Source organism: Euprymna scolopes, chromosome 27, assembly GCF_053919585.1.
Source record: "Euprymna scolopes isolate OS-2025 chromosome 27, ASM5391958v1, whole genome shotgun sequence".
NCBI lineage: Eukaryota > Metazoa > Mollusca > Cephalopoda > Sepiida > Sepiolidae > Euprymna > Euprymna scolopes.
Window position 1 is genome coordinate 96,572,630 of NC_136508.1, and position 63,835 is coordinate 96,636,464.

The following is a 63,835-nucleotide window of genomic DNA, read 5'->3' on the forward strand; positions in this document are numbered from 1 at the left end:
GAGCGACCATCTCATGACTGTCACACCAACATTTTGAAATCAATCTCAATAAACAAAGGAGATAACTCGAAATAATTCAAACTTGCGAAATTATATTTATTTACATTACTATAAATTTTACAAAAAGAGTTTTACAAAAAAATATTGAAAAAGTTATACACAAGGCCAAATTGAGTAGGGTGATGGTGGTCATCGTTGTGTGTCATCCGCTTGGCCTGTTCCCTTAAACTAGTTCCAATCACCAGAATACCGCATTCACATTGGGGGAAATCTTTAATGTTTTCCCTGGGTTTTGATGTAATCGCTTGAAAATGATTTTATTTATAAAAATACTGTATCAATTCATATGATTTTTGGAATATGATATTTTCTTTCTATCATATGTACAAACATCATGCAGATTTTTCTTTTTTTTAATATAAGGGGAATTCTGGAGACGCATTAAATTTAGATTTAGGCACAGGTAGAAAGTAAAGAAAATTGGTGATAGTTGTTGTAGTTAGTCAAGTGTCTTTTGTGAAAGTTTGGCAAGGGGAGACCATAGATTCGAACACTTGCCATGAAAATAATGATAGAGCAGAAAGTGGGAAAGTGGTTGCAAGAAAGAGAAAGGTTTTGGAGCCAATTTTAACTCTATCAAGGCAGGATATGGTGCGCCAAGCTGTTCCTGCCCAGATATGACAACAGTACTCCATTTAAGGATGTACTTGGCTCTTATACAGATTGAGGATTGCATCGGCAATGGGATGCTGTCATATCACATATCCCTCCATATTTACATGAATAAACCAGAAACCAGCAGGAGCAGTGACAGTGATAATAATGGCGATGCTAAGACAAAGCCCATTCGTCGATACAACTTAAATGAACACATTAACACTCATAACAACATCAAAGCCCATTTTTTTTATGTACACACATCAACGGAATAACTTACACCTCACTTCAACAACAACAAAAAAAATGCCAGAGGAAGCCGCACATCAAAAGAAAAATCAAAATAAAAAACACAAACATCAAAGCAGACGCAACTCCAGCAGCATATAAACATGAATAATTATCTCATAAAACACTGCAACAGTACAACACCTACTAGAACACATTCACAACTTTCTTAGCTTTAAATTGATATAAAAGATGTATACAAACATCAAACCGACGACTCCCTACAATACATTAAAACATAAAAAACAAACAAATAAAAAGCGAAAATGCCAACCAGCGACAAAACCCATTTTTGTCTACAACTACATCTGCATCACCAGTATAAAAATGACAGCTTTTTCGACAAGCGAGTAGATCAGCCCAGCGTGTCAAGCTCTGAACCTCGCTCCATCACCAGCCAGCAGCCGTTAACCCCTCGCCAGCAACAACAGCTATTAAGATCAAAGTGTAGTATCTGTTCTTCAGATGCTGCACTTCATTTTCTTGTTCTCTTTCGGTGGAGGAGAAATCCTTCACGACTGAGACAATTTTTATTTTTGTACCTTTTCTCCACGTTAAAAAACGACCCTGGTGTCTAACTCTGTCCCGTGGGGAGGCATAGTAAATAGGTACAATTACCGCGCACTGCCGCTGCACCGCTACCATCTCACTTGTGATACTGGACAGCAAGCCTTGAAGACCACCCCATTTCCACCGCTGCCACCAGATCACCACAGCTCACCAGCCATTAACCCCTCACCAGCAACAACAGCTATTAAAATTACTGCGTCGCTGCACCGTCACCATCTCACTCATGATACTGGATAGCAAGCCTTGAAGACTACCCCTCTTCCTCCGCCACCAGATCACCACAGCTCACCAGACACCAAGGTTTGTCCCGATAATAGCAGGAGCCACTGTCACCAACTCCCCACAGTGACACTTGCTATTAGGATTATTTCTCCTCCATCGTTGCGACACCAGTATCCCAGACACCAGAACACTAAGTCACATTCTTGTCATCACCGCCACCGCACACATATTCCAGATGCCAGAACACATAAGCCACGTTCCTGACATTACCACCCCTACCTCAGCCTGACCTAACACCAGATCGTCACCGAGTCATATTAACAACCGAGGAGCATTCCCACCGTCACCGCCAGACTATCCTGACACGCCAAACAGTTCATTTTACGATCATTTTATCTTTAAGTAAAAGGTTTAAACTCAACCTTTTCGTTTGTTCCTTTCTTGCTTCCATATGCTCAGTTTTGTAATATAACAATATCTACTGGAGCAGTAGAATGATCCAACCACTTTCCAGCAATCTTGGCAACAGCTTTGATGTATGTGTTCCATTTCAAATCAGAAGTAAAGGTCAGTCTCAGATGCTTGTCAAGACTTGGAACTTCTGCAAGATGAGAATTGTTCATTTCAATAGAAGCCTAATGGGGTCAGAGCAATTATGATGAAAACAACTAACTTGGGTTTATATTCATTAAAATTAACCAGCCACCTTTTTTGTCCATTGCACTGTTGCGGTTTCAAAATCACCATCTCCATTTTTCTTTGTTCATCACTCCTACTGTTCCTCTTCAATTTCCCTTCCCTTAAACAAAGGACACGATAGGCTAACACCAGCTAAATGTATGAACATTATCTGGGTTCAGTGAATTCATTCACCTTCCCTTTCTCTTTTCATCATCGATTTTGCTACGCATGTCAGAATCCAAACACATCAACAAAACGCCATTAAAAAAGGCAATTGACATTTTTGGTTTTAGACAAAATTAATTTAAATGGAATCAACAAACTCACAATCTACTTTTGATTGCATAAATTTCATTCTAGATTGCAAAAGATGAAAAAAAATATGACCATCAGTTAGAATTGAAATCAAAATATTTAGCCTTCAAGCAGTGTTGCCTATTATCTGAACTAAGAATAGATGGATATCAAAATTTAAAAAAATTAATGCAATTTAATGGATAAATATATACTTACACATGTGTAAAGGAGCACTTAGAGCCGACTTATGCCTGCCAAGTCCCAATTATTTTTTAATTTTGACCCCCTTAGTAGCTATTTTTATGGACTAAAAATTAATATATGAAATTTCAAGTCTGTAGACCAAAAAGTGACAGACTAGTTTGGTAAAGACCGTTCTTCACACACAGATAAAGTCACTGCTACTAATATACTAGCAGACCACACATATACTCTCACACAACCTCCCAGGCTTTGCTCTCTCTTTGAGAAGCAAGTTTGTTTATGAGAGGCCATTACTGTTCCACTTACATTCACCAGGCAGAGACATGATCACTTGTTTTTATCCTCAGTCCCCCAAATCAACAGAGATTAGACCATTCCAGCAATGATCTGGTCCCTGCTGATTGCGGTGTAATGCTAGCTTTGTGTAGTTAAAGTCTTCAAGTCTAACGTAAATAAGTTCTTGATGAGCCGTTATCAAATTTAACAAATTTTCATTACTAATGATTATTATATTGTCCAATTTCTACTGTACACTCTTTAACCCTTATCCTTGAGTGGCCTCTTGGCCTTGATAATGAGTTGATACCTATGAAAAAAAAAAAAAAGCCCAATGTGAACAAGTTCTAATTGAATCGTCCCCCTAAGTAATCCAAGTTTCAAAATTCCCACTGTTTACTATGCTAAAATCACAATGACTAATGTATACCTATTAACTCTTATCCTTGAGTGGCCTCTGGGCCTTGATAAGTGGTGACACCCTTGTAAAAAAAAAAAAAGTTCTTGGAGGTCCAACCTCCCAGGCTTTGCCTTCTCTCTTTGAGAAGCGGGTTTGTTTATGAGGTGCCCTTACTGGGGAATGCTGACGGGGTTGCCAGGTCAGAGTGCCTTTTCTCGGGGGCACTGACTTTCCAATCCTACTGTTACGCTTCATCAGGACCACCTCAACAGAGAGTATCATCACTATTACTACAATAAACATTTAAGTCCGCAATTATCACCGGTGTTATGGTGTTAATGATATGTTTTTCTAATTGCTCGACACAAACAAAATATCAACGTATTTTAATGTGTGCGCATGCTGGTTCAGCACGAGAGTCAAGGAGGTGATAATGACTAAATCGTTCAAAGTTTGTAAGAATATAAAATGTTCAGGAAAGGAATATTTTGGCAATAAAGTTAATGTTTGTAACTTCTTTTATAGTCGCTAGGACTCTCTCTATATAGATCTATTTAGTCTGATAGGTCTTAAATTAAATGCACAAGGACAAATAAAGAGAAAGAGAAATCTTGCTCTAACTGAGGTAGATGTCATTTCTTTAGAAAAATGTTTCTTTCTTTTTTATGAAAAAGGCCAACAAAATTGTTTGTTTTCAATGGTTCTAGGCATATAATTCAGGCAATGCAAATTTATATGAATATATTTTTTTGGTAATCAACCGACAAAAAATTACAACTTCAAGTACAAGGCGCGCAACAATCATATTCATGGTTTAACATCAGGAGACGGAGCGAGTGATTGAAGAGCTGGTCTACCCGGCAGGAAGAATCTGACTGATTGGTTTTGGCACACATGCTTTTTTTACAGGTTTCAAACCGGCTCCAGCGGAGGCTGTCAGAAAAATATTTTTGAAATTTGCTTTCTTCGTAATCTGATTGGATAAAAAAAGCAACATCCTTGTCACGTGGGGTGCTTTCAGCTACGTCGGAGAAACAAGACAGAATTTTAGTTTTGTGCACAGAAATTGCATGGGTGTAGACAGCAGCTGTACGCGCAACTGAAACGTTCCTTATACAGATATGTTTCTTGTGTGTCACTACACCACTTTCCGACCCTGGTACTTGCAGATTGGAGAAGAACTAAATACTTTTTTATAAATGAAAAGAGAAATTACATCGGCTGAAACGTTCTGAAAATGACAACTGATGAGAACAGTAGTATGAATAAAACAAATGGTACAAATTATCAATCTGAAGCAAAAGCGCTTTTTATTAAGCGTTTGGTTATGAGCAAAATGTATTATCTGTTCTGATAGTATGCTTTTTCTTTTCTTTCCTCAGCCATTGAAGGAGAAATCATTCTAGATTGGGGGAATTTTCTTTTTAGGGGAAATGGGAATTTCTTCATTAAAAATCGACCCCTGCTTGTTAAATTAAATAAAACTTTACTTCGAATTTGATTTGTAAAAAAAGAAAAAAAAAATCAACCTAATACTATTATTCCTCCCTCAAAAATGCTGTTGTTAAAAACACGAAAAGACGAATTAAAAATAAATGGAGTAAAATGGAATATTTATCTAAAATTGATTAGAGGTTTTTTCTTTTTTTGTTTGTTTAAAAAAAAAAAAAAAAATTAACGATTTTCAAGGGGAGGTAACTCGTAATTGATTTTTCTTCGTGAAGTACCGGAAGTGTGATCTGACGCATGCGCGCACCCACATGGCAGCGATCCTAACGTCCACGTGAATTGGAGCAGAATCCAAAATTGTGGAGATCGCCCGGAAGTTTCCCTTTCTAAATTGTTTTCCTCAACTTTCCAGTCTGTTTTCTTTGGCTCTTGCTGCTTCCATTTTGCGTTCCAACCATGGGCAACGTGCACGCCGCCACACAGCCACCAATGGCCGCTTCGCCCCCGTTAATAGCACCTCCACCGCCTCCGTCTACGAAAGACCCGGTCGCGTCGCCCCATCCAGGTGCGCCCGGGGGTGCCCCACCCTCGGATTCTGGACAGGCGACCGCAGCCGCATCGAACAACCCCGGCACGTTTGAGGACCTTCATAAAAAATGCAAAGGTGAGTCCGTGCCGTAAATCGAAGAATTCTCTTTGGTGACCCCCGAGTCGACACTCACCTTGGATATATGACCCGGTGTAAATTCATTCAACTTGACCTCAAACAAGAAACCTTCTCTCCTCTTTCTTGCTGAGCAAAAATCGAATTCTTGATATAAAAAAATTGTTTTACTAACTTGAACGTATTTCTTCAATTTAAAAAAAAAAAAAAAAAAAAAAAAAAATTTTTTTTTTTAAATTTCAGAATCTTTTTTTTTCTCCCTAAATACTGTGGTCACAAAATGGGGGCCAGTTCACTATCGTTGTTTTAATATATTTTTCCCCCATTTTTATTTATTTAAATATCGTTTCTAGTTCATTTAATTTCCAGTTTATCTGTTTTAACAATTTTAAAACTAATTTACATTTTTCTTGTGTTTTTTTACATTTTTCGGTAAATTTATACAAATACCGTGACAGCGAATTAGTAGAAAAAAATGTACCCTAACCCTAACCCTAACCCAGTTTTCAGATTCGTGTTCAGCACACCGAAACGTAACAGAATACTACGTAAAAGATTTTACTAATTCGCTGTCACGGTGTTTGTATAATAATACCCATTTTTCTAAAAATGATCTCGTTTTTCGGAGTCCCTTTCAGACGCGATAGAAAAACGCACCATGATTTATCGAATTTCTTTGATCAGCTTTTAACTTTGAAAGTTTAAAATGATTAATTTTGTGCTAATGAAACATTTACAAGAAAAAATTATACGCATTTTTAATTTAAAATATTCCGTATGTAAATGCTTTAAAAATGTATTTCTAGAGTTTTTTTTTTCCTCAACAAAAGAACATCAACACGTCTAAATCCTATTTTAGTCACCTAAATTATTTAAATACATTTCGAGGGTTTATATTACACGTATATTCGAAAAAGTTGTCAAAAAACAAATATATAACAAATAAATGTTATCAAAGGCAAGGTAAGTTACTTTTCTGCCAAACTGGATAATTTTTTTAATATTTTTATTTAATGTAAAATGTTTATTCGGCTCGAAAAGCAGTGTTTATCAATATATTTGAAAAATACAAATGGCGGCGGACTCTGTGGTGAATGGTGAACGCGTTAAGTTTGGGGAAAATGAGTTAAAACTAAAAATCTATACAAAATACTGTTAAAAACCCACCGAATATATGCCAGCCCATGCCACGTTAACATATATATTGAGTAAGTTCCTAACAGTATTTTGTATAGTTTTTAGTTTTAACTCATTTTCCCAAACTTAACGTGTTCAAACACAGTCCGCCGCCGCCGCCATTTGTATTTTTCAAATACATCGGCGAACACTTTTTTTTCTCTAGCTAAATAAACATATTGGTACTCATGCAAAGAGTGATCCGTGCTGAAATAATAACGTTCTTATTTAAAAGGCCATTCTTAACATGGGGAGGGGAGGGTTTTTTTTTTTTGGTTTTTTTTTACCTATTCTGTACTTTTTCTTTACAATTGAATAAAAAAAAACGGGTTTGTATTACTGTACACATAGATTCGAAAAAGTCAAAAAACAAATATATAACAAATAAATAATATCAAAGGCAAGATAAGTTACTTTTCTACCTAACTGAATACATTTTTCGTGTTTTTATTCAATGTAACATGTTTATTCAGCTCGAAAAACATAGTGTTTACCGATGTATTGGAACATTCAAAATGGCGCCCAACTCTCTCTTTAACATGGTAAGTTTGGGAAAAGATGTTATAAATAATAAACTAGACAAAATACAATTAAAAAAACACCGAATATATATCAACTTATGTCACGGTAACATATATTGAGCGAATTTCTAACAGTATTTTGTCTAGTTTATTATTTATAACACCTTTTCCTGAACTTACCGTGTTAAAGAGAGAGTCGGGCGCCATTTTTAATTTTCCAATACATCGGTAAACACTGTATGTTTTTCGAGCTGAATAAAGATGTTACATTGAATAAAAACACAAAAAATATATTCAGTTAGGTAGAAAAGTAACTTATCTTGCCTTTGATAACATTTATTTGTTATATATTTGTTTTTTGACAACTTTTTCGAATAGTAATACAAATCCGCACCAACATTTTACATTAAATAAAAACACTAAAAAATTAGCTAGTTAAAAAAAGTAACTTATCTTGCCTTTGATAACATTTATTTGTTATATATTTGTTTTTTGACAACTTTTTCGAATCTGTGTACAGTAATACAAACCCGCACCAACATTTTACATTAAATAAAAACACTAAAAAATTAGCCAGTTAAAAAAGTAACTTATCTTGCCTTTGATAACATTTTTTTTGTTATTTGGCAACTTTTTCAAATCAAACCCATTAGAACTAGTTTCATGTGAAATGCTGAAATAAAAACTAGATCGGAAAAATATAGTCGTCATCTTTATAAAAACAAGGCAAGAAAGACTAGCCTAGGAAGATCGATAACTCAAATTAATCTCGCCTGGTGTTGGAGACGAGTAAACAAAGCCCCCACCCTGCCCTCCTTATGTTAAGAATAGGATTCTAAGTAATGTTATTTTTCCTTTTAACTAAAAAATATAAATTTTGAGGTACCGTTTTTGGAGGACCTGTACGAGATTGACCCCCCCCCCCCCCCGCATCTAAAAATGTGTTTACTGTTTTACACTTTTTTTTTTTTTTTTTTTCCCCGACGATTATCATGGATTATAGACTTAAGTATATTATTAGAAAAACATTTGAAAAATAAAAAAAGAAAAATTAATAACTTTTTAAGAAGGGGATACACTTTCTAATGTTCTAATCACGTGACACATCAGTTAAGAAATGGACAGTAAGTCAGGTAGCAATGGAAAGTGAACCCCCTACTTAAAAGTTTAATTTTTTTTTCTGCTAATATGTCACTTAAGTTTATAAACTAATTGTCAAAAATTTTTTTAAAGTGTAAAACACATATTTTTAGAGGGGTGGGCACTCTCGTTTGGAGCATTGTTGATATATCTGGGCTGGAGCAGCTGTCACTAGTCTTTCACTCTAAAACAGGGTCTAAAAAAGAGTCTCAAATCAAATAGATCCCACACAATCGGCTAAGTTCAAGCATCTGTCCCATCACCTCCATGTTGCATCCTTTTGCCTGTTTTACAAGTACTTTAATGGAATCTGATCTGATGAACTCTCTGCATTTATGCTCCCTCAGCATACATACTCAACGACTAATTCGACTAGCAGCAAAATCTCACCCCTATACTTTTGAGGTCCCAAGATGCCAAAAAAGGCGTCTACTCCCATAGTTTTTTCCATCAGATTGTTAGATTTTAGAACTCCCTCATATTTCTTGCTTCCCTGACTGTATTAACATGCAGAATTTTAAATGTAATGTGAATAAACATCTTGTTGATAAACTCCTAGTCATGATTGCATATTACCCCTTTAAGTGGCAATATACCTTATTTGGGGTTAAAATTAGTATAAAAAAATATAATTTACCAAATTATTGAGTTTTATTATGTTTTAATGTGGAAGAGTTGTGCAACCAATTCAGTATGATAAACTGGGTTATCTCCGACTTAAATTAAAGTACTGTCATTTAAACACAATCTCATAATATAATTAAGTTTTTTTTTTGTTTTTTTTTTAAATACATCTTATACTACTTCTTTTGGATCTTTTTTGTAATTTTTAATATTAATGTGTAAGTATGTAATGTTTACACCTGAAATGCATTGGTTTAAAAAATTCACCAATATAATGAAACGCTGTTTTTTTATTGAAAAAAAAAAAAAAAATGTGTGATTATCTTAGATTACTGTTTCCAGTTCAGTTTCGGTTGGTTCTTTGTTTTTAAGTGACTAGCAGGGCTGCCTAGCGGTGCTTGGGCCATATAAAAAGAAAATGTAGTTGCGTTTAACTATACTTGCTAAATGATTTGTTTTAATTTCCTTATTTTTACTGTGCAATAAACTAAAAAAAAATGTTAATGACCGTTTTAGTAAAAAAAGAAAAAGTTTACTAATGTTGGCCCACGGCTACAAATTCAAAATAGGGACGATGTGAGTGAGAAAACAATGTTTTTAAACGGTTACGATTTACCTCGGCTAAATCAACTGTCAATAAAAAGCATCCTCTAATTGTTTTGAGCCAAGTGCGTAATACAAAGTACAAAACCAAAAATATTAAAAAATATGTTTAAATGCAAAAGCTTATCGAAGTAAACATTTTCATAAATATGTAAGTATACAAAAACGGAACATCCACCGTAAGATGAACGGGAACGAAAAAACTAATTTTTCTCAGACAACATCCCAACCCATTGAGCCATGACTACAGTCATACCATGATATTGCAAATTTATGTAGTCAATGTATCTGAAGGGTGAAGGCTGTCACGCATGTGCAGATGCTGAAATCATTTAGAAACGATTTTACGTGACCCTCCCATTAAATTCTGCAGTTGTTAAGGTAGAAAAAATTAATATTTTGTTCTAAATTTCACATATTATACATCCGCTGCAAAGAAGGTAGGCTCTCTCTACCATGCTAGAAAACTACTAACACCCGAAAGTATCCTGTACCTGTATAAGGCTACCATTCGCTCATGTATGGAGTATTGCTGTCATATTTGGGCTGGTACATCTACTAGTCTCTCGCTCATAGACAAAAATCAAAAGAGAGTTGCCAATCTGATAGGCCCTGAACTGTCATCTAAGCTACAGCCTCTGTCCCATCGACAAAATGTTGCATCCCTCTGCCTGTTCTACAAGTATTTTAATGGAGAATACTCTGACGAACTGCAAGCACTTGTGCCCCCATGAAGTAAACACCCTCGACAAACCCGACGGGCAGCTAAATCCCACCCCCACACAGAGATCCCTAGATGTAAAAGATCTTTCTACTCCAGTAGTTTCTTCCTCAGAACCGCTAGACTTTGGAATTCAATTCCAGGACCCTGCTTCCCCAACTGTACTGACGTGCAGAAGTTCATGTGTAACGTGAACTGACATCTTGCTGCCCAAATCCCTACATAGTACCCTAGTAGTTGTTGCCCCTGATAGTAGCCCCCTACACCAAAGTGGCAATGTGCCTTGTTTGGGGTGAAAATAAAAGAAAAAGACAGTACCAGAATCATTCTTATCCGTTTCAAGGGGGGGGGGCAAAAAAAAAAAACTTCCTCCATAACAATCCACTTAAAAACTCTTTAATGCAAACAACCTAAAATTGTCCTATAGTTCGTGTGAATACTTTAAAAATGATAATTAAAGTACATAATAAAATATTAATGGGAAAAGTAGAGAGAAAAAAAAAAAATTAGTAAGAAAAGTGACCAGCATAAAAACAGCAGCAAAACTAACATGAAAGACATAATTATTCAAAATAATAATAACTAATAGTCAAATGGAAAAGTATGGCAACCCATCATATGTAGAAACTTAGATGACCCGTGTAAACTATGTTTAAATGAGAAATTAGCTATCTTAAAATTTATTAAACTGAAGAAGTGAAATAGCAAATTTATGTATACACAAAATAAATTTTACCTTAGGATAACAACGCATAAAAAAATAAATAATAATATAAGCTAAAATGTAAGCAAAATTAAAACTAGGTTAATTTCTAAGACAAAAGAACCCCCCCCCCCAAAAAAAAAGATCTAACAAAGAGAGGGGTGAATTAGAAGTGAACATCTTCCTGATAAACACATAACCATTGGCTGCAATAAATGAATGCGTGAATAACAAAGAATCTGATTGGCTAACTAGCAAACTCAGCACCACAGAATTATATAAAAAAATTAGAAATAACATCGATTCTCTGCAATAGCAAGATGAATCTTATGAGGATGAAATGCGGACAATTCTGTGTAGCTTAATTGCCATATATATATATTTTCAAAACTTACTATATCTATTTATCTTCTATCTATATATATATAAAAGGCAAAACGCCCGCGAACGTTTTTGTATGTCCAAGAAAGGCTTTTTTGGTGGAGGTTCTCGCGTCCGTTACGTTTATGGAGAACTTTCCTTATACTCCGTAAATTGTAATATCTGATTTGAAAACTGACGTCGTCTCTATCTTTATTTTGATCGACTTTTAAAAAATTCTGCTGTCCCATCCTTTCCAGTGTTTGTCTTTCTTGTATGAATAAAGTGAAACTGATCTAAGCAAATGCATTTGCTTGGCCTTCCGGGCCAGGACGTCTTGAAGACAATTAGCTTTGATCAATGTGGGGGGAAACCCTTCATATCAGACAATTGCTATTCATTTGGACACTGCCAGAGTTCCCCCTTTTTTTGGGGGATAGCTAGTTTTCCCCAACATTGTTGGGAAACGAATACGGCTGAAAGCTTGACTGGCCTACAGCCAGAGTTAAGTGCATGATTCTTATCTGCTATGGCGTTATGGTTGACATTGCTAAATTTGAACACTTTATACTTCGCTCCCGTCATAGCGTAGCTGTAAAATGTCAGGTTTTCTTTTACCTTCTTTTCTGCTTTCGCGTCACAGGTTCGAGCCTGCATGCCTACTACCACTTTTTTTTCTTCTAAACACCCAGGCAACGCCAGGCAACGCCAGGCATCCCCGCTCGTCTATTATGTAAAAGGAACTTTGTCTGAGTTCGTTTCTTATGGACTCAAAAATGCCTGGGTCAGTTTTTATGAAATTTCACACAAAGGTTTTTTTTTATATGCCTGGCAGTGTTCTTAGAGAGGTTTTGTGTCAGAATGTCCTCAATAAGTATCGATAATCGAAATAATCAGATGAATGAAGGAACAGAGGATTTGGACGAAAGTTAACATCTTACACAGCCTAACATTACAAGTGCCCCGCTCAATTATCACCCCATCAGTCTCCAGTCTGTCTTCACTAAAATCTTTGCACTAGTCTGCCATATTGTAAATGCTCATCTTCTGTCTGACCAACAATATCGATTTAGGTAAGCATTCTACTGCAGACATTTTAACAGTCATCTTTCAATGCATTTACCATGCATTGAATTAGACAGAAGAAGCTAGAGCCGCAGACCTTGATATATCCAAAGCTTTTGGCAAGATTTAGAATGAAGGACTTTTCATAAAGATTAAATTCTATGATATTTCTGGATGAATACTCCAGATTTTAATAGACAAGAGAAAAATTCAAGTTGTGCCCCCACGACGTGAACACCCTCGACAGACCCGACAAGCTGCAAAATCCCACTCTCACACTGTAGAGATCCCTAGATGTAAAAGATCTTTCTACTCCTGTAGTTTCTTCCCCCAGAACTGCTAGACTTTGGAATTCCATTCCAGGTCACTGCTTCCCCAACTGTACTGACATGCAGAAGTTCAAGTGCAATGTGAACCAACATCTTGCTGCCCAAATCCCTACATAGTGCCCCAGTAGCTGTCTCCCCTGATAGTAGCCCCCTACACCAAAGTGGCAATGTGCCTTGTTTGGGGTGAAAATGTAATAAAAAAAATAAAATAAAAATTCAAGTTGTCCTCAATGGCTGTGCATCTAAAAACATAATATTAATGTAGGTGTTCTCCAGATAACAGATACTTGAACCTTTATTATTCCAGATATTCATAAATGATAAAATTATCTCTGATAGATCCATTTGCTGATGACACTATGCTCTAAAATTTAGAGTCTAAATAGACACAAGGGTAAAATATACACATATCTAAGGCAATGGCAGAAACTCTAGAAAACAATATTCAGTCTGTCGTGAAATGGAACTGTAAATGGGTGGTGTTATGTCGCAGAGACCTTAAAAAATGCCATTCAGTCTGTGGTAGAATGAGACTAAGTGGATGGTAATATTTAATGCTACTAAGAGTAAGCTGTTTTCCTTTAGTAATTACAAAAAACCTTTTCAACCACCGGTTTCCATGATAAATAACACCTTACCTGAGAGTATATCTTAAATTCCTTGGCCTAACATTCATAGAGAACATGAATTGGAAAAAATAGGTTGAGGACATTGCCAAGCCTGCTGCAAAGAAGCTAGTCTGGAGCATCTGCTACTGATCTTTCACTCTTAGACAGGGTTAAAATAAAGTCTTAAATCCTGCACTATCGGCCATGCTCCAACCCCTGTCCCATCACCATCATGTATGGCTATGGCATGTGCTCTGATAAACACACAGCACTTGTGTTCTCTCCACGTACATACACCTGACTAATCTGATAAACAGCAAATCCCACCCCTATACGATTTAGATCCCTAGCTACCAAAAAGTCTTCTGCTCTAATAGTTTCTTCCCTCGGACTGCTAGACTTTGGAATTCCATCTTTGTATCCTGCTTCCCAGTCTTTACTTGCATGTAGAAATTTAAATAACCCTCATCCTCGCGTGGCCTCTGGGCCGTGATAAGTGCTGACTCCTATGTAAAAAAAAAAAAAAGCTGCTAGAAGCATCTTATTCTGCTCTGACAGAGTTCAAAACAGACTTCGTAGCCTTGTAGGGGATGATGACCTTTTCTCTCCCCTGCAACCTCTTTCCCCACAGAAGAGATGTTGTGAGCCTGTCTCTGCTCTATCGTTATTTTTATGACAAGTGCTCGTCTGAGCTCCAATCTATGGTCCTCTTTTGCCAAACTTTCACAAAAGACACTCATCTAGCTGAAACCACTATCAATAATTTCCCCCACTCTTTATCTGTGCCTAAAACTAAACGTAGATTCCATGAACAAAGCTTCTTTCTTAGAACTGCATGCCTGTGAAACTCTTTCATTTCCCTGCTTTCAAATTGACTATAATATGATTGTCTTCAAGTCTAATGTAAGCAAGTACTTGATGAGCCGTCTCCTTAAGTAATCCAATTTACCAAATTTCCACTACTAACAATTACGTCCTTTTCCCATTGACCACTGTACATTTATTAACCTTTATCCTCAAATGGTCTATGGGCCTTGATAAGTGGTGATTGCTTTGTAAAAAAGACAAAAAAAAAAACAAACAAAAAAAAACCTATATCCTTGATAAGGCCTTTATAAGTGGTGACTCCTAAGTAAAAAAAAAAGAAGAAAAAAAATCTACAATACCAAAGAAATCTTGCAAATATATTTATTTCTAAATAGTCATAATATTAGGTTTTAATTGATATTTTTTTAAGGAATTGCAGCATCTTTATGTGCATTTACTGCAGATTACTTGGAAAGCATTAATTTCTGGAGACACAAAAATACACTTATGGCAATTTTCATTGCTTTATCTGGTATTTTTAATAAAGATTTAGCATTTTTATTGGACAAGTAGTGTGAAAAAATGTGATGAAATTCATATGGTCATAATGAAAAATATCCAATCCTGAAAAAGCGCAAAAATAATAACTTTATTTTTAGTCAGATTTAAAAAAAAAATTAAAAAAAGATTCTTAGATCATCAAGCTTTTTTATGTATACCATTGTCGAGATATTTTAAGCAATTTTAACTTTTTTCATGTGTGTTGGTATATATGTATGTATATTACTTGCATTATCTGTTTATCAGTTGCCAAATTTTTCTTATAACAAAAAAAAATATAATGCGGTAAAAAAACAAATATTTTGAAAGTTATATTCTCTAATTACTTGGGAAGCAATTTTCTTATTTTAAAAATTTTCTTTTAAATTTGTGCACTTGTTTTAAAAGTGTGCACTTGTTTTAAAAGTTCTCTCCAATTCTCTCTCCTCTGATCTTGAGCACGTAGTACAATGGGGAAAGGAGTGGCTGGTTACTTTTAATGCATCTAAAACCAAGCTTCTCTCCTTACATCATCAACATTCTAATCCACATTTGGCATCAATTGAAATGAATGGCTCTCGTCTTCTGGAGGCCTCAAGTTTTGACAAGCTTCTGGGCTTGACCATTACTCCTGATCTTAAATGGAACACGTACATCAAATCTGTTGCCAAGGCCGCTGGGAAAATGGTGGGATCTTTCTATCGATCCGGTAAATATCTCACTGCTGATGCTATTCTCTATCTATATAAGAGCCAGGTACGTCCAAGGATGGAATACTGTTGCCACATCTGGGCAGGAGCTGCTAGAAAGGACTTGTCCGGCCTTGATAGAGTTCAAAATAGACTTCGTAGCCTCGTAGGAGATGTCCTTTTCTCCTCCTTGCAACCTCTATCTCACAGAAGAGATGTTGCGAGTTTGTCTCTGATGTATCGTTATTTTCATGGAAAGTGTTCGACTGAGCTTAAATCTATGGTCCCCCCTCGCCAAATTTCACAAGAAACACTCGTCTAGCTGTAAACACTATCAATAATTCCCCCCACTCTTTATCTGTGCCTAAACCTAAACGTAGATTCCATGAACAAAGCTTCTTTCTTAGAACTGCCCGCCTGTGGAATTGTCTTCCGTTTTCCTGCTTTCTGGCTGACTACAATATGGTTGTGTTCAAGTCTAACGTAAACAAGTTTTTGATGAGCCGTTCCATATAAGTTATCAAATTTACCAAATTTTCATTACTAATGATTACTATATTGTCCAATTTCTACTGTACACTCTTTAACCCTTATCCTTGAGTGGCCTCTGGGCCTTGATAATGTGGTGATGCCTTTGTAAAAAAAAAAAAAAAAAAAAGTGTGCACTTGTTTTAAAAGTGTACTATTGCTATGAAATTTTGATATGACATCATGAACGAATGGTAGTTTTATTAGATCCTCAGATCTTTTATGATGTCATCGAGATGGTAGGTGATAAGCAAGATCCAAGTTTTTAATTGTACCTATTTACTATGCCTCCCCACAGGACAGAGTTAGACACCAGGGTCGTTTTTTAACGTGGAGAAAAGGTACAAAAATAAAAATTGTCTCAGTCGTGAAGGATTTCTCCTCCACCGAAAGAGAACAAGAAATAGAAGTGCAGCATCTGCACAGATACTATTTATTTATAGCATCGGAACAGATACTATTTATTTGCTCCCCCACCGAGCAAATTAGGCACAAGGCCGATTTTTAATGTGAGGAGTTAAGGGGAAATGGGGACCAACTCCCCGGGGAGTAGGGAAGCTGGATACTGACAATTGGTATGAAGGGTTGCCCCTACATTGACCAATAACTTATATGTGGGGTTGCCCCCACAATGGTCTTTGCTTGCAGTATCTGCCGAAACAGATGGTATTTATTTGCTCCCCCACCGAGCAAATTAGGCACAAGGCCAATTTTTAATGTGAGGAGTGAAGGGAGGGGAAGGGGAAAAGGGGACCAGCTCCCGAGAGGTGGGAAATGGGAGCTGGTTAAATGTCAGGCATGTGGGGTTGCCCCCACATTTGGTCTTTGCTAATCATAGCTAGTCATAGCTAGTCATAGCATGCAGTATCTGCCGGAACAGATGGTATTTATTTGCTCCCCCACCGAGCAAATTAGGCACAAGGCCGATTTTTAATGTGAGGAGTGAAGGGAGGGGGAAGGGAAAAAGGGGACCAGCTCCCGAGAGGTGGGAAATGGGAGCTGGTTAATGGTCAGGCATGTGGGGTTGCCCCCACATCTGGTCTTTGCTAGTCCTAGCTAGTCATAGCTTGCAGTATCTGCCGGAACAGATGGTATTTATTTGCTCCCCACTGAGCAAATTAGGCACAAGGCCGATTTTTAAAGTGAGGAGTGAAGGGGAAGTGGGGACCAACTCCCCGGGGAGTAGGGGAGCTGGATAGTGGCAATTGGTATGAAGGGTTGCCCCTACATTGACCAAGGTCTTATATGTGGAGTTGCCCCCACATATGGTCTTTGCTTGCAGTATCTGCCGGAACAGATGGTATTTATTTGCTCCCCCACCGAGCAAATTAGGCACAAGGCCGATTTTTAATGTGAGGAGTGAAGGGAGGGGGAAGGGAAAAAGGGGGACCAGCTCCCGAGAGGTGGGAAATGGGAGCTGGTTAATGGTCAGGCATGTGGGGTTGCCCCCACATCTGGTCTTTGCTAGTCATAGCTAGTCCTAGCTAGTCATAGCTTGCAGTATCTGCCGGAACAGATACTACACTTTGATCTTGACCAAAAGGCCAAGAAGTTTTTAATTGTATTATACTAAGACTATTTAGTTGGTACGTCTAGTCTAAATGAATGCAAAAGTTGAATCCATTTCTTAGACTGAAAGCAAAATGCCTTATTGGTCCACCGACTTGGACCTTAGAAGTCATCCTCCTCCGTTCATTCCCCAAATTCTCAATGACTCTTTACATTTTTCTGAAATTTTGCATGAAGTTACAACTATCCAAGGGAGGAAATCTAACATTCTCGGATTTTTTAAAAAAATTCTGGTTGCATCCTCAGGGGGGTCAAAAGTGGTCAAAAAATAGTACTTTTTGGGACATAGAATCTTTTATGAGCTTAAGATTTTACTGAAAATTACCCCCAAGCAAGATCACAAAGATATTCATCTGAAAACGTAATATTTGACCCTGGGAAAATTCTGGTTGTGTAACCGGGGAGGCGGGGGGGCAAAATAGCCCAAAATAGCACTTTCCGGGACATGGAATCTTTCCTGACTATTAGATTACACAAAGGCGAGAAAAATTACACAAAGGCGAGACCACATGGATATGCATCTGGAAATGTAATATTTGACCCTGAGAAAATTCTGGGGCTAAGTCCCAGGGTGTTTTTAGGGGTGAAAAAACACCTTTTGAGGCTAATTTTTATTTTTCTCCTAAAATTCAAGGTATCAGTCAGGGGACCATGTAGCTTTTGGCTTGTTCTGTGTGATATTACAGTTAACACATCAGCTGTAGATTTAGCTTTTAACTTTTCACACTAGGTACACAATCTTTTTTACATATTGATTATGTATATGTGATATCAGTCGCATGGTTAACTTATTTACATATTAGTCTCAAAAAAGGATGTTTTATTAATTATTAATTTCTTTTTTCTTCAGTTTTTTTTTTTAAATTTTATATAAGAAATATTTCTGTTTTGCTATATCATATTTTCTGGGCAAATATTTAATATTAGCATTCAAGCACTTTAGAAAGTGTTCATTTTCAACAAGTTATGATCTATTTCTAAATTGAAGTGAAAAATGCAAATTGATTTCTTTACGATTACATTTTAAAAAATTTGTATTATAATTTACCAAATTGTTTTAATGATGCAACGCTCCAAACGTACACGCATCTAAGGCAATGGTAGAATCTTTTAAAAAAAAATGACCTCCAATCACACATATGAAAGGCGATAACTAAAACCTTAGAAATCAACCTTCAGTCTGTCGTGGAATGGGGCTGTGAATAATGGTAACATTTAATCTTAGTAATACTAAACATTTTTCTTTAACAATTAAAAGAAACATTCTCAACCACTATGACTAATAAAGCTCTACCTGAGAGCTTGTTGGTCTGTAACGTGTCCGTTACGCTCCAACCATGTTTGTTACACTTCAAACCTCTCTCGGACCCCAACGCCGCCCAGTACCGTCGCAAAGGAACAAACAAAATTAAATAAATCCAACTCATTTTTTTTTCTTTCTGTTTTAGCAAAAGACATTTATGACCATTACTTTCCAAACATTGCCTGCGATGACTAAAGCCTTAGAAATCGACCTTCGGTCTGTCGTGCAATAGGGCTGTAAATGGATAACATTTAATGCTACTAAGACTAGGCTTCTTTCCTTTAACACAAGACCACCAGTAGAAAATTAGTCGCACCTGAGGGTACGCTGTATCTCTACAAAGCCACCATTCACCCGTGCATGGATTATTGTTGCCACATTTGGGCTGGTGCATCTACTGCTAGTCTATCCCTCTTGGACAGGGTCCACAAAGGAGTCACCAATCTAATAAGACCCACACACTCAACCAAGCTCCAACTCCTATCCAGTCGTTGCAATGTTGCATCCCTGTGTCTGTTCTGCAAATGCTTTAATGGAATGTGCTCCGATGAACTCATTGCACTTGTACACACACCTGACAAATCTATTTAACAACTAAATCCTATCCAGTCGTTGCAATGTTGCATCCCTGTGTCTGTTCTGCAAATACTTTAATGGAATGTGCTCCGATGAACTCATTGCACTTATGCACACACCTGACAAATCTATTTAACAACTAAATCCTATCCAGTCGTTGCAATGTTGCATCCCTGTGTCTGTTCTGCAAATACTTTAATGGAATGTGCTCCGATGAACTCATTGCACTTATGCACACACCTGACAAATTTATTTAACAACTAAATCCTGCTTCCCTGGCTATACCGACATGCGGACATTTAAATTTGATACAGACACCTTGTTCATTTCTTTACATAGTCCCCCATAAACATGATCCCAAATATTAGTCCCCTTACATCCAATACGTCTTGTTTGGTATGAAAAAGATTTTTTTTAAAAATGTTAATATTTATGAATAAATGAGAAATATTTTGTTTATACAAACAACAAAGTTATGAATGAAATGTTTATTTAAAACCAGCAGGGGACCTAGCATTGCCTAGTTGTAAAATATACTTAAATATGATATTTTAATTTATGTAGAGTTTGTATTATTATAGAACCAATTCTCTATTGATTACTATATTGTAATCAATATATAGTAGTAATCTCAAAAGTAAAAAAAAAAAAAAATTTAATATTACTTGGGTGCCATCAGCTAGAATCGAAACCAAAACACAGTACTCCAACATTAGTCGTTACCGTTTGAGCTATTGTCAGTCAGATACAAAAAAAGTTTAAAATGAACTGACTTTAGCATATAAGTGTATATGTGCACATGTATACAAACGAACTTTAACTTCACTTACATTTGTCAAGTTCTAGTTTTTTTTTTCAATTTTGACAAATATTATTAAATTAGCGGGATCCATGGAAATTCCACAGAATGAGAAATCCACAAATATGTTTTGATAAAGCTGATATTTTTGTGGACAATGCAAAAAATTAATTTTTTGGACAGAAAAACCAATGTGAGTTTATTAACATTTATATGGAAATAGTGTCCATTTGCATCTTAAATATAGAACTGACCTAAATGAGCTAAATTTAATAAGAACTAATAAATACTCAGAAAGTAATATTGTGTTACATAGTTCAGTACAAATAATAAAATCACATTGTAAGAGGTAATTTTTAATTTACTCTGTCAGTCTAGCACCTCTTGAAAATGTCCTTTTTTGCCCTGTTTCTTTTGAATGTTCCTTTTTTACCTAATGTTTCGCTGACTTTCTTTGAAGAACCACTGCACACTGAAATTATTTGGTTCCTTTCTAACACCATTACAGCCATGATCATATATTATGATATTTGAAAATAAGGCTATAGCAAAAGGAGGTCACTCTCATATTCTTGTCCAGGGTTGCCAAATTAGCTCTTAAAGTTAAATTTCGCAAAACTAAGAAAAGAAACAAGCAGAATATTATATAGAAAACACTAGTTGGGTTTGGGGGGGGGGGGCTTTGCCTGGTCGTAAAATACGCTTAAATATGATATTTTGTCCAGATTTTGTATATATTATTATAGTTGTGATTTCAAAAGTAAAAAAGAAAGTATTTGGGTGCCATCAGCTAGAATCGAACCGAAATTAAAACTGTAGCATTCAAAGCTGGTGATGTTACCACTGTTCCAATGTGACACGCATATGAACTGATTAAAAATAAACTAAGATGAATGTACAAAATGTATAACTATTTTTTTTTTTTTCAATTTTGACCCATTTTTGACTTCCTTAAAAACTATTCTAACCATCTAAAGACCGATAAAAGAATGATGCGTAAAAAATCCAATCATTTGAGACCCCTAGTGCCGCTCGGCGATTTTTAGTTTTGGAGGAGATAGTTTGAAAATATGGAGACGGACAGACAGACATATAGCCTTTTATATATTAGATATTTTCAATATTTCAATCAAATTAATATATGTAAGTTCCATTTTAAAAAATTTTTTATTTTTTTTTATTTTTTTTTTTTAAATTTAATTTCCCAAGTCATCATTTGGTGCGTGGTGTGTTTGTATTTATTTTTGAGTTTTTAGCTATTATTTACCAACTGTAAACTGAGCATCTGTAGATGTTGCATGTGAATGTAACATGAAATCTGCAGAATTCAAACAACATCCAATGAATGATAATTTGTTAATTTTAAGTCATTTCAAAAATTTGTGACTGATTTTGTAATATTATTACAGGATGTTTAGTTTTTAATGTAAATGGCTTTTTTCCTTTTCTTTTTTTTAACTCAAGGTAGTCATCACTTATAAAGGTCTGAAGGCCATTTGAAGATAAGGTCTAATGAGTGTACACTGGCTACCGGGACAACATCATTGTCAGAGTTAGTGATGGAAATTGGGCACAATTTGATTACTTAAAGGAATGACTCAACAAGAACTTGTTTACATTGGACTTGAAGATGACCATATTGTAGTCAGCTGGAAAGCAGGCCAGCAGAACAGTTCCACAGGCTGGCAGTTCTAGGAGAGAAGCTTTGTTTATGGATTTTGCATTTAGATTTAGGCACGGATAGAGACTGGGGGGATTGATGATAGTGGTTGTAGCTAGTCGAGTTTTTTTTTTTTTTTTTTTTTTTTTTTTTTGCTCCTCTGACAAAGTAGGATTGGACCTAGTAATTCACTCCCATTCGCCTGTTCGTTTGTTTGCACTTTTCTCAATAACCACTCTTTGAACTAAATTTTGCACCAACGCTAGTCATGGTAAAAGTAAATTTTCCATTCATATACAGGGTGGTCAAAAAGTCAAGTAACATTTTAAAGAAAAACGATATTAGCAATACACGTATATTTAAGTACCATACATTGAAATATAAAATGAAACAAACATGAAATATGTTTATTTTGTTAATTGTCGTCCATTTCTCTCTATCAATCGCTGGAAGCGATTAACCACTGATTGTGTAACACGTGTAATCATGTCAGCTGATATCCGCGCAATCTCTTCTTCAATAAATAACTTTAAAGACGCTATTGTATCAGGCTTCTTGCCATAAACGTTATCCTTTACATAGCCCCAAAGCCAGAAATCAGGAGGGGTAGTTTAATATTACACTCAAATATTTAAACAAATAATATTAAACGAATAGAGATTATAATGGATCATATTGTTTTTTCTATCTTTAACATGTTACCTGACTTTTTGACCACCCTGTAGATTGGGAGCCACTGGTTTAGAGTCTGTTGATTTTTGGGTCAAGGGAAAAAATCCCTGGCATGTGTAGATGGTGGTGTGGGGGTCAGCACCAGTTACAGTTTTGGCAAAATTCTGGAAGTGGAACTCTGTTAAAGAATGCAGTAATAATAAAAAAAACAAAGTAAATTCATATAACTCGGTATGGTACAAATATATATATATATATATATATATATATTTTCACGTGAAATCACCTTTTTCTTCACCATCTTCCCTCTGCTTCACTTTTTGTTATCAAGTAAGATCTTTGACTGACTTGCAGTTTCATCAAATACTTTTGTATGCAAAATCCGATCCCGCATTTTGCTAATTCCTACCTTCTGATGAGAAGGAAAGTATTTCTTCGAAACTCTGCGGATTAAGGACTATCCACTTATTGTTTCCTTTTCAGATTAAATATGTTTTTAGGTCTTTTTCAAAGTGTTTTTTAACATGTTTTATTAACTATTTGCTCCTATATATATATATATATATATATATATATATATATATATAATTTTTTTTTTTTTTTTTTTTTTTTTTTTTTTTTTTTCAAGCAAATTGATTCTAGTGTTGGTTACCCAGTTTGTTCTAAAGTGAGGTATTTACACAAGAAATATATTTTTTTTTTCCAGACGTCTTTCCACAGATCTTCGAAGGAGGGAAATTGATAATTTCCAAAGGACTCAGCAGTCACTTCCAAGTGAGCCACACTGTATCCATGAGTACGTTTCAACCGACTGGTTATCGATTTGGTGGGACTTATGTAGGGACCAAAATGTATGGGCCACAAGAGGTAAGTTTTATAAATTTGCTTGTGTGTGCACTCGTTAGCCTTTTGGCTGAGAGGAAAGTCTAGTATCTGTTTCTGTTACATTTCTTTGCCTTTTCTGCACTCTTTAAGTGAGGGAGAAATCCTTCTAGATTGAATGGACTTTATATCTAAACAAAAATGAAAAACATACAATATAACATTAAAAATTTTTTTTGTGAATATGTTAGGATCCTAGATTGAGGTAATTTTAATTTTTTGTCCTCTATCCAGAATGCCCCCCCCCCTTTAAAAATTTTTTTTTTTTTAAGGTATTAGGCCTCATCTTCCTTAAAAAATGGTTTTGTGTCTTCTTTCTATTCTCATCAGGAGGTAATTAGAGACTTGTATAGTACTAGCCTTGGTGCCCAGCATTCCTCGGTGTTTGGAGGTGTGTGTTGAGAAAAAAACCTCTGACATGAAGGCGGAAAAGAAAGTGGAGGTGTGTGTGTGTGAGGGTGTTGGTTGAGCAAAAAAAAGTAGAAGTAGTAAGCAGGCTCTAACCCGTAACGCGCCAGAGGAAAAAGCGGTGGTAAAGAAAAAACTGTCTTACCGATGTGCCTACCATGGTTGTGACGTCACGAGCGGTCGAAATAATGCCTTTTAAGCGACGTCGTGAATGCAAGGGTTGAATGACTTGCAAAAAATGTCAGCAAAAAAATCAACTCTCCCTGTATAAAAGTTCCCAATTGAGGGTGAAGGAATTAATATTTTTGGCCAATTTTTGATATTTGTCGTTCAAAGGGTCGAGCTTCAGAATGATACAGATTTCGTGAAAATCCGTTGCCTCTGTCGAAAGTTTTAGGCATGCATACATACATACATTTAAACAGACAGGTGAGATTTATATTAGACTAGCGAGGGGTACCTGGCGTTGCCCGGGTGTTTGGAGGTGTGTGTGGAAACTCCGGGGGTGGGGAGGGTTAAAAAAAAAAAAGTAAGTATGAGGATCGAACCCGAACCTTTGAGGCAAAGTTGTGAATTAAAGTGTGAAAAAGAAAAACGTGCGATGTTAACCATTGCCCCACCGCGACATGCTAACGGAAACACGTTTGAATTTATTTAATTACTTGGATTTAGCAGGTGCCCGTTTTAATGAGTTAATGAAGTCAAGTTTGACTGCGGGATTTCATTTACTGCTGAACGCTGTTTTTTCCCCCAAGATGTTATAGGAAAAAGACTAACCCACATGCGGCGAGCGACAAATGTTGAATATTTATCTTCCCGAAATCGAACAAATTAAATAGACAGGCGAACTTCGTTGTTAACTGTGAGATATTACGATTTATATGTGATATAAAAAGTTTTAAAAAGTTGTGAAGCGAGCGACAGCTTCTCTGAAAAAAGCCTTTTGTAGACACACAGAAAAAGCGAACACACATGCATACATTTTCGCTTTTATATATATAGATTTTATTTTAATGAAATTAAAAATGTTTGAAAACACCCCCTCACTTCCCAATGATTCTTGTCCCAGTTGCCCCTTAAAGAATGAATTTTAAAAATTTTTAGATATTATTCTATTGCCGTTTAAGAATTTACTAATTTTGTGTGTTGCAATATTTTTGGTATAATAAATGGGGTAAGATTGCAAAAAATTGGAAATTGACCAATCAAATGGAAGAATGCTCTGCTATCAACCAATCAGAAACCAGAATCACTCCATAAAACATAGTTGATCTTTTAGAATTCTCGCACACAATTTTTCGTGTCCACATGAAAAGAAATTTTGCTCTTTGTCTGCAAACTTTTACAATTCAAGACTTCTACAGATTGGCTATCCAACGGAAAGCTCTTCAAAAACTAAAATGGTTTACAGCTGAAATTGTAGGTGTTTTTGTTACTTTTTACTTTTAGATGAGGTACCCGGCATTGCCCGGATGTTTGGAGGTGTATGTTGTTTTGGGTAAATCAAAACTTGGATGGGGGGGGATTAAAATAAAATAAAAAGTTTTGGTAGGTGAGTATGAGGATTGAACCCGAACCCTTGAGGTGAAGTTGGAAATTAAAGTGTGAACAAAAAAAGAGTGCGACGTTAACCATTGGCCCACCGTGAGATACTAATGGAAAGATATTTGAATTTATTTAATTACTTAGATTTGGCAGGTGCACGTTTTAATGACTTAATGAGGTCAACTTTGTCTGCGGGATAGTATTTCATTTACTGCGGCAATGCTTTTTTTATTTTTATTTTCCCAAGATGTTGGTGGGAGGGACCAGCTCCCCTTGTCCAAATTGAATAGCAATTGTTTGATATAAGGAAAATATTTCCAAATTGATCAAATCTGATTGCTTTCGGACATTTCCTGCGATAGCCGGAAAATACCACCAGAATTAGTGTCGCTTTTATTATAGGAAAAAGCCTAATCCACATGTGGCGAGCGACAAATGTTGAATATTTATCTTTCCAAAGTCGAGCAAATTAAATAGACAGGCGAGCTCCGTTGTTAACTCAGAGATATTATGATTTATGTGATATAAAAAGTTTTAAGAAGTTGCGACCCGACCGACCGCTTCTCTGAAAAACATATGCACAACTTTCCTAACTTCTATCTCCCTAGTTCTCTTAATCTGTCTCTTTTATATCTTTCTCTTGCATATTAGATTGGTATAAATACAAGGTTACTCCCATCCCCAACTCCACAAAAATACCTCCTATGAAATCATTGATAAAATTTACAATTCTCTTTGCAATCCAACCATATTTGCTACAATTAAACTCCGGACTAGTACTGACGTCCACCGGGTTTCTATCATGAATATCCAACAATCTTTGGTTTATCGCTGTTCAATGATAAGAGGAGCCACTTTTGTGATTAGGACATATGATCTTGAATAAGGTTAATATTCACCAAACCCTAACTTTTGTGATTAGGACATATGATCTTGAATAAGGTTAATATTCACCAAACCCTAACTTTTGTGATTAGGACATATGATCTTGAATAAGGTTAATATTCACCAAACCCTAACTTTTGTGATTAGGACATATGATCTTGAATAAGGTTAATATTCACCAAACCCTAACTTCTCTTGATTTTTATCTACTAACCCAAGCACTCTCATACATTCTATCAATGTGACCAGACCATCAAAGTCTCCTGTTCTACACGCATTTCCCTATACTGTCCAGATTTCATGTTCTTTTGAGGTCACCTGAACTAAACCTCATTACACATCTATCGTATCATTCTAATTTGAAAAAAAATGAAGTAGTTGTTTAATTTGATATCTGTACTAATTGACTGTTTGGTGATGGTTTTGCCATTTCTGTTGTTGGATATTTAGGCTGTGGGTACTGAAAAATCATTTTTGATAAAAGTATACATCTGTGAGAACAATAAAATAATTCTCAAATGTACCAAAAAGTCATTTGAAAAAAAAATTATAAACCTCGTAGGCACCTGCGTGAAAAAGCTACAAACTTGAAATTGCCAGAACTAAAAGTTAAAACTATTATGTTTGAAAGGTCATTTTTGGTAAAAGGTTACACAGGTGTAATCAGTCAGGTCAATCCAGTGAAACAAAACGACCTTGGGGTGCGTTTACAGTGACAATACCATCCCAAAATGGGCATTTCAGGTTGTCATAAATGGTTATATAACCATGACAGGGGGCTTTCGAATGAGTGCCGTCACTAGGTGGCCTAATGATTGTCTTTGCATGTTGTGTCCCATGGTGGGGCTCTTTGTTTCTTGATCCAATTATCTCTTGTTGTTCTGTGTAGCCTCCGGGTTTCTTGTGTCATCTTTGGGTTTCTTGATCCCTCTACTGGTCCAGTCAGCTTGCACCGTCTTATTACGTCTGGTCTTGTCGCTACAAGAGTTATGTCCCTTTCATGACAAAAGTGGAGATAAATAAAAGTGACTTTTCCTGTTGTCAGTTACTAAGTTATTTTAATGTTATCATTATTTTATTTTTATCACTTCTTTCAATTTCTTCCGGTAATCTCCAAAAATACCGTTAGGGCTTACAACATGGCCGCCAGAAGAGTCACGTGATCCGGTAGGTGTATCAGAATTTTAGGCAGAATTTTTGACACCCCCAACAAAAAACTGCGAATAAAATATATAAAACTCGTAATTTCTGTTTTTAAAGTGGGTTGTTAATTTTCTTTATGAAATATACTTCCAAAATAAACTATTACAGTCGTTTAAAACATAATAGAAGTATTATCTTTTATTTTTTAAAAACAATGTTTACAAAATTTCTACGAACGTGCATAGACATTTTGTAAACATTGTTTTTAAAAAATAATACTTCTATTATGTTTTAAACGACTGTAATAGTTTATTTTGGAAGTATATTTCATAAAGAAAATTGACAACCCACTTTAAAAACAGAAATTACGAGTTTTATATATTTTATTCGCAGTTTTTTGTTGGGGGTGTCAAAAATTCCGCCTAAAATTCTAATACACCTACCGGATCACGTGACTCTTCTGGCGGCCATGTTGTAAGCCCTAACGGTATTTTTGGAGATTACCTTTCTTCCTTGGCCTTTCCCTGTGAACTGGACCTTAACTACTTTAACTGTCCCAAGCACTGTACTCCATTCTTTCAACATAGCCATACTATCAAAGTTTCCTTCTCGCACGCATCTCCCTATACTGTCCAGATTTAATTTTCCTTTGAGACTATCACAACTAAATCTGTCTTTAGAACTCATTACACACCTATCATATCATTTCTCTTCATGCAATGCATGTCTTCAACCCTCACTAGCCATGTTTCACTTCCAAATACAATCACACTGTGTACACATGCTTGATGATTTCCTTGGTCGGCAATGGTAACTCATTTCTGGTTAGTAATGGCAGACGTTTGCTGAACTTACTTCATTCATTCCTAACTCTTGTATTCACCTGCTTCATTTTGTGCTTAAATGGTATCACTAAGGTGGCAAAACTTGGTTCTTGTCCAGAATATTGTCCTTTTGACTACTCTACACTCTTTAACCCTTATCCTTGAGTGGCCTATCGGCCTTGATAAGTGGTGACGCCTATGTAAAAAAAAAAAAAACTTCTCCCTATATTAAAAAATAACAAAATATTTGTATGGTGTATGTGAGAGAATGAAAAAGTTGTATTTCAAAAAAAAAATAAAATTGATCAAGTAGGTTTATTTTTAACCAAGAAAATTAAATATATGTAAGCAAAGAGGGGCTGTCTCACATCGCCATCTTTAAGAAACGAGATAACACAACAATAATTAAAACTTGCAAGATCAGATTGGTAATGTCTACAATTCCCAATTAACTATGTGAAATCATTTTAAAATGATTTTCTTTATAAAAAAAAATATTTAATCAATTTACGTTTCTTAATTTTTGAGATGAGGATTGGTTATTTGTATTATTTGAATTTATCGGACTACTGTTTTCATCTTGAGTGTTATTTTCACATTTCGGTCAATGAAACCTCTGACCATGATCAGGTGTATCAAGAACCTGTGGCGCAGTGGTTAGATTATTTGGAAAAATCAATTGTGAAAGTTACCTTCTTCTGAAGGTTCAAATTCTCAGTGTGGGTGACAACAAAAAATACAATTGCGAGTTACGTGAGACCTTTATCCAGTCATGGTTGGCAGAGCGAGAGCATTATACCCCTGTGAAGTAAATAAAGGGTGTGGTTCGAAATTGCACCCAAATTCCCGAGTTTGACAGAAACAGTCCGGAGTTCAACAAGATACACCTGAAGAAGGTCGGAGGTTACACTGAATGAAACATTTAACCAAGAAAATTAAATATACAGGGTGGTCAAAAAGTCAGGTAACATGTTAAAGGTAGAAAAAAACAATATGATCTTACCCCTCCTGATTTCTGGCTTTGGGGCTATGTAAAGGATAGCGTTTATGGCAAGAAGCCTGATACAATAGCGTCTTTAAAGTTATTTATTGAAGAGGAGATTGCGCGGATATCAGCTGACATGATTACACGTGTTACACAATCAGTGGTTAATCGCTTCCAGCGATTGATAGAGAGAAATGGACGACAATTAACAAAATAAACATATTTCATGTTTGTTTCATTCTATATTTCAATGTATGGTACTTAAATATACGTGTATTGCTAATATCGTTTTTCTTTAAAATGTTACCTGACTTTTTGACCACCCTGTAGATCACGATCAGAACAGTAGAACAAATAATATGGATTAATCAAATTTTTTTGTTATGTGATTTTTTTTTTTTAAATTTCATCTCGGATACATAGAATTAATCGGAATCGTTAATCGTAAGAATTGTGTATTTTGGGAGGTATCGGAATCGCATCGTTAAAAAATACCTTAATTTTCATCTCGGATACAATATAAAGTTTTTTTTGTATTTTGTTTTAGTATAGATGGAATTCTGAGCAACCACCCAAAACTCATCGACGACCTCAATAGCCTTGTCATCCAAATATACTTTCTCCTCATCGGAGTTCTCATTCATATCCATTATCTATGTAATAGTTTAATCAAAAATTGCTTTGTGTCATAAAAAATATTCATTTTCAATCTTATTAATCAATTTTACTCTTTAAGTCTGGATCACTTTTTTTTTCTTTTGTGTGTGTGAAGATATATATATAAAAATAAAAATTACAATAAGTTTACCAAGGTAATCAAAATGGTAAACTTAAAATATATTATAAATATTAAAGAGTTAATATTTACAAGTAAAATAAACTCAGCCAGATGTAAAAGCTCAATAAAACCGAAAAGGAAATAGAGCTTATAGTATGAACAAATGATTAATAAAACATGTTTAAAAGACATCTTGAAAAAGAGTTAAAAAAGGAAGCACAAGATAAGTGGATAGTCCTTAATCCGCGGAGTTTCGAAGAAATACTCTCCTTCTCATCAGAGGGCAGGAATTAGCAAAATGCAGGATCGGATTTTGCATATAAAAGTATTTAATGAAACTACAAGTAAGTCACAGATCTTACTTGGTTAAAAAAAGGGTGAGGTAAGGGGAACAGGAGGCAAAAGAAAAAATTAAGGATTAAGGACTATCCACTTATCTTGTGCTTCCTTTTTTAAAATTTTATATATATATATATATATATATATATATATATATATATATATATATAGGGGCAGATAACTCTTTTACCAATACATTAATATTTTTTCACTTTTAACATTTTAGTAAATTTTATTTTTTATTTTTGTAGGCCTATCCCGTATTGATTGGTGATACAGACGTTTCCGGTAACATGAATGCAAACATCATTCATCAATTTACAGAAAGATTACGAACAAAATTTGTTGCACAGGTAATGAACATTTTTAAGTTTGCACTTGTTTTAAAATTTAAAACAGTTAAATTTTATTTTTCCTCATCAGGATTTATAATCCGTTTTTTCAAATACAAAAAAAAATTTTTTTTTTTTTTTTTTAAATATAGGAAATTATATATATACACAAGCAGGCTATCTGGTGTTGCCCAGTCATAGAATATGCTTAAATATGTTTTTATGTAGATTTCTTATTATAGAGCCAATTCTCTATTGATTATTATATTGTACTCAATATATAGTAATGATTTTAAAAGTAAAGCAAAATGACTAAGGTGCCATCAGCTAGAATTGAAACCTAAACCTGTAGCTCTGCAACTTTAATTGTTACCGTCTGATATCCATGCTTATACAAAAACTTTAAAAAAAGTAACGTTAAAGATATTGATATATAATTGTGCATGCATAGAAATAACACATTCAGTCTACTTATGCTTGCCAAGTTTCAATTTTTTTCCTATGCTTTTTTTATCCCTATATATCGAGTTTCAAGTCTGTTGTCCAAAAAAAATTGATGGAGGATGTGTACAGACTATTCCTCAGACAGATAGTCACTTATATATATATATATATTATAAATTTTTGTACTGTGTGTGTGTGAGACGCGGTTTGTCTCAGGCTACAGGCAATCCATCCAGGCAAGTTAGGTACCGAAATGAAGCTTATGACCCAGCGGATGTTTTACTGATATTTATATCCATGTTTGGTGTATGGAAATACAAAAAAATAACGATTCACTAAACAACATTTTATTTACTGGATACTTTTCCGGTATTCACCGGAAATTATTATCTCCCTTAGTAAGTTCGATTTACTGTGTGTGTGTGAGTGAGACAGGCAGGCAGGCGGTTCGAAATAAAGCTTATGACCCAGCGGATGTTTTAGTGATATATAAATATCTATGTTTGGTGTATGGAAATGCAAAAAAATAACGATTTTACTAAACACGTTTTATTTACTGGATATTTTTCTGGTACAGGGACTCAAGTTTGCTTAGCTGGGCAAACATGGGTGCTTGTATATATAATGTTGGTAAAAGGATAAAAAATCAGGCAATATATGAATTTAAAATGGAAAGGAAGAAACAATGTTCGATTTGTCTGTTACTGAAGTTTTATTCTAACGACTGTTTTCAAATGTGAAATATATCACTTCAACTTTCAGTTATTCAGGATAGAAATATAGATTGTTTTATCACCTTTTTTGTAGTTATTCCATTTTTAAATTAGTTGTAGGCTGTTTTTAATTGTGGAGTATAATACATTAAAATAATGTCAGGTCATCAGAAGAGAATATGCACTGTTTCAGGGCCAACCTTTCTCCAGCTTTTTATGTGTACCGGCCCCTCTCACTGATGTGAGGTACATATTATCTGGACTGTAAGTAAATGAACTGTTCAAATCAATAAAAAAAAATGGACATTTAATAATGTTGTGGTTACTGTTTTGGTTAACAGATAGCGTCTCGCGTGTCAAATTTACAGTTTAATGGTTGCATCTTACATACGTGTTACGACATGCTCCTATTGAAATGGAAGGAGACTGGAATAAATTGATAAACAAATAATTAAAATAAATAAAAATAAATATAATAGATAAAATAACTAATTAAATAAATAAATACAATAAAATAAGAAGTAAGTAGGAACGTACATACGTGCATATAAATACACATTACGTACATTACGTGGAATGATAAGTGTCGCCCTAAAGAAGACGTATATTGAAAAAATTAATTCAGGTAACTTGATTATGTAGTAGAGCTGACATTTATTCAATTTAGCCGCCTTTAGCCTCAATTACCGCCTCAATATGAGTCTGAAACTAGGAGCATGCCTTTTCTGCAAGTGCCAACAGCAGTTCGGTGGATGGCAGCGATCAGGCTGGCTTCAGTATTGTGGGAGGTCATGTTGGTGATGTTCTTGACGTATGACCAAATGAAGTAGTCCGGCAGGTTCAGGTTGGGGGAGGAGGAGCAGAGGGCAGTGAGAGAAGGGTACAACGTTGTAGCACTCCTTCTGCCAGCGGCCACCTGATTGCACCAGGGGATCACCACACTCATCAACACATTCAGGTACACTTTGGTGTTGACCTTCAAGCAGACTTCGAAGGTATGAGTTAGCATGATGTGACCCTCACTTGAAACCACATCAAAGACCATAACCTTGGCCGAAAACTTCGTTTTCATCACGCAAGGCACGTCCCTATTATTTGTGGCAAGCTAGCAATGTATTTTGAGGATGCTGGCAATGGTCCTGTTGTCATAACTTAGATCAGTAGAGAGCATAAGTTGTATAGCGGCACATTTCCGATCTCACATGTTGAACATTATGTAACTTTCAGACATGATACAAGGCTGCTATCGCTCTTGGGAATTGTACAAAACTGGCCAACTAGTAGATGGTCTACAACAAAAAAGAAAACCGTTATTCGGAAGTTAGAAAGAATCAAAAATAGAATTAATAGACAAAAAACATCTATTTTATTTAATGAAATATGCTTAAGAGAGAAAATGCTGCCTAAATAAATATATATACATGTTTGTTTCTACGTATGTATACATGTTTGTACAGAGGGGAATGATAAAATTGTTGCTCTAGAAAAGAGCACATGATTCGATTTCCATTAAAGAAAAAATATTTTTCTTTGCTTTCTTTTTACACCTGCCTGTTTCCTATCTAACCACTCCCCCATTTCTTTTATTTTTGTCCTTTTCCCCTCACTGTTTCTTTATTTTGTTCCCCCACTTTTTTCCCTCTTTTTGTTCCGGTTTCATTTTTTCTTTTCTTTTCATCTATTTTTTCTTTTTCTTTTCATCTATTTTTTCTTTTTTTCTTTCTTTTTCTTTTCTTTTTTCTTTCTTTTTCTTTTCTTTTTTCTTTCTTTTTTCTTTCTTTTTCTTTTCTTTTCATCTATTTTTTCTTTTTCTTTTCATCTATTTTTTCTTTTTCTTTTCATCTATTTTTTCTTTTTCTTTTCATCTATTTTTTCTTTTTCTTTTCATCTATTTTTTCTTTTTCTTTTCATCTATTTTTTCTTTTTTTCTTTCTTTTTCTTTTCTTTTTTTTCTTTCTTTTTCTTTTCTTTTTTTTCTTTCTTTTTCTTTTCTTTTTTCTTTCTTTTTCTTTTCTTTTTTCTTTCTTTTTCTTTTCTTTTTTCTTCCTTTTTCTTTTCTTTTTTCTTTCTTTTTTCTTTCTTTTTTCTTTCTTTTTTCTTTCTTTTTCTTTTCTTTTCATCTATTTTTTCTTTTCTTTTCATCTATTTTTTCTTTTTTTCTTTCTTTTTCTTTTCTTTTTTCTTTTTTCTTTTCTTTTTTCTTTCTTTTTCTTTTCATCAATTTTTTCTTTTTCTTTTCTTTTTTCTTTCTTTTTCTTTTCATCTATTTTTTCTTTTTCTTTTCATCTATTTTTTCTTTTTCTTTTCATCTATTTTTTCTTTTTCTTTTCATCTATTTTTTCTTTTTCTTTTCATTTTTTTTTTCTTTCTCTTTTCATCTATTTTTTCTTTTTTTCTTTCTTTTTCTTTTCTTTTTTCTTTCTTTTTCTTTTCATCTATTTTTCTTTTTTTCTTTTTTCTTTCTTTTTCTTTTCTTTTCATCTATTTTTTCTTTTTCTTTTCTTTTTCTTTTTCTTTTCCTTTTTCTTTTTCTTTTCTTTTTTTTCTTTTTTTCCTTTTTTTCTTTCTTTTTCTTTTCTTTTTTCTTTTCTTTTTTCTTTTTCTTTTCTTTTTTCTTTTTCTTTTCTTTTTTCTTTTTCTTTTCTTTTCTTTTTCTTTTTCTTTTCTTTTTCTTTTTCTTTTCTTTTTCTTTTCCTTTTTCTTTTCCTTTTTCTTTTTCTTTTCTTTTTCTTTTCCTTTTTCTTTTCCTTTTTCTTTTCCTTTTTCTTTTCCTTTTTCTTTTCCTTTTTCTTTTCCTTTTCCTTTTTCTTTTTCTTTTTCTTTTCCTTTTTCTTTTTCTTTTTCTTTTTCTTTTCCTTTTTTCTTTTTCTTTTCTTTTTTTTTTACTCTTATTCTTTTATTTTCTTCTTTCAGATCCAAAATAATAAATGGCTTGCGACGCAATTTGCCTCGGATTACAGAGGAGATAACTACACAGCTTCTTGTACACTCGGCAATATAGATATAATTAACGAATCAGGTACAATAACTTTATTTTTTTACTGTTAAATATTTTCTTTTTAATAAATATTTGTTTGCAAGATGATTATCTAAGAAAAAACTTAACCATTTCACTTCTTGAGATTTCTTCGTCAGACATGGATTTTAAGTTTGGTTTCGTAACTTTTTTTGTTGATTTCACTTGATGAATCTGTCTTTGGAATAACAACTTCAAAGCAAGCCACAAACCTTCGTCACTGTTTCCTGGCATAGACCACCAAAGTCTTTGGTAATCTTGGCCTTGAGTTTGCATTTTACAACTGAATCTGTTGATATCTTATACTCCTGTGCGCCTACACAAAGGAATCAAGGGAGTCTCAGTTGGAAAAACAGATTTGTTACCTGTTTCTCACCTGAAACCGGCTATATCTGTATAAAGAAATGTTAACAAAAATTGTCCATATTATATTTAACGAAATAAACTGGGATGAAGTACTGCTACCAAAGTGTACATCTTTGTTGGGTTGTAGACAGGTGATAAATAGTGCATGCTCGCTGGTATTTTCTTGCCTTGTGTTCATCCAACCATTTTTTTTTTTTTTTTTTTTCATGGAAATTGCTTGAGATAAGGCAGGAAGCCACTTGATGTAAGGAGCTAACAAGATGATTATCACAAAGACTCCTGTCATCTTCCTTGTTAGCTCCTTTTGATACCTCTTGAAAAGGCAAACCCATGGACATGTATGTATACTGTTTATGCATGCAATAATATATATATATCTGATCAAGTAGTGTCCTACCTGGCACAGACATTGACAGCTATGGCTCTCCATCTATCTCTCTTGAGGCATTCATGAATTCATTGTTGCTCATCATCTTTTATGTTGCCCAGGTATTCAGACTGTCAACATATGTTTCTTGCTGTCGTCCTCTGCTTCTTCTACCCATAATCTTTTCTATTAAGCTGATCTGCTCTGTTCCGCTTTTTCGATAGACATGGCTCATGAATCTCATTTGTTTCTATTTTTCGTACTGTTTTTATTAGGAACCTTTCTGTGTTTGCTATTTCTAATACATCCTTGTTGTTTTCTCTTCTGCCCAGATATTCTCCTCAGGAACCAAGTTTCAGGTTTCTGTAGTCTTTTCCTCATGTTTGTGCATTCACAACCATATAATAGAACAGACCATACATGCGTTCAGAGTATTCTGAATTTGGTGTTCTCATTTTAATGTTTCTGTTATTCATGATTGATGACAATCTCTTGAAAGTGACTTTGGCTGCAGCTATGCGACTTTGTATTTCAGTTGTGCACCTTCCATCAGACGTGATCCAGTATTCCAGATATTTGATTATATTGTATTGCGACATTGTGGCTTGCATGTTGGAGCTTTGGTGTTTTTGAGTTGTTTAAAGCAAGTCCTTTATATTCACTTGCTTCCACCACAGTATCCACCATGTGTTGGAGGGTCTCTTCGGATTCTGCTATTAATACAGTGTCGCCCGCACACCTAAGATGGATAATGTTGTGTCCACCCAAACTTATACCTTTGGTGTGTGTGTGTGTGTATATATATATATATATATATTGCAATTAGGAAGGGAAGACTTTTATGATTCATGATTAAAAGTAAATTTGTATATATATAAATATATATATATTCCTTTTAATCTTCTCCCCAAAAAGGGGGGGGGAAGGGGGAACAGGAGAGGAAAGAAATAGAAATAGGGAGCCAACTGACTGGTTTCGACTCTCGCTTCTCAAAGCTGTATCGAGGGAATTTTTAAAACAAAGAATGAAAAAGCAATTAAAATTGCATTTTATTCAATTTACGAGGAGAGAAAAAAAAAAAAGTGGGAAACCGATTAAAATAAAACAGCGTTATGGTCGAATACTCTAGAGATTAATCACGTTCAAACCTAGGAGGCATTCCCTTTGTTTGCAAAGGGAAGGTTTTCTAAGTCGAATGTGAATAGTTTCCAAGATCTTAAGGTGATATAGGGAATGAGCACGACTAGGAATAGAAAAAGAGTCCGTGCTATAGTTCGCTGCACAAGACGAGATTTTAAATAAATTATCAGTAATTGAAGACCCGTATGTGTTAGTAACAACGTCTGTTGCCCGGTAGGTTCCATTCCTAATTTTACTGGGTACATGTTGTTGGATTCTTCCATCTAATCTTGATGTTGTTCGACTCAAGTAGTTGGCACTGCAACCACATTCAAAATTGTAAATAACGTTACTATTATAGAACATCTTTTCAAGAAGATGGTAACTGGACTTATTTGTTTGGCAAATTTCTCACTTACTGTACTCAACCAAGGCAAACGAAGATAAATTGGACATTTGGCTACTATATTCTCTTTAATTCAAGAGAATTCACCCAATTTCTTTTGAATAACTGACCTAATTATTTCTAGTGGGTACCTGTTTTTGGATAAAGTATCTGTAATTGTTTCCAATTCCTCATCTAATTTTAACTTGGAACAAATCGTAAGGGCACGATGTGTTAGGGTCCAAATTAGATATGGTTGGTCCAAGTACTGACCCCATGGCAATGCCATCTTTTTGCCGGTACATAATATTGTTGAAACTAAATTCCACAGATATATCGTGGCAAATTTCATAAGTTCAATAAAGATGTTTTCAGGAATAAGAGGAGGTGATATCCAGCCCCGATATAAAAAAAATCTGCACAGATATCTATAGTTTTCAAAACAGGGACACAAATAAAAAGATTGCTAATGTCATAAGAGCACATAAATCTATTAACAATTTTAGACTTTTTAATAAAATCAGCAAAATAAAATCTTTAAGAAAATATTTACTATAATGTTGTAAAACAGGTTGTAAAATGTCAAAGATCCATTTTGAGACCTTGTGTTGCGATGACCCTACCATGGAGAGAATGGGCCTTATGGGTTTTAGGGAGACCATATAACCTTGGGCGGATAGATCCAGAGGGTCTTATCTCACTAGCTACGTTCGTCGGAAGTATACCGTTTTTGACCCACTTGACCAGTTTCTTTTGAAACTTATTTTTTTATTTTTTCCTCCTTTCTGGAGAGAAGATTAAAGGAATATATATATATATATATATATATATATATATATATATATATATATAATTTACTTTTAATCATGAATCATAAGTCTTCCTTTCCTAATTGCAATATTTAAATTTTGTATCCCTAAAAACATTATGAAATATATATATATACACACACACACACACACACACATCAAATCATTTAAAACTCTATTTGTCAATTTTCCAAAGATTAAAAAACAAAATAAATTTTCTTTCAGGAATAGCTGTTGCACAGTATTTACAAAAAGTGACTCCATCTTTGATGCTTGGGGCTGAACTTTTATACCAATATGGCTCAACCTTGCCTGGCTCTGAAATGGCTATGTTGTCTTTGGCAGGGAAATACATGGGTAAGAACTTAGTTTTTTTTTGTTTTTTTATCTAATGCTATTTACACCCGTCGTTGGAAGCCCCTTTTGCTTTCAGACTTAATCATTTAAGTTTATTCCCACATTACCAATAAAAGTCTGTCTGACATTTTTGTTTTTCCGAAGATATACTTGTTCTGAATTTGAACATTTACTTTCGTTTTTTTTTTTTTAAATTTATTTATTTTTTTTTTTTTTTACTTGTGTTCACCCCTAACAAGGCACATCACCACTTGGACATAAGAGGCTACTATCTGGGACCATGCCTAGGAAAGATTTACAAGATCAGGGCTCTACATTGCGAGTGAAACAGTCGCATTTGCGAGTGATTTTTTTTCAAAGGGACGACTAGAAATAATGAAATGCTTAAATTTGGTGATTGTGTTTTTTTTTTTTTTTTTTTTTTTTTTTCACTGACAATCTTCCAAAGCTCACTACTGAATGAAAAAATATCTTTTCCACCTTTTTTTTTTTTTTTTTTATAAAACAAAGTTAAATTATTTAAACAAAAGTTTAATAGAAAAATATACTCTTTTTCTTTCTTCTTTTTTTCTTTTATCAAAGGCTGTTTAAAAAATATCTGAAGAAATTAGAATGTTTATACCTTCAAGTATCAACATAAAATTTGTTGTATATTTAGAATTACACTTATTTAAAAAAACAAAAAAAAAACAGACTTATAGAACTAAGATGTCATATTCTAAAAATCATGTGGGTTTAGCTAGTAACTTTTCTATTTGACTAGTAAACGAAAATATTTAGTTGTCGAAGGTCAACTAAAGATAAGTTTATCTGTAGAACCCTGAAGATGATGATTTATGTTACATTTAAACTTCTGCATATCAGTACAGTTAAGGAAGCAGGTTGCAGGAAGGGAATTTCAAAGCTTAGCTGTTCAAGGAAAGAAACTATTAGAGTAGAAAGCTTTGTCCTCATTCATGACTCTGGGGAGACACCAATCAGGATCCAAAAAGATGGCGGGGTAGTAACATCTAGACCTCGACTTAGTGTATCGAGACGCTTCAGTTCTTGCTTGATCAGGTGGAAGATCAGTGTTGTGTTATTTCAGGAAATATACCTTTGTCAGACATGTAAATTTTTATTCAGTATTTTTTTAATAATTAAATATGTATTGTGGCAATGCATTACACCTCTGCATTGCATTGCCATCTATAAATTTACATTTCCTTTGTATACACACTAGATAAATGCTTCAAATAAGCAACTTTTTTCTTTTTTTTTTTTTTTTACGTGGGGTTCACCACTTATCAAGGCCCGAAGGCCACTCAGGGATAAGGGTTATTGCGTGTACAGTAATCAATGAGATAGTATTGTAGTAATCATTAGTATTGGGGGTTTTGATAGTGTCTTAGTTAAGGGGACGGTTTGTCAGGAGTTTGTTTATGTTGGACTTGAAGACGTCCAAGTTGTAGTCAGGTGGGAAACAGGCAAGCGGCACAGAGCTCCACTGGCTTGCAGTTCTAAGTAAGAAGCTTTGCTCATGGAATCTACGTTTGGATTTAGGCACAGATAAAGAGTGGGGGAAATTATTGACAGTAGTTTCAGCCAGACGGGTGTTTCTCATGAAAGATTGGCGAGGGGGGGGGGGAAGAGGGATTGGAGCTCAGACGAGCACCTGCCATGGAAAGAACGATAAAACAAAGACAGGTTCGCAACGTCTCTTCTGTGGGAGAGAGGTTGCAGGGAAGAGAAAAGGGCATCCTCCTTTCTAGCACATTAGAGAGAGCCAACCTTCTTTGCAGTAATCATGGCAATGCTCTCAATATATCTGTTCCAACTCGTGTTCCCTGTAAACAGTAAGCCGATGAATTTGAATGACATACTTTCAGGTAATGTATCATTAGACATGGTTATTAGTGATTGAAAAGGTTTCTTGTAATTATTAAAGGAAAGGAGCTTGGTCTTTGATGCATTGAATGTGACCTTCCGTTTTTGTTCCCATTCCACTCCAGGAGGCCTTTCTCTCGAGTTTCTTCTATTGCTTTAGATACGTGGTCATTCGTTTTCCCCTAGTGTCTGTTATAGAGCATGGTGTCGTCGGCAAATATATCCATTTCAGAGACAATTTTATCGGAGTTAATTTATGAATATCAGGAATAATAAAGGGCCGAGGATCGAGCCCTGGGATACAATCTAAAATGTATAAGTAGTGATGGGACGATTCCAATATTTTTCCCGATTCCGTGCTAAATTCCTGATTCCGATACAATTACCGATTCTTTATAAATCTCTAATCATTTAACTATAAGATTGTTATTTCCCCTGATTTTCGTAAAAACATATGTTAAATGTGCAGATATTTTCCTAAACGTCAAAATACACTTCTGGGGGATGATCTATCGATCTCTACAACAAATGCCTTAATGAATCTTGCTTTCCAGGCTGTTGGAAAACCTCTTCTGTGGTACGAGTATTCAAGAATTCTGGCGAAAGAACTGACCCATTAAATTATCACCCTATTAGCCTCCTCCCACTTTTTGCCAAAATATTTGAGACCTTAATTAACCATGCTCTAGTCCATCATCTTACAGATGCTAAACTTCTGACCGACCAACAATATGGATTTAGACAAGCCCGTTCCACAGCAGACATCCTCACTGTAATCTCTGAACGCATATACCATTCACTGGACAAAGCGGGAGAGGGCAGAGCGGTAGCTCTAGATATATCTAAGGCTTTTGACAGGGTATGACATGAGGAAGATTAGATCATACGGTATCACTGGTAAAATACTTAACATAATTAAATCCTTCTTAGATAAGAGAAAAATCCAGGTTGTCCTCGACGGTCGTACATCTAAACAATATGATATAAATGCGGGAATGCCCCAGGGATCTATCCTTGGACCTCTACTGGTCCTTATATTCATAAATGACCTCCCCGACAAAATTGCCTCTGTGATGGGTATATATGCTGATGACACCACACTCTATAGCAGGCACGACAGGAAAACAAATGAACATATATCTAAAGAAATGGCAGAAACATTAGAGGATGACCTCCAATCAGTAGTGGAATGGGGACAAAAATGGATGGTCACGTTCAATGCTGCCAAGACTAAACTGGTTTCATTCAATAATTACAAGAAACCTTCTCTACCACCTATAGCAATGGCCAACGACTCTTTATCTGAGAGTATGTCTTTCAAGCTCCTTGGCCTAATGTTCACAGGAAACATGAGTTGGAATAATTACATCGAGGGCATTGCCAGGGCCGCTGCAAGGAAGGTGGGCTCTCTCTACCATGCTAGAAAACTACTAACACCTGAAAGTATCCTATACCTCTATAAGGCAACCATTCGCCTATGTATGGAGTATTGCTGTCATATTTGGGCTGGTGCATCGGCTACTAGTCTCTCGCTCCTTGACGGGGTTCAAAAGAGAGTCGCAAATCTGATAGACCCTAAACTGTTGCATCCCTCTGCCTGTTCTACAAGTTATTTTAATGGTGAATGCTCTGACGAACTGCAAGTACTTGTGCCCCCACGATGTGAACACCCTCGACAGACCCGACAAGCTGTGAAATCCCACCCCCACACTGTAGAGATCCCTAGATGTAAAAGATCTTTCTACTCCGGTAGTTTCTTCCCCAGAACCGCTAGACTTTGGAATTCCATTCCAGGTCACTGCTTCCCCAACTGTACTGACGTGCAGAAGTTCAAGTGCAACGTGAACCAACATCTTGCTGCCCAACTCCCTACATAGTAGCCCAGTAGCTTATGTCCCTGATAGTAGCCCCCTACACCAAAGTGGCAATGTGTTTTGTTTGGGGTGAAAATGTAATAAAAAAAAAAAGAATCTATAGATTTTAGCTTTAAAATAAATATTATTTCATCATTATTACGTGCAACGGAAGATTTTGGTTTAAAAAAAAAACACGATAATTAAAAGAATCGCTTTGGCTTCGTCCCGACACTAATAAGAAGTTTCATCACATATCGAGAAAAATATGCACGAAAATATGAAACGGAAAAGTAATAGTAAAACCAAATTGATTTCAAAGTTTGTGTGGATCTGAAAGCTCAGCCAAATCCTCGTCGATAACTGTGCAACAAGTCCTCAGTTGTCTACTGATATGCTTACGCCACCGAGGTAAGGAGGATCACATCACAAATCAATTCTCTCTCTGGGCACATGATTGAATAATATGGTGCTACCAGATCAGGTTGTCTGAAGATACTGGTTTCCTGACCTAAAATGCACCAAACATTGATATTGTTTTTTCCTTTCCCTTTACAAAACTTCATGAAAAAAATAAGCAACAATATTTCTCTACAAAACAACCAAACCAAATGAAGAATATAAAGAACTTGGAGCATTAAATCGTTTACCAAAATAACCAGAATCGGCATTATATAACCCGAAAATCTGCTGGTTGATCTACTGACAATGCAAAATGTGAAAAGCAGTTTTTGTCAAAATTTTCCAGCTTCCTCTGATCAGCCACCCTCTGAGTCCCCTGTGTCTCACAGCCATCAACCAGACAATAGATTAATAGATACGCCTCTTTGTTGATATTCAAATCTCCTGACGCCCCCATAAGATACTAATCCTTAAGCTTTTCCGAAGGATTTGAAAAGCCTGGGGACAGTTATATCTTTGTACAGAAACTAATGCCTGTCATGTTTTGTAATGGTACTTTTTTTATAAGGGACAAATTCACTCTTCACCGTGTCTCATGTTTACATGGATTCTCATCTTGTAGCAACGTTATTTCTTTCCTATTGATATTTCTTTTTCCATTCCTTTTATCTTTCATGTGTTAAACCTTCGTTTTTGTCCTCTCATTACAATTTTTATCTATTTCTCGGTAATGTGATTGCTTCGAGACATGGTTCTGCTCAGTGGAATGTTTAATTTTTCCTCCTCGTCTTGCTCTATAATACAGGTGCTCGCTTCTTTTTTCCGCTACACAACTTTGATATTTTAATTTCTTCATTGTTTAAATTTCATCTACTTGTCTAGCCCCTTCTTTGACGATATCTTCATTTGTAATTTTCATGCATAGCTTGATTTGCTATGATTTTCTTATTAGCATGCTAATTCTTCTTAGCATGCTAATTCTTCTTAGCATGCTAATTCTTATTAGCATGCTAATTCCTTGTCACCATTTTCTTTCTACCATTCCAGCCTTATTTGTTGAATTAGTTTTCCCTTTTTCTTTTCTTTTTTGTCTCTTTGTGACACCTCGTGACCCCACCGACAAGCTGTTGACCCCAAACGTTGTGTGTCATAGCTTTGTTTTCAATCTTTCATCGTTCTTGTTCTAGTCATGTCATTGTCAGCTTTTTCACACTGGCAACCATCGATAGAGACACAGGTCCATTAGTATAAAAATAAAGCAAAACCCAAAAACTCAGACTCCAATCAATTAATTATATGAACCCTATACGCCCTCAGACCAACATCTCTACATTGTGTCGAGGCTGGGTGTGTCCGTTGCCATAAGTTTATCTCCCCATCTGCTGCAAGCCACAATCCGTCTTTAACCATGTACAAACTCCAACTGGTGTAAAGTCCAAACTCACGCCTTTCAAAAAAAACTCGCAGATTGTCGTTGTCCAGCGTTTTTATCCCTATTGTTCCTCTGGCTCACAGTACCCCCCCCCTTCCAAATGCATACTGGCCCCTTGTTCCCTCCTTATCGGTCGTTTGGTCACCCGATCATTCATCACACCGAATTTAAATCTACCCTTACCTCTCTTTGTCTATGTTAAGAACAAATTTCTATTTCCTACTTTGTTTTCCCACTCCTCCCTTAATGGTCGCAGGTCGATCATAGTATCACACTTTTTCTCTTCTTTAATGTCTACTTGTTTCTTCATGTTTTTTGAGATTTTTACCTGTTTTACTGAGAGATGAATAAATTGTTATTTTCCTAAAATGGAATGCATCCATTTTATTCTTTTGTGAGTTAATTAGCTGTCAAGGCAAGATGTTGAATAACATTTTGACGATGACAGCACAATATGTCCATAAACACTATTTTACAATAAAAGCAAAAAGTCTTTTCTCTTGTAAAGTTTAAAAAAAAATTATCTTTATGAAATTTTAACTCCATGTATATTTTATTTAAATTTGTGTTTGAAAGGTGACAAATGGCAGTTATCAGCAAATTGTAGTTTAGCGGCTGGTGGACTTCATTTATGTTACCACCAAGAAATTGCAGAAAATCTGGAAGTCGGTATCGAACTGGAAACGAATGTTCGTCTTCAAGAAAGTGTAACTACGGCAGGTTATCAATATGAAATACCAAATGCTGGTATGACGTTTAGAGGTAAGTTTTTTTTGGTTTTTTTTCCTTACTTTCTTCATTTATCTCTTTTTTCCCCTCTTTTTATTTACCCCCATCACCACCTATTTATTTTTAGCAGGTTTGTATTACAATCTACAAAGGTATGAAAATATTGTCCAAAAACAAATACATAACAAATAAATGTTATCAAAGACCAGATAAGTTTTCTACCTAAGTTTTTAAACCAAGACTGTACCCTAATAAACAAAGTTTCAGACAGCATAGATATAGCACTCTCCCTCGATACTAGCGCACAAATACATGTATTTGGTGACTTCAATGTCCACCACAGTAACTGGCTAGGATTCTCTAATCACACAGACGTAGCTGGTAGCGCAACACATAGCTTCTCTATATCCCATTCCCTATCTCAGTTGGTTACATTTCCGACACGTTTCCCAGAACAGCAAGATCAACATGCCTCACTTCTAGATCTCTTTCTGATAACGGTTCCCAATGACTGTACAACAAATGCCCACAGCCCACTCGGGAATGCTGATCACGCTGTGATAATGGTAGAAATCAGCCTAAATTCTCGCCCTAAAACTGAAGATCCACTATTCAAAACAACGAGGTATTACAAAAAGGCTGACCGGGAAGCCATCAGGGAGCTCATCAGAGATGCCCCATGGCAAAATATCTTTACTCTTCCAGTGGAACAGTGTGCAAATGAGACCACTGAATGGTTCAAAACTGCTATTGAAGCACATGTTCCTGCACGGAAATTCTATAACAGGCCCCACTCTCCCCAATGGTTTACTTCTGCTTGTGCAGCTGCCATTTGTCAAAGGCAGCATGCGTTCCGCAGATTCAACCGACATAAGTCCAGCTCAAATAAACAGAAGTTTATAGAAGCTAGAAATAATTGTAAGAGAGTGATAGACACAGCTAAGACAGATTACTCTGAAACCACCAGAAAACGCATCGAAGCACAGAAATTAGGAACCCGGGATTTTTGGAAAATCTACAACAGCGTAGTAAATAATGGACAGTCAACTATTCCCCCACTATCAAACAATCATGAGGTTGCTTGCACGGCAACTGACAAGGCTAATCTGCTTGCCAGTCGGTTTGCCTCAAACTCCACACTGAAATCGGTACACCACTCACTCCCTGATTTTCCTCTGCGAACAAACGCCACACTAGACGATTTGAAAATCACCCCTTCTCAGGTACATTTTATTATAAAAAACCTAGACACCTCAAAAGTATGTGGACCAGATCTCATCCCGGCTGTGCTATTAAAAAAATGCTCTGCCAAGGTTGCTCCAGTTCTGTCCAAACTTTACAATAAATGCCTTAATGAATCTTGCTTTCCCAACTGCTGGAAAACCGCCTCTGTGGTACCAGTCTTCAAGAATTCTGGTGAAAGAACTGACCCACTAAATTATCGCCCCATTAGCCTCCTCCCGCTTTTCGCCAAAATATTTGAGTCCTTAGTTAATCAAGCCCTAGTCCAGCACCTAACAGCTGCTAAACTCCTGACTGACAAACAATATGGATTCAGGCAAGCCTGTTCAACAGCAGATATCTTAACTTTAGTTTCTGAACGTATATACCGTTCATTGGATAAAACAGGGGAGGGTAGAGCGGTGGCCCTTGATATATCTAAGGCTTTTAACAGGGTATGGCACAATGGTCTTCTTAGGAAAATTAGATCATATGGAATCACTGGAAGAATTCATAATGTAATTAAATCCTTCTTAAGTAATAGAAAAATCAAAGTTGTCCTCGACGGTCATACATCCAAACAATATGACATAAATGCGGGAGTACCTCAGGGGTCTATCCTTGGACTTCTATTATTCCTGATATTCATAAATGACCTCCCGGATAAAATTGTTTCTGAAATGGGTATATTTGCCGATGACACCACTCTCTATAACAGATATGAGAGGAAAACAAATGAACACATATCCAAGGAAATGGCAGAAACACTAGAGGATGATCTCCAATCCATAGTGGAATGGGGACAAAAATGGTTAGTCACATTCAATGCTGCTAAGACTAAGCTTGTTTCCTTCAATAACTACAAGAAACCTTCTCTACCACCAATAGCAATGGCCAAGAACACATTGCCTGAAAGTACTTCTTTTAAACTCCTCGGCCTAACATTTACAGGGAATATGAACTGGAATAGATACATTGAGAGCATTGCCAAGGCTGCTGCAAGGAAGGTTGGCTCCCTCTACCGTGCTAGAAAACTACTTACGCCTGACAGTATCCTATACCTCTATAAGGCCACCATTCACCCATGTATGGAGTACTGTTGTCACATCTGGGCTGGTGCATCTGCTGCTTGTCTCTCGCTCCTGGACAGGGTTCAAAAGAGAGTCGCCAACCTGATAGGTCCTGAACTGTCATCTAGGCTTCAGCCTCTGTCCCATCGACGAGATGTTGCATCCCTCTGCCTGTTCTACAAATACTTTAATGGTGAATGCTCTGACGAACTGCAAACACTTGTACCTCCCCGACGTAACTACCCCCGACAAACCTGACAAGCTACTAAGTCTCATCCCTTTACAGTAGAGATCCCTAGGTGCAAGAAAGCCTTTTACTCCAATAGTTTCTTCCCCAGAACTGCGGGTCTTTGGAACTCCCTTCCGGGATTCTGCTTTCCCAACTGCAATGATATGCAGAAGTTCAAGTGTAATGTTAACAAACATCTTTCTACTCATCTCCCTTCATAATGACCTCGCTAATTAAGTCCCTAATAGTAGCCCCCTGTTTCAAAGTGGCACTGTGCCTTGTTTGGGGTGAAAATTGAATAATAATAATTAAAAAAAAAAAAAAAAAAAAAGAAAAAAAAAAGTGTTTTTATTTAATGTAAAATGTTTATTCAGTTAGCAAAAACAAGTAACATTGAATGCTACCTGAGAACAAAAACAAGTGGCCGCAATGTCTCTTTACATATATATTATTCCTTAATTGGAATTCATTTTTGAGATGAGAATTATATATATTAATTTATTTTTATTTCGGACTATTATTCTCATCTTTATTAGTTGTTGTTTTCATCTTTATTGAAATTTCATCTCTATCATAGTAGTTGCTTATGGTTCATTGTTGGTGGGGGGGAATATGAAGCAGATTTTTTTTTTTTATGGAAATCTGGGAAGGAGGTGGGGGACAGCCCAACTAGTCTTTAAATAAATTTCTTTGGTGCTTCTTCAGAATTTGAACTGAACCGGTACATTTTGCAGTATACACAACAAAATACTTGTAGAAACCCAATTTTGTCAAACTAAAATTTGGGTTTGGTTAAGATTTTAAAAAAATAAATAAAAAGTTGGTTCAAATTCTGTAAAAGTACCCCCCCCTCCCAATTTATTTAGGTTTAACAAAAGTTCTTGATTAAAAAAAAATAAATTTTTTTTTCTTTTTCAGGTCAAATTGATACTAATTGGTGCGTTGGTGCCATTTTAGAGAAGAAACTGCTGCCATTCCCATTCACGTTTGCCTTGAGTGGTTACGCCAACCACACAAAAGCGCAATATCGATTCGGTGTGGGTCTCATTGTTGGCTAACGGATGACTAAGAAAATAATTATAAATGCCCAGATGTAGTACCGCCCCTCTCTTTCTTAGAGTGGCTATGAAGATCCTATAGTCATCATAAGTATGTGTGCATGCTTGCGTATGTGTGGGAGGGAGGATTGGAGTTCATACCATTTGACTTACCTTCATGGCTTGACTTTTATTATTATTGTTTAATATAATTATTATTCTCTTACTCCTTACCCTCTGACTTCAGATTCAACTTTGTGTGTGTGTGTGTGTGTGTGTGTGTGTGTGTGTGTGTGTGTGTCTGTTGAGAGATTTGCTTCCTATTGAAGTTTGTGTTGAAAATGGACGAAACTTGCAAGAACTAAACCTCTTCAGATTTTCTTTCCCCTTTTTTTATAATGAAATTTGGCAACAATATATGGCATTTAGCTTCCCCTATCCCTCCTGACTGTCTTTTTTTTTTTTAATAATGAAAATTGGCATAAATGCATGACGCTGAGCTTCCCCTATTCCCTCTTTTTTATAATGAAAATAGTCAGAAATGTATAGCACTTAACTTTCCCTAAACCCCAATCCTGCCCTTTTTTTTTTGTCTCTGAATATCATAAATAATAAGATTCTCACTTAAAGATTGTTAAAAAACATTGTGCTCAATTTTAATCAGATGGGGTAGTCAGCTATATATGTTTAATATTAACATTGCTTAGTCAGCGTTATTCTAAAAAATTAAGAGAAAAAAGAAATAAAAGAACAGACTCTGAGAAGTTGTATACATTCATTGAAAATTCTTAACTTGTATACACTTGAGATGACTTATCTGAGAAGCAACTTTAATTTTTTTTTTTTTTTTTTTTTTTTTTTAATTGGTAAAATTCTTTTATGATCAGAAATATTCCATATTAATCAAATTGGGTAGACATTAAAATCGATTTTCGAAAAAAAAAAAAAAAAGTGCCAGGGGAGAGTTTGCTTTTTCTCTTGTTTGTTGATGAGAGATTTTCTTTCTATTTCAAGTTTCTGTTGAAAATGGATGAAACTCACAAGAACCAAGCATCTTCAGATTTCAGAAGAATTTTTTTCTCTAATGAATTCAGAATATCATCAACTGAAGCATATCAATTTTATTGTAAATTGCAGTTTTACCATAATTTTGAAAGTTTATCTTGAAAACAGGGGAGATAATACAGTCTGTTATTTTGGTAAATTTCAAGATTATTAAAAAAAAAAAATTGAACAAAATGACATGTTCAATTTTCATCATCTGTACTTGTACCGTTTAATCAAGACATTAAAAAATGAAAATATAAAAAAAAAAGGTATTGTATGTATCCGTTTTGAATTGAAGATCTATGAAAAAAAATGTCACTTAATTTGATTTAGTAGTTTTTTTTTTTTTTTTTTTTTTTTTTTTTACAGCGGAAAAAATGCGTTTTTATGACGGCATGTAGAAGGTAGACATCAATTTTTTGATTTTTTAGAACACGCCACCGAGAGATAACTTAGCTTAAAGTGCCGACACTCCCTCCCCATCTTTAATACTAGCTTTTCTTCTTAAAAATCGAACCTTTTGCTCAGTGCCATAACAAATTGTTTTTTCGCTGATGAAATTAAGTAAAAAAATTTTTTCAGAGAACTTCATTTCATAACAGATACATACAATATAAACTTTTTTTTTGATATTTTCATTTTTTAATGTTTTGATCAAACTGTGCAAGTATAGTAGGGTTCAATTATATATCTTTCGAGTTTAACTCGGCTTAATTGACATTATTTTGAAAAAAATATATATATATAGTAGAGAGGACTTTGATAAGTTGTAAATTTTTATGTTTTTTGGTTTGATAGGAAATATTCCATGCTAATCAAATTGAATAAATATGATTTAAAAAAAAAAAAAAGATTAAAAAACAAAATGGAAATTAAAAGCGAATCAAAATTGTTAGGCTGAATTTTTGACAAGAAATCGTGAAATTTCTTTTTAATTAAAAATTGTTTAAATGTTTTTAAATTTTTCATTTTTAATTTATTTCACTTTATTATAATTCAATTTTTTTTTTAAATAATTTTTTAATAACGTTTTATTTTTATTTTATTATAGTGCTTTTATCTTTTTATTAATGAAACCAATTCTGACCTCAAAGGAAAAAAAAAAAAAAATTTTTTTTAATTTAAAAGAAATTGTGAAATTTCTTTTTCATTTTAAAAATGTTTAAACGTTTTTTATTAAAAATTGTTTAAATGTTTATTTACATTTTTTATTTTTAATTTCTTTGTTAAAATTTAATTTTTTTTTTATATTGCTTTCATCTTTTCATTAATGAAACCAATTCTGACCTCAAAAAGAAAAAGGTGCTTGTTAGGAGATAGTCAACAAATCGTTTTTTTTTTTTTTTTTTTTTTTAAAATATATCGTTTTATGCAAAAAACAATATTATGTACTTAAATGTCATATCAAAAATAGTAATATATCCAAAAATTATGAAAATTCATCAAGTAGAACAACTGATATTTTGTTTTTTAGTAAAAAAAAAAAAAAAATCTATCACTATAGACAGCAAATATTGAATAAGTAATCTAAAATATTTGTATATTTAAACTCTTACTGTCTACTTTATAACGTCTAAGAAATATGTGATTTTACCCGACTTTGTATAAAAATTAGTTTTAACTAGAAATAAATTTCTGCTCAATGATTTTTCATAATTTATGGATATATTACTATTTTTGGCATGATAATTACATAGTAATATTGTTTTTGCTTAAAGAAATATATTTTTAAAAAATCGATCCGTTGACTCTTATCTTAACGACTACCAAAAAAAAAAAAAAAAATCATCTTTTTCGTTTAAGAAAAGAATGATTTTATGATCATCTGCTCAATAAATGCACACACAGTTTTAAAGTATTAAAATACGATTTCAGATTTCAGCATCAAATGTGTTCAGCAAGATTTTTTCTGATGAAATTACAATCAATTTTTGGCAAAAAAAAAAAAAATAATAATTCAGCTTTAAAAGAAAAAAATCATGTTTTAAGGCAAAAGTTTAAAATATTTTTGCTATTTCTGTCGATTTTGACGAAAATAATTTTTTTCGTTTTTCTTCTCCCCCCAAAAACTTTACTCATTTGTCAAAACAAAAATTGTTCATTCTCCAAAATAGTAATTAAAAAAAGTTCTTTTGGTTTCTGTCCAGAATTGTGCACATATTAAAAATAAAGAAAAAATCTATACCCGTGATAAAATAAAAAATATCATATTCCAAAAATCACCTAAATTGATCAAGCAGTTTTATTTTTACATCAGAAAATCAATTTTTAATGAATATCTGAGGAGCAACTGTCTTACTCGCCAGTTGGAAATAATCTCAAGAAACACAGTGATAACTCAACAATAATTCAAAACTTGCTTTCCTTGTAATGCTTACGAACTCTCCCATTAATCGCTTAAAAATTATTTTACGTATAAAAATAAGACATTATGTGATTTTTGGAATATGATATTTTTTGTTTTGTCATGCCTATGTACATCATACAGATTTTTCTGTTTGTTTTTTTTTTCTTAAAAATTTTCCATTTTATTTCACCCACTTGCCTTTATTTGATTTAACTGACTTTCAGATGATAAAATGTTAAATATAAACTTATTTTTAAGATGGTTGTATGCTTGCATGTATGCAATGTTTCCCTGATGCAAAACATTTGGTTCTTATCCAGAATTCAACCTAATTAAAAAAAAAAAAGAAAAAATACAGAAAATATGTTTATAATGTATGTCAGGAATGAAAATGCCATTCCAAAAATCACATGATTTTTTTTATATATAAATTCTTTTTATAAATTTTTTTTATTTATTATTTTTTTTTTTTTTTTTTAATGATTTTGAATAATTAATAATATATCCTATCCATTGCAAGGCCAATTTTTCAATCACTGTAGTTCAGATTGTTTTCTCCCTTTATTAAATATGACGGATAAACATGGACTGTTTCACCTTCCTCATAAAATTTTATTTTCTTAGTTAAAAAAAAAAACAAAAAAAAACTACTTGATCAATTTGTGATTTTTGGCATATGACATTTTCTTTTTGTTTGTCAAAGATTTTTCTGTATTTTAATTAGATTTAACTCTGGACTTGCACTGAACATTTCCTTACTTAACACACAAGCTTGACTATTGTAAAATGTGTCGTGTAGATGTTCTTCTGAAGTCAGTCATCTAAATTTCTGGTTTTAAATCACCAGACCTCTTTCACCGGTAACCCATCAGTAACAAAATATTTCTCTAGAAGCATATGTGGAATACCAAACTAATATAATATAGTGTGTGTGTGTGTGTGTATGTATATATATATATATATATATATATGACAAAAGTCTATATTTCAAATTTCAAGATATTGACCATCTTACCATTTATTTCTTTAAGTATATTGAAATGCATAATTCTTGACACCACTTGTTTTATAGCACACTATGATGGTCAATATCTTGAAATTTGGAATATAGACTTTTGTCATTTATTTGTGTATGATCTGTAGTTGCATCAAGCTTCATATATTAAAGGACTGGTATGAATAAAAAGTGAAATATAATTGAATAAACATATTTCATCATATATATATATATATATATTATAAGAATAACAGTATAGTTACATTCCATGATCCAAATATTTTTCATGTAGCATGTTAAAATTTGGTACATTTTTTACAGATTCGTTTTGTTATGCAGAAACAATTGGTTATTATCATGTCAATACCAACTCTTTTCATGCATATACTCCTCAGAAAAACTAAAAATTCTTTGCTTAGAAAGAAAAAAAAATGCATGACAATATAATGTCAAAAAAAAGAACGAAAATTCATAACCTCATATATTTGTTAATATTGTAAAGCTAGACGGGTTTTATTCAACAAAATTTTAACATGCTGGAGAAACTGGTTTTGCATGAAAAATAAATATTTGGATCTTGGAATGTAACTATACTGTTTTTTTTTTTTATATATATGCTCTGTAGTCATATTTAAGATACATTGAGCTTCTAAGCAAAAAGGATTGGTATGCAGGAAAAGTGAATTATAATTGATCCATAATGTATCACAGCTCTTCAGTGCGGCTACACTAGCAACTACTTCAAGCCAGGATTAAAACTCTACTACTTAGGCGACAGTTGACACTTTTAACCATTACGTTATTTAGATGGTGCTAAGATGTGTATATGAAATTACAATGATCAAACATTGTCCAAATGCCTAAGCTCTATTTGTTTACACAAAGAGCATTGCATTATACATTGTTATTTCACTCCCCAATATGCTCAACCCAAGATAGAGAGCATAAAAGAAGAATGAAATTTTTTTCACTTTTAATTGTAATGTTGAACAATGAAAGGCCGACTATATTAAAACTCAACTTCAACTAGATACTTCTTTTAATTGGAAGCAAAAAAATATATGTCTGTTTATTATACAAAAACATTATTGGTTACATATGTGCATACGTTTCAGTGGAATCTCAATTTAAAGAGACCCACCTCATCAGATTGAAAAAAGAAGCAACAAATTTTTTGTCTGATGAGGTGGGTCTCTCTAAATTAACATTCCACTGAAACATGCATGCATATATGTAACCAATGTTTTTGTATAATAAACAGACTATATACCTGTTCTGTATTCCATTGAGCACTCTTTAATCACATGGATTTCAGTGGATTTACACCTAGGGAACCAATCTATACAACCATTATTTATAATATATATATATATATATATATATATTTTTTTATATTTTGTGTACAGAAAGTTGTTAGTTGAGACAGATCATTGGTACCGTCGGTTTCAAGCCCGATAATAAGGCCCGTTTAAAGTATCCTTATCAAGCTCTCTTCAGCCAATATTCGTCTCTTTCTGTACACAAAATATAAATACGCTCTTAAAATTTGGATTTTCCTTTTAATTGAGCACTCTGCTGGAATTCTTTTTCCAAAAAAACTAATCATATATATATTATATATATATATATATATATTACATACTAGCAGACCGCCTGGCATTGCTTAGTCATAAAATATGGATGAATAATATATTTTAATTAATGCAGAGTTCTTATTTATTAGAAAGAAATCTTGTAGGTATTAAACATGACGTTAAATTCTTTAAAAAAAAAAAAAAAATGGAAAGAAATAGACGTGCATGCAAGTATTATATTTTTTCAAAACAGTTCGCTTCGTGTAAGTAAAAAAAAAAATACTCGAGCGGAGATCCAAACCTAAAGACAATGACTCAAGTACGATAACCATTACCCCAGCTTGACATGACTTTTAAAGAGTGTTTTCAAACTAACTCTTACTTAATATAAAAGGTGTCATATTTCACGACCGCTCATATGCAGTGGTGAAAATGTTGAACACAGATAAAAATCCGCTGGCTTCTCATGTACCAATTTTTCAATTTTGAACCATTAGCAGCCCTTTTTTTCCTGACGAAAATGGATTAAAAACTTTTCCACATGTCTGAATACTCTATATACCAACTTTCAAGTCTGTAGATCAAACATTTGTTGAGTATATAGGTTGAGAAGTGTCTCCACGCACACATTCTCACTTTTATAGATATATGTCTCCCTTAGTCTGCTGACAATAAGAACAGCTTCTAGACTAATCTTATGTACCCAATACTTTATGTGCCCCCCCCCCACCCAAAAAAAAAATTATTGTTCCCAACCTACTTTTCCACAAACTGAGAAACATCCAGATTCAATCACGTAAAATAGTGTTCTTTTTCTGACACGGGGTCTCTTTAAAGGATGCCAACATATTTCTTTCTTTTTCCCTATCGTATTTATTGTTTTGCTCTTGACCAAAAAATGTTATTTGTAGCAGACCTTGTACCTTTCACTCTTTCACTGACTGTCCATGGCTGTGTTGTTGAAACGAGTTCTTTAGCAACAAGCGAATGGATAAAAGATCTCTTTTGACCAATCTCAAGAAAAATGCCTCTCTTCCTCCAATGACAGAAAAAAAAAAAAAAAAAATAAGATTGTGTTAGGAAGGCTCATCATGAACCAATGAAAATCGTAGCAGTAATATCACTTTCTCTATTTAAAGTCTCTGCCAGAGTGGATGTGTTTATTTCCGAGAGCATAACAGTTCGATAAAAACTGAATGTCTGCTTTCTATTAGCATCTTACCTGACATGGCCATTTGAAGGCATTTTCTCCTGCTTCCATAATGTTTTCTTGATCCCACTATTTCTAGGTAAAAACGTGTAATATATTTCTGAATTTTTTAGATGAGGATTGGTAATTTGTATTATTTGGACTACTGTTCTCATCTTGAATGTCAGTTCGGAATTTCAAGCGAAACCCTTTATTTTATCCATGGAGTTATCATGCTCTCATTCTGTCAACCATGACCAGATAGAAGTCTTTATGTAATTTGTAAGTATATTCTTAACATCACCTGCATTGAAGATTGAACTTGCAGCCTCCAGAAAACGGGTAATTAGAAATGAATTACCTACTGCTTTATCCGTTACGCCACAAGTTCAGTTCTATGCAACACTCTTCTGGGGGGTTGGTTGCTGGTTCAATCCTCAGTGCAGGCGATACTAAAAATACAATTGTGAATTATTTAAGACTTTTATCCGGTCATGGCTGCCAGAATGAGAGCATGCTACCTCCTGCGGATTAACTGAAGAGTTTCATTTGCAATTCCATGCAGATTAGAATTTGACAAAAAGATTCCAGAGTTCGACAGATAAACGTGAAGGTTGGAGGTTACATCGGCTGAAATGTGAGAATAACATTCAAGATGCAGTAGTCTGAATAATTCGTTGAGAGGTGTATATTTAGCAATAACATTCTCAAAGATTGCTATATAACACATCTTGCATTCTCTCTACATATAACACGCATCTTATCTTCAGGCTAGATCACAGTGTAGTATCTGTTCTGGTGCTAAACTTAAGTTAATTTGTCCTTCGTCAATAGAGGGGAATTTTTTATTTTTGTCTACTTCCAGAATGTCCTTTTCTGGGGAGCTGATTTTCCCCCTACATTAAAAACGACTTTGTGTAACATTTTGCTTTTGTGGGGAAACAAAAAAAAAAAATACCAACATCACATGCATTATATTCACTGTTATTTTTTTATTTTTTATTTTTTTTTTTTTTTTACATAGGCATCACCACATTATCAAGGCCAAGAGGCCACTCAAGGATAAGGGTTAAAGAGTGTACAGTAGAAATTGGACATTATCGTAATCATTAGTAATGAAAATTTGGTAAATTTGATAACTTATATGGAACGGCTCATCAAGAACTTATTTACGTTAGACTTGAAGACAACCATATTTGTAGTCAGCCGGAAAGCAGGAAAACGGAAGACAATTCCACAGGCGTGCAGTTCTAAGAAAGAAGCTTTGTTCATGGAATCTACGTTTAGGTTTAGGCACAGATAAAGAGTGGGGGGAATTATTGATAGTGTTTACAGCTAGACGAGTGTTGCTTGTGAAAGTTTTGCGAGGGGGAACCATAGATTGAAGCTCATTCGAACACTTTCCATGAAAATAACGATACATCAGAGACAAACTCGCAACATCTCTTCTGTGAGATAAAGGTTGCAAGGAAGAGAAATTTTAGAGATGGCATTAGTGCCTTCTTTATCTTAAAATTTTACACTTGTTAGTCCTCATGGAGATCGCCTAACTATATTCATTCCGATAGCATATAAACTTCCTCTTGTATAAGGAGTGCAGCAAGATGAGGAATATCTTACAAATTGACTGGTGGCAATACTTGAGTAGCCGCGTTTAGGGTTATTTTTTTATTTTTATTTTTATTCATTTTTTTTTGACAAGGGAATCACCACTTATCAAGGTCCAGAGGCCACTCGAGGATAAGGGTTAGGTATGTGGAATTGGAGGGTGCATACCAAAGTGTGTGAGGGAAATAGTCCTAAGACACGAGATAGCCTCCATATGTGGTAGGGGTAGAGGAGTTTGTAGAATGTGAGATGATATCTCTATTATTATATAAAAGGAACTTTGTGTGAGTTTCTTTCTTATAGACTCCAAAATGGCTGGGTCGATTTTTATCAAATTTCACACAAATGTACTTTATGTATCTGGCAGTGTTCTTTGTTTTGTATCAGAATGTTTTCGATAAGCATCGATAATTGAAAAAATATGATGAAAGAAGGAACAGATGATTTAGACCAAAGTTGACGCTCTAATACAGCCAAGTAAATAAGTTCTTGATGAGCTGTTCCATATAAGTTATCAAATTTACCAAATTTTCATTACTAATGATTATTATATTGTCCAATTTCTACTGTACACTCTTTAACCCTTATCCTTGAGTGGCCTCTTGGCCTTGATAATGTGGTGATGCCTATGTAAAAAAAAAAAGAAAAAGTGCATCTGAGAAGTTTTATTATCACAAAAGCCAAAAAGGCTCTGCATATAAAATCAACAGTAGGTTCTTTTGATATGACAGGAGTGCATTCAAAATGAATGTTTCTGTTTAGAGCACAACTGAACCATGGTACTTGACTTGTAGGTTCTCTGCAGTGCAATATAGACTACAATGTATTGTGGACTAAGTCACAGCTGAGAGGCATGTGAAGCTTCCTCCCTGTGCGCCATGATGAGTTCCCAACTAGAGCAGGCAATCAATTTGATCGAAAAATTGTTTATTTCATCGATTTTGATGACAATAAAGATATTGGAGACTGAATTATTTGTTGCTCATCATTCAATCCCATGTAATGTCGGGTCTCCCTGCTAGTATATATATATATATATATATGTCTGTTAAAGTAATATGCATTCTTCAAAATGTTCTTACACTAGCATGAAATATATATTGATTCTGTAAATCTTTTGTTTTAATTTTTTTTTTGTGCTTATTTCTATATATATATATATATATACATGTTTTTTTTTTTTTTTTTTTTTTTAACTTACACATTCTGTAGAAGATCGATTCTCTCGGATTTTCAAACACATAATCAGTAAAATAAAAAATAAACCTCGATAAATGTTACTGAATGGCTACACTTCTTTCAATCTGAGATCGAAACCTAATTGTATTTTTTATACCCATTCAGTTTTCATTTTTTAAACCTGTATAAATGTTTTGACAGCTTGATTCCCCTTTTCAACACATTGGCCTTAATCCATGAGCCATTGTTTTGTTTTTTCTTGCTGTCAAGCAAAGTGCATAGAATATAAAATGTGAATCGTACATGCAGAAGATAATCCTTGTTTCATTCTGCACATTATTCATCAAAATGATTTGTAACGTTTCTTTTGGATTATTCTATTCGAGTTAATTTTTTTTTTCGCATAAGAATAGTCATCTATAATAAATAGAAATCATTAATCCTAATCTAAAAAAAAAAATTCTGAAACATTTTTTTTTTTAATTATCTAAATATTTGCTTCTCCATTAAAAAAAAATTTTTTTTTTTTACTTTATTGCATTTTTCCTTTTTCTTCTGATACAAATTTCCATTTTTAAAAAAATGTTTTTTAGCATTTAATCTAAAAAAAAAAACTGAAACATTTTATTTTATTTTTTTAAAACAATCTGAATATTTGCTTCTCCAGTTTTTTTTTTTTTTTTTTTTTAACTTTGTTGCAGTTTTTCTTTATTTCTTTTAATACAAATTTCCTCTTCAAAAAAAAAAAAAAAAATTGTAAAGTTTGGTTAGTAACAATACTTAAACCTTTTGTTTGTTTTCTGTTGACCTTGGTTGCATTTATAAAAAAAAAATTTAATTCCTATAAAAACAGAACAAATTTCCTTTTCTAAAAACATTGCTTTATCTTTGCATTTCACCTCATTTCAATATTTGAGGCCCTCCATAATCATATGGCATTGAGTGCCACTTTTAAAAAAAAAAAAAAGTCAGAAAACAGGTTCAAAGTTTTGCGACTTTATAACTCATTTATCTCAGGAACTAATAGAGATGTTTGTTTAGAGTTTATTTCAACTCCTTTCTTTCTCTAGACATATTGAGATACTCTCCTAAATATAGTTGGTATAAAAAAATCAGTTACTTCCCTTTAATACAAAACCATAAAAAGTAAAATCTGATAACCCTAACCCCCTACTGCAACTCCTAACCATAACCACCCTTAACAAAATTTGTGTCATTTAAGGTCAAAGAATAAATAATTTTTTAAATACATTTTAGTTATTCATTCCGGGCAAAGCTTACCAAGAATATAATAACTTTGTGGGTCTTTGTTTTATAGTTTTTGACTTTTATATGGACACACAGGCCCACAGAATCATACAGTACTAAGCGCCACTTTAAAAAAAACGTCAGAAAACAGATTCAAAGTTTGTAACTCATTTATCTCTGAAATGAATAAAGATATTTTTATTATTTATTTCAAAATGAAGTGTAAGACCTAAGTTATCACGTCATGTCATGTTCATTTCGCCAATGATGATAGTTGTGATGCAATGGTGATTATTGTGAGAACGGTAAAAATGAAACGTTTTATTTCCTGTAAACATAGCAATAAAAAGACAAACAAGTTTTACTACACTTACATTGCTTCTTAGTCATACTGTGCTGATGTTGGTGTATGTGTTTCAATCATCAGCACCATCGGATACGAGCAGTTGCATGTGAGGGGTTTCTGTCATGTCTAAAAGGCGTTTTGGTACTGTATGGTCCTAGGCGCCTCATTTCAACGTTTAAAATGTTTTTGATTCAGTTAATATTGAATCCAATTTAAAAAGAAATATGCCCCCCTTCCCCCTTCAATTGTTTTTGTGCTGAATATTTTATTTTGATAGCTTTTAATATTTTCTTCAAATTGTAAAAAAAAAAAAAGAATGTACTTGTCCAGAATTCCCCCCCTCCCATTATTAAAAAGCTAAAATAAAGAAAAATCTGTATGATGTATGTATCCATGGCATAATAAAAAAAAATCATATTCCAAAAATTATGTAAATTGATCAAGTAGTTTTATTTTTTTAAATAAAATCAAATTTTTATGAGTAACTGAAGAGTTTTTTTATGTCTGCTATTTTGAAAACAATTTTTTAAAAAAATCACAAAATAAAGGGAGATAACTCAGTAATTCGAGCTTGCAATTTATGTTGTAATGCCTACAAATTCCCATTAATTACTTAAAAATGATTTTTAAAAAAAAAATAAAACTACTTTGTCAGTTTATGTAATTTTTGCATTAGCAGATTTTCATTTATTTTTATTTTTTTTAATATAGGCGAAATTCTGGAAAACAAAAAAACAACACGAAAAAAACTTTAATTTTAACCTGATTAAATCAAATTTAATTATTTAAAATTACCCCACCCCCCTCAAATATTTTTTTTTTTTTTTCAAATTTTATCATTCTTCACTCAAAAAGTTACAAAAATCTTTTCGCAAGCAATATGATAATCTCTGCAATTTCATGACCCCACTTCTTTTTTCTTTAAATCACCCTCCTCCTCCTTTCAACAAATTCATTTCAATAGTAGACAATCTTTTGTCAAAAAGAATTGAGTGTTTCATTATTACAAGTCGAGTCGTGCGTGGATCTCAGAGAAAATTGACAGAAAAAAAAAAAAAGCCAAGAAGGAAATTTTTTTTTTTTTTTTTTTTTCATCTTTTTTTTCCACTTTTGAAGACTTTTTTTTTTATACATACAAGATTTATGTATAATTCTTGTGTTGTAAATAAAACAAAAAAAAAAATACATCACCAAAAAAAAAAAAACTGGTTGTTTTTTTTTTGTTTTTTTTTTTTTTTTACAAAGTTTTGATAAAATGTAAACTTGCACAATACACGTGCCTGAATGTTGTGAATGGCTGTAGAAGAATAGATGTACATAGGCTATGACTTTGACCTTTACATCAGTTTGGTGTGCGTCATCCCTAGGTGAGGAAGTTTATGAAGAACTGCACCAAACATGACCATGACCTTGAAAAATGGTGTGCATCATCCCTGAGGAGAGGAGGGGGAACCATCATTATGCCAAGTTTGGTCATGATCGATCCAGTGGTGTGGGCTGTAGGAGAATTACACCTGCAGACACACACACACACACACACACACACACACATGAACGCTGCTACTTTGTATATACAGAAGAGGAAAATAGTTGTTTTTTTTTGATTTAGCAACTTGCAATAAAAAAAAAAAAAGGAGTATATATATTATTATTATTTTATTTTATTTTTTTTTTTTTTTACTGTGAAGTTTTATATTTGGTAAAAGTGTATTTAACTCGCAGGTCGTCTGGTTGTTAAATAAACTTAAATATGTTTTAATTCATGGAGATTTCGCATTTATTATTATAGAGCTAAAAATCTATTATTATATTTGGCCTTTTGGTCAAGATCAAAGTGTAGTATCTCTTCCGGCAGATACTGCAAGCAAAGACCATATGTGGGGGCGACCCCACATATAAGACCTTTGTCAATGAAGGGGCAACCCTTCATACCAATTGTCACTACCCAGCTCCCCTACTCCCCGGGGAGTTGGTCCCCATTCCCCCTTCACTCCTCACTTTAAAAATCGGCCTTGTGCCTAATTTGCTCGGTGGGGGAGCAAATAAATACCATCTGTTCCGGCAGATGCTGCACTTTCTTGTTCTCTTTCGGTGGAGGATCAGCCATTCACGACTGAGACAATTTTTTATTTTTGTACCTTTTCTCCACGTTAAAAAACGACCCTGGTGTCTAACTCTGTCCCGTGGGGAGGCATAGTAAATAGGTATATATACCCAAGATATTGTAGTACCCTCCCCCAGCATGGTCAAGTCATAAAATATGCTTTAATGATTTTTTTTAACTCCTAATTTCGTATTTATTATAAAACCAACTTTTTATTGATTATTATATTGTACCCAGTTTATAGTAATGATTTCAAGTTTAAAAAAATGACTTGGGTGCCATCAGCTCGAATAGAAACGAAAACATCTACGGCTCAAGCCTTCGTCGTTACCATTTGAGCTATTGACAGATGGATGAGAAAATGTTTGAAATTAAACGATTTGAACGGAAAAGTGTATATTTGCACACACACAGAAGTAAGTTTTATGTGATTTACTCCCGTTAAGGTCACTTTTTTCAATTTTGACCACTTAGATATTTTTTATTTTTTCGGCTAGAAATGAAATCGAATTTGTTCCACAGGTCCAAATCTTCTATATATCAAGTTTCAAGACTGTAGATAAAAAAGTGAGAAAGGAGTTCAGTAGAAACCATTCCACACACACACAGAGATAAGACACCACCTCTGAAAGACAAGGCCTGTTAACTGAAAAATGACATCATGCATAGTAGGTAAAGCAAATAAGGTCTGTCGAGTTGTAAGACTGTCGATAATGAATTACAGCTTTTTAAAAAATGCATGAAAAAACTTTTGTAGATAGTTATTTTTCTCTTGTTTAAATATATAACACGATTTATAATAAATTAAACTTTATTCAATACTAGCAGACTGCCCTGCGTTTCTCAGGTTAAGGTTAATACACATAAATATTATATTTTAATTAATGCAAATTATTTATTATAAACAGAAATACCGTACGTATTAAATGCAACGTTAAATTCCTTAAAAAAAAACTGAAGTAAAAAAAAAAAAAAAAAAACTGAAGTAAAAAAAAAAATTAAAAAAAAAAAAAACGGAGAGAAACTGAGATGTTCATGTGAGTATTATTTTTTTCTAAGTAGTTCAATTCGTGTAAGTAAAACGAAGAAAAAATACTCAAGCTGAGATTGAAACAAAAACCTAAAGTCAGTAAGTCAAGTATGATAACCATTAGACCAGCTTGACACGTTCTTTAAAATGTTTTCAAACTTACAATTCACCTATGTGCATTCATGAAACAATGCTGGAATATAATTATAATTTTTTTTTTTTTTTTTACTCAAATATCTTGCCTTTTTCTTTTCCAGTTTTAACAACTAGTCCTTTTACTTTTCTAAGTTTAATCTTAACCATATTACTTTTCCTGCTTGCATTTTTCTATGTAATCCATGATTTTCCAGGCTTTGCTTTGGAATAATATTTTCTTTTTAGTTCAACACACATTTTCTTTTTAGTTCAATACACATTTTAGTTCAAAAACACATTGTCAACAATCCATAAAAAAATATTACAAACTTCTTAATTACTTTTTTTATTTAGTAAATTTAAGTAAATAAACAGAAAGAAGGGACAAAAAAGAGAGAAATAGAATTAACGGGCGACGTCGTAAGCGAAATATTATCAGCCCTAGCACAGCAAAGAGCATCACTTTTTTAACTCTTTTTATAACCTAAATAAGATGGCATGCGAGCGACATTCCCGCTATGATTTATGAAGGTGTTGACAACGAAAAAATTGCTATTGTAACCAAGAGCTAAATCAGAAGAAACCATCTCGCATGTTCCTTACTAATTCTGAAGACTTTTGAACACCAATAATTTTATTATAACTTTTGTTTTAATGAACGAAAATTGAAAGCTTTTATTTCAAAATATAGCTAAGAAGGTGACCTATGAACTGTAAAAAATTGTTTTTTGTCGCAAAATGAGTGAGCAGTGAAGCTTTAAAGCAGTTCAGTTCCAAATGAATAAAACTAACAC

General features: G+C 34.1%; 1 protein-coding gene across 1 annotated transcript; it reads left to right on the forward strand.

Moving 5' to 3' along the window:
• The first annotated feature begins 5,316 nt into the window (after positions 1–5,316).
• On the forward strand, positions 5,317–50,239 carry LOC145249030 (mitochondrial import receptor subunit TOM40 homolog 1-like). The gene is made up of 7 exons (XM_080110888.1): positions 5,317–5,708; positions 23,408–23,568; positions 30,742–30,843; positions 34,893–34,998; positions 38,267–38,398; positions 44,528–44,713; positions 48,119–50,239. Exons 1-7 carry the CDS (start codon positions 5,501–5,503, stop codon positions 48,256–48,258), a joined length of 1,035 nt encoding a protein of 344 aa, XP_079967014.1. The 5' UTR covers positions 5,317–5,500; the 3' UTR covers positions 48,259–50,239.
• Positions 50,240–63,835: the final 13,596 nt, after the last annotated feature.

Bases quoted from the DNA above. Each gene is read 5' to 3' on its own strand.
- LOC145249030 (XM_080110888.1), top strand. From the start codon at position 5,501: ATGGGCAACGTGCACGCCGCCACACAGCCACCAATGGCCGCTTCGCCC. The intron at 34,999-38,266 runs GTACAATAACTT...ATTTTCTTTCAG, and splicing joins AGATATAATTAACGAATCAG to GAATAGCTGTTGCACAGTAT. The intron at 44,714-48,118 runs GTAAGTTTTTTT...TTTCTTTTTCAG, and splicing joins TGCTGGTATGACGTTTAGAG to GTCAAATTGATACTAATTGG.